General features: G+C 35.9%; 1 protein-coding gene across 4 annotated transcripts; it reads right to left on the bottom strand.

Moving 5' to 3' along the window:
* Window positions 1-16550: 16550 nt before the first annotated feature.
* On the bottom strand, window positions 16551-44024 carry LOC149796210 (uncharacterized). 4 transcript variants are annotated; one of them, XM_089966162.1, is made up of 7 exons: window positions 43803-44024; window positions 41860-41996; window positions 31556-31658; window positions 30237-30284; window positions 27746-27854; window positions 27158-27221; window positions 16551-20422 (listed from the first exon to the last, which is right to left on the bottom strand). In XM_089966162.1, the coding sequence occupies exons 4-7, from the start codon at window positions 30253-30255 to the stop codon at window positions 19448-19450; spliced, it is 1167 nt and encodes a 388-aa protein (XP_089822288.1). In that variant the 5' UTR covers window positions 30256-30284; window positions 31556-31658; window positions 41860-41996; window positions 43803-44024; the 3' UTR covers window positions 16551-19447. The 4 variants fall into 4 exon arrangements, with proteins under 4 accessions (XP_089822288.1, XP_089822290.1, XP_089822291.1 ...); XM_089966164.1 differs by lacking the exon at window positions 31556-31658; XM_089966165.1 differs by lacking the exon at window positions 43803-44024 and having other exon boundaries at window positions 41860-42357.
* Between the last annotated feature and the right edge of the window lie 28065 nt (window positions 44025-72089).

Consider the following 72089-nt stretch of genomic DNA (forward strand, 5'->3'; position numbering starts at 1 on the left):
GACTCTCTTTCAATCAGTTGGAATGGGTTTTGTGGGTTGCCTACCCTCCCATGGTCTTGGAACCAAAAATAATCCAGATGTTACGGGGTCAGAAATATAAGGTGATTCTGATAGCCCTCTCAGACTGGACAAGTCCTGGGTTTCCAATCTACTCGGTCAGGAGAAAGGTATACCAAGGAACCTTCTGGACAACCCAAATCTTCTCAAGCAACCACGGTAATGGGTGTTACATCCCTACCCAGATGTCTTCTTCTTTGCACGTGGCTCCTGTCAAGACAGCCTTGCCAGGCAAATAATTTAAATCTTTGAATGTGAAGAGAAGCTCGGAAGCAAGAAAACCTTGCAATCTGAAGGCTTACAGGGTAAGTGGCTTGTTTTTAGGGAATGGTGTCATATTAATAACATCGTCCCTCTGAGTGCTTCAATCTCTGGACTGGAAGAAATTTTTCTCTGGCTTTTCAAGGAGAAATAGTTGGCCGCAATTAATACAAAGACCACCGCTCCATTATATCTGAGACATAAGGCATAATGGTAAACGTGATATCGGGCGTGATCAAGATCTATCGGATCTTTTAGCCAAATTTGATCTCGTTCTACTAAAATGCTTCACTCTCTATCCAAATTGGATTTTTTATCATGGCATAAATCAAATAAATTCGAGTATTTAGCCCACACTTCGCTAAAGTAACTTCAGGTCAAATCGGATGGTTCTGTGATCCTCTTAGCACAACCAGGCGTTGTAGCCAAAACTAGGTTTGTTCCCAATCAAAGAGTGGCCATTCGATCGTTCACTGCTATATACAGGTCTAAATCAGCGGCTATGCAAGATCCTGTTTACGCACACAGGTGCTACTTGAAACGCAGAGAGAATTGGCACTTGCAAGTGGCTCTTTCTTCCGGCGAAAGCCGGGGAAAAGGATACCACCCTTTAGGCCCTTGCTTCGTGTCGATAATGGGTTATACGCTCGGAGTGCTCGTTGGTCTCAAAAGATTAGAGTCGTCTCATGAAGATTACCGCCCATGAGATTAGAGCAATTTCTGCGAGCATTGCGTTCGAACGTATCGTTTAGACGCGAGATATGGCAGAAGATGTTAGCTGGCATGCATAGTCAATCTTTTCGAGTGTCTGTCTCTGGTAGATCCGTTGGCAGCAGCCCAGATGACCACCAAACCCAATTAAAACTATCAACACAGCTTATCAGATTCTCTAGATTCGCAAGGGAAATTTTATAGGGAAGAAGATTTGAAAAGTTATCTTCTTAGCCATATGTTAGAGTCTTAGGTCAAGTGACACTCGGTTTTAATGCTTATATTATTAAAAGAACTGGTTGTCTTTAGCAGGAGGAATCAAGCCATCAATCTAGAAAAGGATACCCGTTGTTTTGACAATCTGAACAGAAAGAAAGCGTTTTTCAACCTTACATAACAAGAAATCTTAGCCTCATACACCAGAAATATTTACTTTAAAAGATGTAGGAATATATCTTAGAAATCATATTCTCAGCCAAAACACTCGCCATCTAAGCAGAAAGATAACCAACACTTTCTCGTATATCAAAAATGATATATGAACATTGGACCTATCAATGGGTAAAACATTAGACAGTGTGCTTGCTATAGTGTTTATCTCTATGAGAAATGATTTTGTCTTATTTAGGCGCTAAGTGATTGTCAGAGAGAGAGAGAGAGAGTCACAATTGTTGTTTACTCCATCCTTCCTTAATAAGCTTACATTAATGGTACAGATCGAAACAAGGTAATGTTTTCGGTACACATTGTTTAGCCAAGATTACAGACAATGCAAGCTGGCAGTATAACTGTTCATTCATTTGACAATTTTGCAGTATAACACTTTTTTTCAGAAAAGGTGTACAAATGATTTTCATGTTATTTATTTACTGATATTCGCAACTGAATAGATTTATTTGCATTTGAATAGATTTATTATCAGCAATAAAGGAAAAATACTGTGACAAAAGATTAAAAAAGTTTGATTGTTGTTGTTGTTGGGTTTAACGCCATTTTTCAGCACACGATAGGCTGGCTATACATGGCGGCCAGTATTAATGGTGGAGGAAGAACCCGGGAAATCCCCGGAAAGAACCACCGACCCTCGAGAAGCTACTGTTAAGCTTCCTCACCTACCCACATTGGCCGAATCCGAGACTCAAACCCACGCAGACATAGGTGAGATGGCAGTGATCCGTAAGGGAAAAATGTTTGACAATACCTTTATGTCAACTTTTGCATCCTCGTCGAGGCCATTTTCTTCTTGACCCTTTGTTTTGAAGCAACTAAAAGATGGAGTTTAAAATCAATATCTGACTATAACATATAATTCTGGCTATAATTACTTGCACGTTGAGTCCACGGCATACCTTCGCATAATGTGTGAACAGATCTCAGTTACTTAGTTTGTAAAGAGTAGTAGAACAAACAAAAGAGACCATTATCTATCGGCGCAATATGCGCCGTAGATAATAAGTAGAGTTGGGTCTATTTTGCTTGCAGTTAGACTCGAGCTAGTGTATGAGTGTGTAAATATGACAAATTTACGATACTAGAATAAAATAATATATGCTAAATGAACTGGATGCTAATTGGAAATCTAACATTACGTCATAATTGCTAAGAAATACACACATGATCATCATACGGTTTCGTATATTTCACAATTTACAGATGTCAGTGTTCTAAATTAATGTGTGGCGGTTAGTCTATGTTGCTTTATTTTATGCATCAACCCTAGTTATGTTATCTTGTTATTAGGGCGATTGCTGTATAATTATATCATTTATTAGTATGCTATACTTACATCTGCTTTGTCCTATGGAGGTATGCTATTAATAAGATTAAGGCTGCTGTAACGGCTTCCAATAACAAGGATACTACAGGTACAGCTATATGTTCCGCACATTTTTCTGAAGATAGAAAAGTTTAGAAAAATAATTCCAGCTAAGTAAATATAGATAGCAATTACTATAAGATAAAGTATAAAACGCAGAGATTTTAAAATTCTGAAGAAGGTATATGAAATAGCAGAAACGATACTATAACACACTTAAAATTGTTAACATAGCGTTTTTCTTTTTCTAATCGAAGACAGTCTGAATAGAAATGACAGCAAAATGGCATATCAACTGGTGAAAGATCTCACAATCCATATAAGGGAAACCTACCACCATGCAAGACAAATTAGGAAAATGCCTCACAGAAGATCAAGAGATCCTCAAGCGATGGACAGAATACAGCTCAAAATTGTAAAAATCAAACGACCCAAAGAGATCCAGGAGTGCTAAATTGTCCTCAGGCAGAAGAAATTGATGACAACCCCATCCTTCGTGAAGAAGTAGAAACTGCTGTTAGGTCACTAAAGAAAGAAAAGTCAGCCGGCGTTGACAACATACCAGCAGGGCTCATTCTAGCAGCAGCAGAAGAGATAGTCACAGTCCTAAGAACAATCTGCAACAAGATATGGCAGACAGGAGAATGGCTCACCACATGGACTCAATCCTTGGTCATCGTTCTCCGCAATAAAGGAAACCTACAGCTATGTCAAAACTAGCGAACCATCACTCTGACCAGTCACCCGAGCAAAATCATGCTGAAGATAATTCTCAACAGATTAAAGCCTCAAGCAGAAAAAAATTATTGCTGAAGAGTAGGCAGGCTTCCAAGCAGGAAGGAGCACCACAGAACAAATCTTAAATTTCAGACTCCTTTGCGAGTAATACCTTCAGCATCAACAGAATCTAAACCACGTCTTTATAGATTTCAAAAAAGCGTTTGAAAGGGTATGGCATGCGGCCTTATGGGCAACTATGAGGAAGTACAACATCAGCTCAGACTTGGTGCAGGTTGTTAAGCACCTCTATAACAAAGCCACCAGTGATGCCCTCATCAATGGGAGCAGAGGAGATTAGCTTCGAACAATAGTTGGAGTCAAACAGGGATGTATACTGTCACCTACACTCTTCAACATTTTCCTGCAAAGGATCATGGAGGACGCCTTGCATGACCACAAGGGTATTGTCAGCATCGGAGGAAGAGCAATCACTAATCTTCACTACGCATATGATATTGATAGTTTAGCAGGCGATGAAAAAGAACTGGCTGACATGGTTGAGCGCCTCGACACCACCTCCACAACATTCGGTATGGAGATTAGCGCCGAAAAAAAAACAGATGACAATCAACACCAATGGCATCAGTGCAGAAATACACGTTAGTCGACAGAATCTGGAATAAGTCCTTTGCTTCAAGTACTTCGGATCAATTATCACAGACGAGGGCTCCAAACCAGTACTGCTTTGCATCATTACCCAGACAACAGCAACAATAACAAGGTCGAGACCAATATGGAAAGATACTAACATTGCGTTTCATTCAAAAATAAGGCTGATGCGCTCGATTGTCATAGCCATCTTTCGGTATGCTTGTGAAACATAGACGCTCACATCAAATCTACCAAGAAGGATTCAACCTTCGAAATAAGATAATACCGCAAGATCTTAAGCATCTCATGCATTTACCATGTAACCGAAGAAGAAGTCCACAACAGGATCCAACGAGCCATCGGATCTTATGAAGTCCTCTTGACCACTGTACAAAAGCGTAAACTGAAGTGATACGGTCATGTCTCAAGATCATCTGGGCTGGCAAAACAAATCTTGCAAGGCATAGTGCGAGGGTGCAGAAGAAGAGGCAGACAGAAAAAGAGGTAGGAAGACAACATTAAAGGGTGGACAGGCATCGGATTTGGAGATTCCCAAAGGACAGTAGAGAACAGGGAAAGATGGAGAGAATTGGTTGTAAAGTCAACTTTGGTGCCCCAACGACGTCTTGGGTTAAAGCATTGATGATGATGATGATGATGAGGAGGAGGAGGAGGAGGAGGAGTAGGATGGTGATGATGATGAAACATAGCGTTACAGTGTATAAACTTTTGTATAAACCATATTCCTTACAAAAATCTGAGATGGTCACAGCTGGTACGTCCCCGTACAGTTTTATCTTGCTATTCACGTCAAAATACTTCTGCCTCACAAGGTGGAAGTCGAATCATTCGAGAAGAATGAGTTCACTGTAGTGGACATTGGCACACCAGGCATTTTGTTCGAGATTCACTCATCAGGAGGTACGCATGAGTCGGGTATGCGTGTCTAATACGTGATAGGCACAGTACCACATCGTCTTACACAGGTGATGTCATCCTTCAATTGTGGGTCTTATGGTTTTATGTTTGTGGAGCATTTACATTTGACATATCTTGCCAAGTATGACGATTTATGCAGTACTGGAGGTCAGTATAAGGAAACGGTTAACTGCTGGTCATCATTTCCAGCTTGATCTGCCCTTTCATTGCCGTTTTACCAATGTCACTATGTAGCCAACAGTACAAAATACTCTGCTCAGATTGTACGGGAATATTATTTTTCTGTAATAGTTGTGATATCAAAAGGATTGTCAGCTTGGAGATTTGCAAGGATTTCTGTGTGAAATGAAATCAGGAATGATGGTGAACTTTATTTTCGTTAGAAGATGTCAGTGTGTTTAAGGTTTTTCTTATGAATTTAAATTTATCCAATAACTTGATGAAGATGGTGTTAGCGGGTGTTGCAATGGAAGTTCCAGCTTTGTCTCCATCTTCTGAGCCGGCCGTATACAGGAACCTATGGTGACAATAGGATGCTCAGATTTCAATATATTTGATCTAAAAAAGACTATAAAGTTTGTGGTAATCCTTTGAAGTGGCCAACATAAAATATAATTTTCGAGGATAATGATAACCAAGGTAGTAATTTTCAAACAGGATTTTGCCGTATTTCTAACATTGATTTTTGCTGGTTTTAAGGGAAGACTAATTCACATGCTAATAGGTGGGATGGAATTTTGTTTGCGTGTGTACAGGGTTTTGATATTTCGTCCTGAAGAATAACATATATGGGGTCAGATGGGTTACAAGATGGCTTGTTGCCATACTAAAAAGACAGTTTCGTTCATCTGAGATAATGTGATGGTACATTTGCTTCAATTTAGAGGCTTTCTGAGGAAGAAGTTTATAAAGCACCTAGGCACATCTTAAAGATTTGCAAGTTGGTCCGTACACAATAGTTAAATTTAGATTTAATTAATGGCATTCCGATTTGTCCATTTGGTTATTTCCACGACCCGAATTAAATCCAAAGCTTAATATAGTTTTCCCTGATGTATCTAGTATGTGGAAGAAAGGTTAGTTGATGGTCAAAAACAAGCCCTAAAAGTGTTTCTCCTCCAAAACGGGAATAAGATAACCGCCGAGATAGAGCTTTCGATCATTATGAATACGATGTAATCGGCAAAGTGCATATACAGACATTTAAATTTTGGAAATATGAACCCGCTTTCTTCTCTTCGTTTCATTTTTGATCTGTTTAAGCTTTTCTGTAGTTCATGTTCAGTACCATACTTATTGTTTAACCTAACGCAGGCCTAACATTAATTCACTTACAATAAGGATTAAGGCACGTCAATATGCTGTTAATGTTTAAATTAAATACAGTGACCGACAATATCCTGTTTAGTTGTACATTCATCTCTTGATGATAGCATAAGAGGATTGCTTTCAGTAAGGGAACTACCTACATTAAATCAAAGTTTCTATTTTTCAAAAATCTGAAACTAAAATTCAGTAGGCGGCGTCTCAAGCCTATGTTGAATATGTTATTCATTATGCCGTGCTTCCAGTTGTTGTCTCCAAGTCGCGATAGACGGCAAGTGTCGTTTGTTTTTATGGCTTTAGGAACAATTGTTTAACAAATATTTCAAGTTCTTTGTGTTACGACTGCATGGTCATGCACTAAGCAACAGAAAAAAGCAAAACCAGCAAGTTTTGTAAAACTTACCAAGTAATTTAAATATCAAATTTATCAATCAAAATGTAAAAGGAACTTGAAGTATTATGAAGTGAATCCAAAATAATTCTAATAAAGTACCATGAAAGTCCAAATGAATGAAAAGTTACGTATAAATGTCAAAACCGGAAATGTACTGCTCCGCCAAGAATTGTGACGATGTCAAAATGACATTGTCCAGAACTCTTTTGAATAATTAATAACTATTCCACAATAATAGTATTTTCCAAATAATGAGTAATCGCTTTTTGCTCTGAACAGACCAAAAAATATGTTTTTCCATCGCAGAATATCTAGGTACAACATTAAACACAGCTGCAGACATACAACAGGAACACAAGAAATAAGAAATGACTCCAAATAGGAATGAATCTGACTGCTCAGTTTTCTCCTTATATACACCTTCTATTAAACATATATCACAACATAACCCACGTGACAGATCTTACTTTTCAATTTATTTTGAAATTGCCTAATCATGTGACCTAGCCCAACCAATGGAAAATTACTTAATTCTTCTAGAGCAGTCCAAACACCACGAATTAATGAGACAGTAACCAAAAGTCGTCAACAAGTCTTATTATTAAGGTTATTATTAGTAATTGTCAACACATACGCAATCATCTATTTATAGATCCTATGTAATTTTACACTCTTAATATTCCTAAAACAGACCCAGTCACCTTGGCAAAATCTAACTAAAGATAATCTGTACAATTTACAACCATCAATAAAAATGACGAAAATTAGAGAGAAGCATTAGTTGCCAAACATAGCGATATACATACGAGATGACTTAAACAATCATTAAGTTTATACAGAGGTAATGATTATTTGAAGACAGGAAAACCAATAGTTTCAGAAGGGTTCACACATGTTCTTGTTTGTCTGCTGACCTGAATATCCTTGTGCCACATTTGCAGCTGTATTTAGAACCTGTCGTATCTGCAAAAGTGTAACACGTTGTTGACGTCTGGTTGATTGGAATGATGATGATGATGATGATGGTGATGATGGTGATGACTTTAAAAATATGTACAGAGTAAATACCATGAGTAAAATAATGAGTAACACAAGGAGTAAAGCATGGAAACATAGCGGGTCTGAAACCGGATATGTCTCAACGATGCTATTTCTTTTGGAACATGAAAGAAAAATTTGTGTCCGCCTGATATATATTTAACAATCCCAATCCCTTTTTTAAAAGCCCAAGAAAGTGCAAGCCGAAAAGGGAATTGTGCATCTATTGATCAAAGATTGTTTATCAAACTGTTAATATTGGCGCAAGTTTCCTGAAACATGTGAAAAATAAATATATCTAATAATGAAATTAAGAAAATAGTTTGAGTTTCTACACCAAGCATTATGATAAGTTATCGATCGTATAAATCATAAATAAGTTTTATCAAACATATAAATTATAAATTATCAACCATTCATTTGTTAGAAAATGTGTAGATCACAGAAACATAAAAATTACAATTATCTTTGAGAGTACTGTCTATCATCGCTTATAAGTCAATTCCGACTGCAAACAAGTTTGACCCTGATATGATGTCGCATAATGTGCCGGCATATCAGATTCTATGTTTTCTGCTCTATTGATTACACCTAACAAACTGCAAGGAGAAAAACTTGCAATCGCATTTTACGATGGCAGATTTTTTTGGGGGGATGGTGTAGTTGGGCAGGATTTATAAACGAGTATGCAATGATAAAGGGGGCTAATTATCAACAGTTATGTGCCGTCCATATTCTTCACTGGGTGTAATTATGTAAGCTGTAACAGTTTTATTTACTGAGCAATCAGGTCAAGGAATGTCGTGACTCAGCTGTCAAGTCGATTTAGAATTCAGCGGTATACATTTCCCTGTAATTGCATGCTATTGTAATCTTCCGTATGTGGATGTTTTGTAATGAATTATATTCTTCATTACTACTGTGCATTAGCATTGTGCTTCTCTTTTACAACGTCCTTTGTATGCCGTGACCTGATACATAAAAATGAATTATTAGTATTAATTTGATTAGAATAATATGAGCAGATTAGATTATTTGTTAATATTTTTTTTTCTCTTTATGATTCTAGTAACTTATATTAAACTCTAGCATATGCTTCTCACGAGTTGACTGGTTTAGTTTTAATTACCTAAATTCATCTCTAACGAGTATACTGTGACATCGTATTAGTAAAATAATTCTAAACAATAGGGACAAACAGTCATACATACAATTATATTGTTATAAAGGATATACAATATATCAATTAAAATTATACAGTTTTATATAGTCCATTGGCGTTAAGTCCATTAGGATACAAAGTATCTAACTAATGATATATACGAACATCTAATATTCTCAGCTTATGAGTAGACTGGCGTGGCATTGAACATCTAATACTCTCACCTTATGAGTAGACTGGCGTGGCATTGAACATCTAATATTCTCACTTTATCAGTAGACTTGCGTGGCATTGAACATCTAATATTCTCATCTTATGAGTAGACTAGCGTGGCATTGAACATCGGATATTCTCACCATATGAGTAGACTTGCGTGGCATTGAACATCTAATATTCTCACTTTATCAGTAGACTGGCGTGGCATTGAACATCTAATATTCTCACCATATGAGTAGACTGGCGTGGCATTAAACATCTAATATTCTCACCTTATGAGTAGACTGGCGTGGCATTGAACATCTAATATTCTCATCATATGAGAAGACTGACGTGGTATTGAACATCTAATATTCTCACCTTATGAGTAGACTTGCATGGCATTGAACATCTAATATTCTCACCTAATGAATAGACTGACGTGGTATTAAATCTCTGATATTCTCACCTTATGAGTAGACTAGCGTGGCATTGAACATCTAATATTCTCACCATATGAGTAGACTTGCGTGGCATTGAACATCTAATATTCTCACCTAATGAATAGACTGACGTGGTATTAAATCTCTGATATTCTCACCTTATGAGTAGACTTGCGTGGCATTGAACATCTAATATTCTCACCATATGAGTAGACTAGCGTGGCATTGAACATCTAATATTCTCACCTAATGAATAGACTGACGTGGTATTAACTATCTGATATTCTCACCTTATGAGTAGACTAGCGTGGCATTGAACATCTAATATTCTCACCTTATGAGTAGACTTGCGTGGCATTGAACATCTAATATTCTCACCATATCAGTAGACTAGCGTGGCATTGATCATCTTATATTCTCACCTTATGAGTAGACTAGCGTGGCATTGAACATCGGATATTCTCACCATATGAGTAGACGTGCGTGGCATTGAACATCTAATATTCTCACCTAATGAGTAGACTGGCGTGGCATTGAATATCTAATATTCTCACTTTATGAGTAGACTGGCGTGGCATTGAACATCTAATGTTCTCACCTTATGAGTAGACTAGCGTGGCATTGAACATCTAATATTCTCACCATATGAGTAGACTAGCGTGGAATTGATCATCTAATATTCTAACCATATGAGAAGACTGACGTGGTATTGAACATCTAATATTCTCACCTAATGAATAGACTGACGTGGTATTAAATCTCTGATATTCTCACCTTATGAGTAGACTTGCGTGGCATTGAACATCTAATATTCTCACCATATGAGTAGACTTGCGTGGCATTGAACATCTAATATTCTCACCTTATGAGTAGACTGGCGTGGCATTGAACATCTAATATTCTCACCTTATGAGTAGACTGGCGTGGCATTGAACATCTAATATTCTCACCTTATGAGTAGACTGGCGTGGCATTGAACATCTAATATTCTCACCTAATGAATAGACTGACGTGGTATTAACTATCTGATATTCTCACCTTATGAGTAGACTAGCGTGGCATTGAACATCTAATATTCTCACCTTATGAGTAGACTGGCGTGGCATTGAACATCTAATATTCTCACCATATCAGTAGACTAGCGTGGCATTGATCATCTTATATTCTCACCTTATGAGTAGACTAGCGTGGCATTGAACATCGGATATTCTCACCATATGAGTAGACGTGCGTGGCATTGAACATCTAATATTCTCACCTAATGAGTAGACTGGCGTGGCATTGAATATCTAATATTCTCACTTTATGAGTAGACTGGCGTGGCATTGAACATCTAATGTTCTCACCTTATGAGTAGACTAGCGTGGCATTGAACATCTAATATTCTCACCATATGAGTAGACTAGCGTGGAATTGATCATCTAATATTCTAACCATATGAGAAGACTGACGTGGTATTGAACATCTAATATTCTCACCTAATGAATAGACTGACGTGGTATTAAATCTCTGATATTCTCACCTTATGAGTAGACTTGCGTGGCATTGAACATCTAATATTCTCACCATATGAGTAGACTAGCGTGGCATTGAACATATACTATTCTCACCTAATGAATAGACTGACGTGGTATTAACTATCTGATATTCTCACCTTATGAGTAGACTAGCGTGGCATTGAACATCTAATATTCTCACCTTATGAGTAGACTGGCGTGGCATTGAACATCTAATATTCTCACCATATCAGTAGACTAGCGTGGCATTGATCATCTTATATTCTCACCTTATGAGTAGACTAGCGTGGCATTGAACATCGGATATTCTCACCATATGAGTAGACGTGCGTGGCATTGACCATCTAATATTCTCACCTAATGAGTAGACTGGCGTGGCATTGAATATCTAATATTCTCACTTTATGAGTAGACTGGCGTGGCATTGAACATCTAATATTCTCACCTTATGAGTAGACTAGCGTGGCACTGAACATCTAATATTCTCACTTTATCAGTAGACTGGCGTGGCATTAAACATCTAATATTCTCACTTTATGAGTAGACTAGCGTGGCATTGAACATCTAATATTCTCACCTTATGAGTAGACTGGCGTGGCATTGAACATCTAATATTCTCACCATATCAGTAGACTAGCGTGGCATTGATCATCTTATATTCTCACCTTATGAGTAGACTAGCGTGGCATTGAACATCGGATATTCTCACCATATGAGTAGACGTGCGTGGCATTGACCATCTAATATTCTCACCTAATGAGTAGACTGGCGTGGCATTGAATATCTAATATTCTCACTTTATGAGTAGACTGGCGTGGCATTGAACATCTAATATTCTCACCTTATGAGTAGACTAGCGTGGCACTGAACATCTAATATTCTCACTTTATCAGTAGACTGCCGTGGCATTAAACATCTAATATTCTCACTTTATGAGTAGACTAGCGTGGCATTGAACATCTAATATTCTCACCTTATGAATAGACTAGCGTGGCATTGAACATCTAATATTCTCACCTTATGAGTAGACTGGCGTGGCATTGAACATCTAATATTCTCACTTAATGAGTAGGCTGGAGTGACATTGAACATAGAATATTCTCACCATATGGGTAGACTGGCGTGGCACTGAACATTTAATATTCTCACCTTATGAGTAGACTAGCGTGGCATTGAACATCTAATATTCTCACCATATGAGTAGACTTGCGTGGCATTGAACATCTAATATTCTCACCTTATGAGTAGACTGGCGTGGCATTGAACATCTAATATTCTCACCTTATGAGTAGACTGGCGTGGCATTGAACATCTAATATTCTCACCTTATGTGTAGACTGGCGTGGCATTGAACATCTAATATTCTCACCTAATGAATAGACTGACGTGGTATTAACTATCTGATATTCTCACCTTATGAGTAGACTAGCGTGGCATTGAACATCTAATATTCTCACCTTATGAGTAGACTGGCGTGGCATTGAACATCTAATATTCTCAACATATGAGTAGACTTGCGTGGCATTGAACATCTAATATTCTCACCTTAGGAGTAGACTGGCGTGGCATTGAACATCTAATATTCTCACCTAATGAATAGACTGACGTGGTATTAACTATCTGATATTCTCACCTTATGAGTAGACTAGCGTGGCATTGAACATCTAATATTCTCACCTTATGAGTAGACTGACGTGGTATTGAACATCTAATATTCTCACCTTATGAGTAGACTAGCGTGGCATTGAACATCTAATATTCTCACCATATGAGTAGACTTGCGTGGCATTGAACATCTAATATTCTCACCTTAGGAGTAGACTGGCGTGGCATTGAACATCTAATATTCTCAACATATGAGTAGACTTGCGTGGTATTGAACATCTAATATTCTCACCTTATGAGTAGACTGGCGTGGCATTGAACATCTAATATTCTCACTTAATGAGTAGGCTGGAGTGACATTGAACATCGAATATTCTCACCATATGGGTAGACTGGCGTGGCACTGAACATCTAATATTCTCACCATATGAGTAGACTAGCGTGGCATTGCCCTTCTAATATTCTCACCTTATGAGTAGACTGGCGTGGCATTGAACATCTAATATTCTCACCTTATGAGTAGACTGGCGTGGCATTGAACATCTAATATTCTCACTTTATCAGTACACTGGCGTGGCAATGTACATCTAATATTCTCACCTTTTGAGTAGCCTTGTGTGGCATTGAACATATAATATTCTCATCTTATGAGTAGACTAGCGTGGCATTGAACATCTAATATTCTAACCATATGAGAAGACTGACCTGTTATTGAACATCTAATATTCTCACCTTATGAGTAGACTAGCGTGGCATTGAACATCTAATATTCTCACCATAACAGTAGACTTGCGTGGCATTGAACATCTAAGATTCTCACCTTATGAGCAGCCTGGCGTGGCACTGAACATCTAATATTCTAACCATATAAGAAGACTGACGTGGTATTGAACATCTAATATTCTCACCTTATGAGTAGACTTGCATGGCATTGAACATCTAATATTCTCACCTAATGAATAGACTGACGTGGTATTGAACATCTAGTACTCTCACCTTATGAGTAGACTAGCGTGGCATTGAACATCTAATGTTCTCACCATATGAGTAGACTTGCGTGGCATTGAACATCTAATATTCTCACCTAATGAGTAGGTTGGTGTGGCATTGAACATCTAATATTCTCACCATATGAGTAGACATGTGTGGCATTGAACATCTGATATTCTCACCTAATGAGTAGACTGGCGTGGCATTGAACATATAATGTTCTCACCTTATGAGCAGACTAGCGTGACATTCAACATCTAATATTCTAACCTTATGAGTAGACTGGCGTGGCATTAACATCTAATATTCTCACCTTATGAGCAGCCTGGCTGGCATTGAACATCTAATATTCTCACCAAATGAATAGACTGACGTAGTATTCAAAATTAATATTCTCACTTAATGAATAGACTGACGTAGTATTAAACACCTAATATTCTCACCTTATGAGTAGACTGGCGTGGCACTGAGCATCTAATGTTCTCACCTAATGAATAGACTGACGTAGTATTAAAAATCTAATATTCTCACTTAATGAATAGACTGACGTAGTATTAAACACCTAATATTTCTCACCTTATGAGTAGACTGGCGTGACATTCAACATCTAATATTGTCGCCTTATGCGTAGACTGGCGTGGCATTGAACACCTAATGTTCCAACCTTATGAGTGGACTGACGTAGTATTAAACACCTAATGTGTTCACCTTATGAGTAGACTGACGTAGTATTAAATGCCTAATATGCTTACGTAATGAGTAGATTGACGTTACATTAAACATCTAATATTCTCACCTAACGAGTAGACTGAGGTAGCATTAAATACCTAATATTCTCATTAAATGAGTAGACTGACGTAGTATTAAACATCTAATATTCTCACCTAATGGCTTAATAGAAAACAAACTGATCTCACCTCTAGTGGAAAGACCCTATGCAAAACAACGGAAGGTGAATTCTTAAAAAAGTACTTTTCAGAAAGATACAAAAAGTTCTTGCATACGTTTCAAAATTTTATACATACCACGCTGAATAAAAATTATCGTATCGGATGGTGCCGATACTTTTCAGAATTATTTTATATACATCATGAGGTGGAACAAAATTTCAATTTAAACGAAACAACTGACACGCTTGATGAACATTTAAACAATAAAATAAAGGTAGAACATGTACATCACCTTCAACAAAGTTTTAAACAGAAAATCTGGTGTTATTAATGACTTTCGAATTATTATTTTTTTTGCCAAAGCACTGGAATTATCACGGTACCTATTTTAGTGTCTATTTTCAGTAAATTCAATGATTTCAGATACTTTCCGACATGATAGGCAACAGTTGTTATCGCACCCATTCACAAACAATCGAATACCAATATGCCTGAAAATTATAAAGGGGTTAGACTTTTACCAGTCCTCAGAAAAATATTTACTTCTATTTTATATGGTAGATTAGTTAACTAGCTGAATAAAAAGAATATTTTAGAAAAATGGCAGGCTGGCTTTCGACGTGAATATTCCTGGATAGATAATATATTTACTCCAAAAACGTTCATATTTAAATATTTGAAGAAGCAAAAAGGATAAATGAAAGACTCTTTGCCATTCGTAGAGAACATAGGACACTGTAGAACGTGCACCTCACTCCTATCCCGTATACTAGTCCGTCATGTAGATGTTTGAACATTACAGAGTATTACCAAGTATTTCTCAAAGTTTATAGCCTGTATATTTTACCAAGCAAATTACCTGGCAAAATATGCGAGCATATTGCCTTTGAAGTTCATACTTCATAAAATTTGCCAGACGTCAATTTCGATCCATCTTTTTGTACTTTATCTTAGTGAGATCTGCGGTTATTCCTCTCATGTCACAACCTGTGTAAAAGGATACAAAAGAGCGTACAGGAAAAGGAACAAAATGTTTAGTATGTGTTGAAATTTACACAATGGGCAAACTCTCAATCTCTGTCCACTGGATGTCGGTCAATTGTTCAATGGTCCAAATTCCATTGCACTCCGATATAACCATCCGATACATTTGAGGTGAGGCCGTTACATGGGCCTTATATCATCAAGGTTAGGTTTCAACAGGTGTACTGCATCCATTGGATATCGTGTGCTATCGGGGTAATACTCTTTGAGCAACCTAATCTGACCGTCTTTCGATTGACCAAAGCGAATGTACAACAGGTCCCTTAACAATATAAAGATAAAATAAGCACCACACAGTGAAGTTATAGCGTCCAGTAAGAATGTAAAACGTCAGGTAGGTTGAATATTGGCAAACACTTCAAAGGTTTGAAAGCTAGATGCATATTACACATTGTAATGAGGGACATAAAGTAGGCTAAGAAAGTGAATAGAGGTTTTGTTCTTGAAAAGACGAATCTATGTTCTATGTAGTTGCAGTTCGTCCATGTTTGTCATGTTAAATAACGAATTTATTTATGCCTTGATTATTGATTATTACTTCCATGTAACGTGTTATATAGAGAGAAATGCATATTAAACTGTATAGGGAACGTTATGAAAGAATTGTTTTAAAACATCTATATATTCGCCTACAATGAAATCACGATATATAGAGGATATCAAATGGGTGATGATTTAACACCGAATTGATGAAAATAAATGAACAATGTCTAGCCAAAACTCGCAAAAGCTAGGTTCATTCTGACAGTCGCTACACATTACATTTGTTGTGAGTACAAGTTAGTCCCAAACGAAGTTGAAATTTTATTAACGTTTAAAAGTATATTACACATTTGTACAAATTAGAATCAAAGAACAATTATCCTTTCGAATAAAAACGATAGTTTACACAGACAAAATCATTTTTGAGCACAGAATGTCCAATTCGTGTGGTGTCACATTGTTTGATACAATATCGGTTAGAGTACAGTAGACGATCTATGTTTACTATAAAGTGTCACTTTCAGAACTAAACATTACGCTGTTGCGATATTCATGTAAAAGGAGGATTACTGGATGCAAAATTTCCATATTTACTGTAATGTTTATGTAATCTGATATTTTCATTATTTGATTTGGAACAGTAGACTAGAAAAGACATAAACAAATTTTATTTTGAGTCGGAATTGCATCACATATTTACTGCATAAATATGCTGTGGTTGGATAAAATTCTATCAGTTGGAACAGAGGTGAGTTTATTTACTTCAATAAGTTAACGTTTATACCATTCTTTTATATAGAGTGTTACAGGTATACCGCCCCTCCACCCCATAACATACACCCGATATCGACTGAGCAATACCCTTAGTTTTTCGTGATGCTGTTACTCTTGTTGTTGTTGTTCTTGTCCTGGAGTTTATGTCATTTTTGGTATAATGATATGTTATAAAAGGACGTAACGGGCCCCCGGGGGTACATAAGCCATATTCAGGCAGACCAGACCTTGTTTTAAATTCCCTTGAGTGACTTGAGTCGAACAATGACCACCAAAATGTTCATAGTGAAAACAATACTTTCCAGAAGGCGAGGTTTAAAAAGTTTTACGCGATTGCAGCCAATCAGTAAAGAGAATGCTGCACAATAATTTCGTGCGCTTATTTGGACTAATCAGAATCACACAACGTGATATGTAACCAGCTGAGATATAAAAAATACGAAACGCCACATACTATAGGAAAACTGTACCGACTCTGTGATAAATTCAAATATCAATTTGGTATTTGTCCCAACAATTCTACTCCATTTCAGCTCAGATCTATGTACTATGGTGCACGAACTGCGCGTGTCAACAAGGATGGCACGAGTATGGTTATTATGATTTTTTAAAACAGTTGATCATGCTTGACATGAAACTCAAGTGCAGTGATATTAATAGATTTCTCATTGTTTAGTTTTCTGACTACCTGTCTGGTAAACTGCAAACAGAGTTTGTAAATACTGCCGAAGTAGCTAGTATGTTACGGTTGGCGTACCATAGGGTTCATTTGTAGGTCAGTTATTATTTATCGTCTATATTTACGATATAAGCGATGACTTTATGAGTGTAACGAGACTAAAATGCTGATGAAAGTTAGGTTGCGTGTTCGTCAAATGACACTTAAGAAAATGACTATGTACTGATCAAAGATTTACAGATGATTGAAGATTAGTCTTGGCAGTTGTTGGTTGACATCAATGCAGCTAAAATTGAGATAATGTTAATTTCACGTACGGTAGAGTTCGTTTATTTCTGAACTGAAAGTAAAAGACTAAATTTTCGTTGTTGCTTTCCATAAACACCCTGCCGTAAATTTTAGTACTCTAGCACCAAACATAAGAAAAAGGTTATAAAGAATATACTTTGCATACATTCACCACTTAAAAGAATATCATCATCATCATCATCATCATCATTAATCCTTTAACCCAAGAAGTCGTTGGGGCACCACAGCTGACTTTACAAACAGTTCTCTCCATCGTTCCATGTTATCTACTGCCCTTTTGGAATCTCCTAATCCCATGCATGTCCACTCCTCAATGTTGCCTTCCCACCTCTTTTTTCTGTCTGCCTCTTCTTCTGCACCCTCGCACTGTGCCTTGCAAGACTGTTTTTGCCAGTCCAGAGGATCTTGAGACATGACCCTACTACTTCAGTGTAGGCTTTTTTAAAGTGGTCAAGAGGTCTTCATAGGATCCGACTGTCTCGATAGATCCTGTTGTTGACTTCTTCGTTGGTTACATGGTCAACATATGAGATGCCAAAGATCTTGCGGTAGCATCTCATTTCGAAGGTTGGAATCCTTTGTAGCTCTGATGTGAGCGTCCATGCTTCACAAGCATACAAGAACTTGCTGATGCCGTATGGGATAGTTGTTGGGCTGAAAACTCACTTAAATTTGGGAGCTACATTTAGAAGCAGAAATCATTGTGATTGACCATACCAGAGGTGTATACCAGAGGTGTATCGTGTCGTAAGATTAATGAAAATTATTGGCATACAGTGGCAGATAAACGAGAATCTGACAAACTGTGATACTGTCTTAAAATTTCATACGTTGTCTCTTTTATTATATTGCAGACTTTCTATCACACCACTGGCTGGTGAGTTAGACAAATAAAATCTTAGATATACAAATAGTTATGTTCGAATACGTGCAATAACATGGTCATTATACTGTATTTAACAATAATAAAAAGTTGCAAAAGTCTGGAGAGATATGGGTCACGCTCTAATGTTCTTGCCTAGGTGGAGGTAATCGTACTGTGTTCTATTTGGAGTTTATGTTTTGTTTAAATACCTGAAGACACCCCCCTCCATCTCTCTCTCTCTCTCTCTCTCTCTCTCCATTAGTCAGTCGGGCCGTCAGTTAAATAATTTGATCTACCGTTAAATCTACTTATGTGTGAGCTAATTTTGTCTTGTGATACAGTACAAAATACTTAAGGTTTTGTTGTTTGATCAAAGACTGCACAGTTTTCTTGTGTTGTTTGGAGTTCTTCATGTAGTATCATTCTATACGCTTTGTTATTTCCATAATGAAGCACTCATATTTTAACGATTTTTGAAAGTTTGGTCATTCATATTTTGTTTATTAATTCGTCTGTGTAGACGAAACCGTGTCTAATACTTCTGGCTATATAGAATATGATACACTACACATTGCAGGTTATATTTGGGACACACCGCTATCCGCCTCGTTTGGAAAATCTATCGTATGACCCACGAGACGTAGTCCATCGTCAGTTTCTCTCTGACTATATAGATCCAGGGAGTTTCTTTTACAGTTAGTTTCTTCGGCTGTCTCTAAAATAAAGTATTCATGTGACCTACATTCATCGGCAGACTTGTCACAGGAAAAATAGATTTCGAGTGGAGAGCCACTTAATGATTCGACCCTACTTTTTGAAATAGGAGAATCAGTTTGTCTTGGAGTACATATATTTATGGTATTTTCGGTAGAGTTTGCGTCTTCTGCTGCCTTCAGAATAACGTAATCATGTGACCTACATTCATCGGTACACTTTTCACCAAAAAAGGAATTTTCTCGTTTGGAGCCATTTATGGGCTGGACCTTCTTTACTGAAAAAGGAGAGTCAGTTTTTCTTCGAGTAGATACATTTATGGTGCCATCGGTACAATTAGTGTCTTGTATTGCCTCCAAAATAATATATTCATGTGTACCACATTCATCAGCAGACTTGTCACCAGAAAAGGGAACGTCCTGTGCGGAGCCGATTCTTGGTTCAACCCACGTTACTGAAAGAGGATAACCATCGCTACTGCTCCCTATCTCAATAGTTTCATATGTTGTTGAGGGTCTTCGTTTTCTGCTGGAGTGAGTATTCCAGACATTATCCTTCTCTAGTATAAAGTAGGTATTGTTCACATTACTGTCTTGAAGTTTTTCTTTCCAATTCCCGTCATGATGATTGGAATCTACAGAAGTGTGTCCTGCTAATTTATGGTGGCCTTTTGCTATTTTCTCGTATTTCAAAGCATCATAAGCTTTGCTTTGCTTTGCATCGGAGGACAGGGACTCGTATTGACATACGTCGGTTATGCTGTCACTAATGGCAGGTTCGAGCTTCGTACCATTCACACTTTCATTGCATGTCTTGGACAAAGCTCTTTCAGCAGAAAACTAAAACAAACAGAACACGCTATCAAGTCAAATATGCATATATGTTGTCAGATCAGATTATATATTTCAGAGCAATACTATCATGGAATCGAATACAGATCAATACAGCAGCATAAATATTACTAAATCTTGTCATAATAGTTTGATTGCAACACTGATAAGCTTGCGGTAAAACTAGATGTCCACTTGCTAGTAAACTACTTGCATTCAACCCATTTAGCTGACATGCAACTCAAGGTTACAAACCGCTCCGGTGTCCTAGTGGTTAGAGCGTCCGCCTCGGATGCGGGAGGTCGTGGGTTCGATCTCCGGCCGAGTCATACCAACGACTTACAAAAATGGTACTAACTGCTGCCTCGCTTGGCGCTCAGCATCAAGAGGTTAGTGTTAGGACTGGTCGGCCTGGTGTCAGGATAGTGTGACTGGGTGGGACATCATGCTACTTGTCTGCGTCATGATGCCCCAGTGCTAGACATCACTATAAACTGTCACACTGCAGACATCGTAGCAATATGACTGAAAAATTGTTAAAGCTACCTTAAAAATACAAATCACACACACACACACACACACACACACACACACACACACACACACATGGTAATAAATGAGTCACGACCTTTTTTTATAACCGGCTCCAAATAAAGAGAAATGTATTCGATTAACCAGACAGGGCACATTGTGTTGCATACCTTATCTTATGCAACGTTTTGTCCAGTTGTTAGAATCTTTTTGGATTGTCATTATTTTGTGTAGCATCTACTCCTGGTCTTATTAATCAATACTTACCTATGTACCATGCAATATATTTGCGTACTGACTGTCTAAGGGCAGCCCATACACAATGATAGTTCCCCCTTCGTAGGCAACTATTGCTTTTATTACATTAAACTATTTTTCTTTCATTCACTCTATATGGCCGGCAACGAGACTTTTATATCACTTCTGAGGCATACATACTCCCTTTCATCACGATAAGATTGTCGAAGATTACTTATATGTTTTACTTATTATTGTAAATTTATTACGTATTGATTTAGGTTGATGAGAATGGGTTATAACCGCTATCCAAAAGAATGTTATAGAATGCTGTAACAACGGATGAGTCGGGTCAAGTCAAGTGCGTTTCGAAAGTTTAGGATATACTATTCAAATATGGATTTGGGTTATATTTGTTACGTACAGGTCGTAGGAGAAGAAACTTTATTTTTGTTCAATTTCAGACAACGTCTTAAAGACAATTTAATTTAGGAACGGAATTCAGTTTTAAACGAATCACATTCGGCATACCGAGATAATACATTTCATTATAGTTTTGTCCCTTGAGTTTTATATAACGGATTTGATTTACCGACTCATCTGCAAAATGAAATTACCCAGACTATGATGTTCCGCTCATACTTAGTTACCGAGGATGGACATCATATTAGTATCCCTTCAAGTCAGCGGGGGCCCTGAGTGGCCGAGTGGTCTAAAGCGCTCTCCGTTACGGATCACTGCCATCTCACCTCTTTCTGCGTGGGTTCGAGTCTAGGATTCGGCCAATGTGGGTATGTGAGAAAGTTTGCCGGTAGCTTCTTGTGGGTCGGTGGTTCTTTTTGGGGTTTTACCGGGTTCTTCCTCCACCATTAATACTGGCAGCCATGTATAGCCTATCGTGTGCTGAAAAATGGCGTTAAACCCTACAACAAGAACAACAACAACATCAAATCAGCGTATATGTGTGTTATGTGATAAACACCAAATAGAAGATGAATATCATGTTGTTTTACAATGCCCATGTTATGCAGATCTTAGAAACAGATTTATACCAGGAATTCAAGCACAAAATACCAACGTGACGAAATCTGATGATGTCTTAGAACCGTGTCATACTATTTTAACTTGCACAATGTATCTTTTCGGTATTCAACAAAACATGTAAATATACTATATTGTTTATACCTATATGAAATATCAAGTTTATGTAATGCCATTTCCGTTTCGGCCTTTTACATATTTCTATTGAATGTGCTTGATTTCTTTTTCTTTCTTTTTTCTTTCTTTTTTACTTCGCTTCATTGTAAATTGTATATTAATGCCGTATTGTTACTAATTTGTAGTATTAATGTGGACCTATGGCATACTTTACCAATAAACTATTGTCTGTCATTTAACTCTAGTATTAATGTGGACCTATGGCGTACATTACCAATAAACTATTGCCAGTGTCATTTAACTGTAGTATTAATGTGGGCCTATGGCGTACATTACCAATAAACTATTGCCAGTGTCATTTAACTGTAGTATGAATGTGGACCTATGGCGTACATTACAAACAAACTATTGTCAGTGTCATTTAACTGTAGTATTAATGTGGACATATGGCGTACATTACCAATAAACTACTGACAGTGACATTTAATTGTAGTATTATTGGCATATGGCCTACATTACCAATAAACTATTGTCAAGTGATTTAACTGTACTAGTATTGGCATATGGCCTACATTACCAATAAACTATTGTCAAGTGATTTAACTGTACTAGTATTGGCATATGGCCTACATTACCAATAAACTATTGTCAAGTGATTTAACTGTACTAGTATTGGCATATGGCCTACATTACCAATAAACTATTGTCATGTCATTTAACTGTACTAGTATTGGCATATGGCCTACATTACCAATACATTTAACATTGGCATTGCTATGTAACTGTATTCTTTTGTGCATATAGTCGTAATAACCAATTAACTACTGTCATATTCATTGTAATGAAACATTGGTAATGTGTCGTCCTCCTCTGATATGATATCAGCTCGTTAATATCCGATATGGAATGGTCACTACTTACACTATACATACTGCAACGTGACGAAACGGCGTTCGCTGATATGGACGGTTCTATTTTTTTGTGGACTGGTCACTATCATAGGATTATACAAACGGAGTAAGTAGCGACGAATATGTTATTTATATTATACGCAGTAACAATATTATTATTCCATGGAGGGAGCAATATCGATCTATATGAATTTAAAAAAATAACAAGATTCATAAAAATATGGATTGTAACGTACCATTTTGTACCACATGACTAATCCCGAAGATTTAAGTTTATACAATGTAGATCTGTTTTGGAAATCTTACCAGAGGTTTGGACATTTAAATGAATGTAACAGCACGAAATACATAAATATATAAATGTCTTACAGTTTATAGCACGTGGGTGCAGTGTACTAATATTTATCTAAATTCAAGGCAGTTATAATGTATGTCATTTGAGGGTCAGCATGGGCTCCTGTGTTACGTAGATTAAGATTTTAGGATACGTATTGGGAGAGTAATGCTTTGACTATAAATGGATTGAAAGGTGTTCACAGGATGAGTATGTCTGTTAGTAACATTTACAGGGTGCGACTGCTTGTCGAGAAATGTGAGTTTGTCTCCCTTGTAATGGAAATGAATATTACGTAGTACGTTTATCATGTGTGGGGTTTTCTGGCCTATAACAAAAGTGTAATGATAAAACGCTACCGACTCTTTAAATGCTTTTTGGAAGGATGAACATTCAGTCATTTGCGGACCACACAAGTTAGGCTCTTAATTGGAAAATGTCGGACGTTGAGTTAGTTTTACCAACAAACAATTCAGCATTACATTTTTGCAAACGATCGTCTCCTTCGTTCTGCTCCACGTGTTTAAAAGTGATCAGCATTGTTCTTTCAATTCGTATTTATATTCTTGAGTAAGGCACCAAGAAGGGTATCCATTAATATTTTGCTTCAATTTCAGAAACCGATTACGTATCCCTAAAATCTCTTCACTGGTGTCGCCATTTTGATCGTGTTGCTCACTTGTAGGAAACATTTCGGCACTCACCCTTGCTCCTGTCAAGGCGCGTTCTGGGTCTTCGTGGCAACATGGTTGGTCTTAGTTAAACATTCATCCCACATAAGGCATAAAGGAAACATTAGTTGTCCGTGGTAATAACGTGGTACAGCAAGATGGTACATATTAGTTAGTAACACAAATTGACATTTGATCAAACATTTGTACTCATGAATGTGTTCTACTTTGATGTGTTCTATCACCATTTCAGGGCGTCTGATACGGAATCGATTGCACTGACACACCCAAGGATTCAAGGAATAGACATTGATGTATTTGGTTTGTCCTCCTTGATATTTCCTCAGGTTGTACAGCAAGGGTATAGCATTGGTACGTTCTCCAAACAAATGGATTCAAAGGTTCGATATCCACCACGTTGTACTCTTCGATGATATTTCTGGATTTGTTTCGAAACATCAGACTAGGTCGTGTTTGCCGAATATTATTAGTTGGTATACTTGACTTTCTACAATGTTGCTTTATTGGTATGTTTTATCATGTCACGTTACCATTGTGGATTTTGAGGCAGGAAGTTTCGGGTCTCGGTGAGAGAAACAAAAAGGACATCCGCGAAACTAATATCCTTGAAATTCGTACACTATCTGTGGTTTTTTAAAAATTCTCAACCATCCATATAATAAGACAGAACTTCGTTTCACACCACCGTCTTTAGCATGTTATATACTCTTGTCTTGAGTTTCACACGAATAATACAGCCAGCACGAATCTGACCGCTTGAATGGATTGAGGTGGTAGGATGGTTAGTGCGCTCGTGCGTTCTCGGGAATGAACTTCTTTTGGTAAACTAATTTACAAGCTTTAGAAAAATACTTCTGTGATTGCTAAATAATCAATGACATTATTTTCACAACAACGTCAGAAAATGTCCACATAAGATCGGCAATATTTTAATATTACTTCTTGGAAATCTAAAGGATGCGAAGTATGCATCTGTTACAGGCGAATCATAATTCACTTTGTTCCATGTTCAAACCGCCAGGATCGTAATCTGAACTTCTGGAAAATGTGAAAGCACTATACGTTGATTAGCTTCGTTATTAGAAAAGTTTTTGATATGATTGCTTTGCCCGTCTGGGAAATCCCGTCCTTGAAACAAGTTTTGAATTTTGTACATATCAGGAATTAAAAACATGGTCTCATTGGACATGTTAGCTTGCCGCAGAAGAACTTCTGCTTCTCACTGTTGTTTGGTTTGATCCGATTGACTAATGTTCCTCCATCATTTAATGCTCTTACATAATTTTTTACCTGCTGGGGTATCGTACTCGGCATAGTTGGATCCAGCACGATGATACGAGATAAACACAACTGATCTTGATATCAAAACGATACTTGTTTGGTACTTTGAAGCTCATCCACCAATAAAGCTTTGCGTTGGTTACCATCTGTCGGCAATCAAGGAGTCGTCATAAGCTCACTCACTTCCATAGAGAGGTCCAGAACAGCGGCCATGCAAGATCATGTTCGTGCACTCAGGCACTGATTGAAACGCACAAAGACTAGTCGTGGCCAGCGAAAGCGCCTCTTTCTTCCGGTGAAAACCGAGGAAAGGATATCGCCCCTCGAGCCCTAGCTTCGTGGCTGAAATAAGTTATACTCTCCTCGTACTCGTTGGTCTCACAAGATTAGAGTCGCCTGATGAAGATTACCACTTATCACATTACCTAAAAACCCTCCAAACAGCATCCTCACTAGTATGTTGTTCAGTGTTCAAGCTAACGACATCTGGCAGTGTCAAGTGGAGGTAATTAGCAAGAGTTATGGCCCTTTGTCTACGTGAGCTAGACATTGAAAGGCCATTTTCGTCTTTTATTAGGGCTGTATTCGCCAGGTAGCAGGCTATTATCCATAACGTTAATATGACTGGGTAATTATTTTCGGTGAAACAAAATTTACTTAAAACTTTGCTCTCATCCTTACATTACAAGAAATCTTAGCTATATACACCTCACATTTGTTACTTTGACAGATGTAAGAATAACGTCTTTACAATAATATTTTACACCCCATTATATTCAATCAAGACCATAAGCACTAGCCATCACAGCAAGAAAAACAACTTTCTCATTTGTCAAAACTGATAAATAAATATTTGACCTAACAATGGTTAAAAAATTAGTCAGTGTACTTGTTACTGTGTTTACTTCTGTTAAAAATGATTTTGTTTTCCCGAGGCGTTATGTGATTGCCAGCAATTGATAGTGTTGTTTACCCCGTGCTTGCTTAAGCCGAATTTACATCCAATGGTACGGATTGTAACAAAGTAACGTTTCTGGTACACATTCTTAGCAAAAATTGCAGACAATTCAGGCTTTCAGAATAACTGTGTTCATTCATTCGACAATGTTGCAATATAACACTTTTTGTTTTTATAGAAAAGTTGAAGTATTTGATTTTCATCTTATTTATTTAAGTTTATTTATTTAAGTGTTTGGAGCATCTGCCTTGGATGCGGGAGGTCGCGGGTTCGAACCCCGGCCGAGTCATACCAAAGACTTGCCAAAAAAAATGGTACTTGAAGCTGCTTTGCTTTGCGCTCAGCATTAAGAGGTTAGTGTTATTACTGGTAAGCCTGGTGTCATGCCTGCTGCACGACGCACCAGTGCTAGACATCACTATAAACTGCTACACTGCAGAAATCGTAGCGGCATGACTGGAAAATATTTATAGGTACATTAAAAATCCAAATTACACACATACAAACACACAATCACACTCACATACACAATGTATTTACCGATTTATTCGCAACTGAATAGAGTTATTAGCAGCTGGATAAATTTATTCTCAGCAGAAGAGTCTAAATACCGTGAGAAAAGATTAATAATGTTCAATATACCTTTATGTCAACTGTTGCATCCTCATCGACAGTACTTTCTGCTTGATCCGTTTTATTGAAGCAGCTGAAAAAATGAGTTTTAAATCAATATTCGACTGTCCAAATATAGCTATGGCTATACTTGCTTATAAATTGAATCCAGTAAAATAGACCTCGCATAATGTTCGACAGATCTGGGTCTACTAGGTGTGTTAGGAGCAGTAGAACAAACAAAAGAGACCTTTATCTGCCGATGCAATATGCGCTGGCAGATTAGGGTGTATTTTGTTTGCAGTTTGACTCAAGCAAGTATATGAGATATTTATTTATGTCAAATTTAAGGTAATTGCTTAAAATAATATATGCTAAATGAATTGAATGCTAGAAGGAACTATATATATATCATAATTTCTAATACACACAACATCGGCATATTTTTTCGCATATTTGACAATTTATAGATCTAAGTGCATTGAATTAATTGATGTTTATCAGTCCAAGCCGCTCTACTTTATTGCATCGACCCTAGTTTTATGGCATCTGCATTCGAATGATTTAACAATATTAGGACGATAGCTATAGAATTACATCATTTATTAGTGTACTCACAGCTGCTTGGTCCTATGGATGTATGCTATTAACACGAATAAGATTCCTGTAACGGCTCCCAATAGAAAGGATATGACTACAGCCACGGCTACGTATTCCGTACATTTCTCTGAAGATAAAAATTCAGGAAGATAAATCCTTGTAAGGAAATGTAGACATCAAGTTGTAGAAGATAAGGTATCAACCGCAAAGATCTTAAAATTTAAAAAAATGTATTTAAAATATCAGATATGGTAATACATATAAAATCGTTTAGCGTTACAATTTGCTGTATAATCAATATTCTCTTACAAATTCTTCATGCCGTTTACGTCAACATGCTTCTGTTTCACAAGGCGGAGGTCGATGCACTCGACAAGAATTTGTTCACTGTCAGTAGACACTGGCATGCTATGCATTCTGGTCGAGATTCACCCATCATAAGATATGCACGAACCGGGTGTGCGAACCCAATACGTGATTGGTACAATGCCACCGAATCTGGTACAAGGAATGGTACTCACCTACAATGGTTTTGATTTTCTTAAGTTTACTTGTGTAGTTCATTTCATACAATTTGCCATTTATGATGATAATGCAGGTTTATACAATATTTGAAGTCAGGATACGGAATATTCCATTCAGAAACAGGTGACTGCATCGCAAATTTGGCTGCCTTATATTCCCTTTTATTGCCTTTGCACAAATGTGACTTGGTAGCCAACAGTACAGAATACTTTATAGGAATGCTTTTTTTTTCTTTTGTATGTGGAATATCAATGGATTGCCAGTTTTAGAGTTTCAAAGGTGTTCACTGTGAAAAGAGTCCAGAAATGCAATCAAATTTGTTTTCTTTGCTATATGTCAATGTACTTTTAGGCCATTAGTTTGACTGTAATTTCCGCAGTAAAAACTGAAGTGCCACGGGGTGTTGCAAAGGCTGCTCCAGTGATGTTTCCATCTTTTGAACCGTCTGTATGCAGGTTCATATGGCCACGATAGAATGGTCTGATTTCAATGCATTTACTCTGAAAGAAAGCATTTCTTGGTACTTTCTGAATTGGCAAAAACAAACAAAAATGATCGGGTGGGAGGGGAATGTTGATAACAAAGGTGTTGATTTTCAAATAGAGAATATTCCTGTATTTACAACATTAATGCTTGATGTTTTAAAGTGAGAACATCTTCTTATCCTAAAAGGTGGAATGGGGCTTGGTCTCTTTGAATGTGTACAGGGGTTTGGTTTCTGTGTACGTGTACAGGGGTTTGGTCTCTGTGTATGTGTACATGGGTTTGGTCTCTGTGTATGTGTTCAGGGGTTTGTTCTCTGTGCATGTGTACATGGGTTTGGTCTCTGTGTATGTGTACAAGGTTTTGGTCTCTGTGTATGTGTACAGCGTTTGGTCTCTGTGTATATGCACAGGGTTTTGGTATTTGGGCCTGAAAACTACATCATATGTGGGGTGAGATGGATCACATGATAATGTGATAGCATAGTGAAGGGACAGTCTCATTTGCCTGAGATAATGTGATGGTTAATTTACCTCAGCATAGAGACTTTCTGAGGGGTAAGTTCTAAAAGCGCCCATACAGCGCCTGACTGTATTTAATAAAGTAATCGTGGGTAGGATTTACAAGGTGGTCCATACATGATTGCGTCATAGTCTAATTTAGATTTTACTAATGACTTTCCTAATTGCTCCTAAGTTTGATTTATCACAACTCGTATTAAATGCAGGGTGTTTGGCATTTTTCCCTGAGGTATCTAATGTTTGGAATGAACATTAGTTCAGGGTCAAAAATAAGAATTAAAACTTCTGTCTTCTTCACAACGGGAATAAGATAACCGTCGAGATATAGCTTTTCATTATGAATACGATATATATATATATATATATATATATATATATATATATATATATATATATATATATATATATATATATATATAAACGCTTTTAGATTTCAAAAGTCGGGATCCGTTTTCTTCTGCCCATTTCTGAACTCTGTTTAAGCTTATCTGTAGCTGAAGTCCAAAAGAATGCCTGCACTTTAAAGTACAACAGACCTAAAATTCATTAACATATAATAGAGATGAAGGCGTATCCCTATGTTGTTACTATTTATCTTAAATATAGTGACCGACAATATGCTGCTCTGTGGAACACCCATCTCCTGAGGATTGCTTTCAGTAATGGTGCTACCTACTTTATCTCAGAACTGTCTGTCTTTCAAAAGTTGCAGATAACGTTCAGTAGGCGGCGGCCCCTCGGGCCAAGCTTGAATAGGTCATTCGATGTGCCGTGTTTCCATGTGATGACACAAGCTTTCTCCAAGTCGCTAAAGATGGCAACTATGTTTTTGTTTTCTTTACGAAAGCTTGTCTAACACATGTTTCAAGTACGATTTCCTGAAAATTGTCATAAAATGTATACTATATTATTTGTTATTTGAAAACAGAAAAACCAATAACTCCAGAATAGTTTACACATATTTATGGTTTTCTGCTGACCTGAATATCCTGCTGTCATTTGCGCATCTGTAATAGATCCTGCCGTATCTGCAAAAATGTAAAACATTGTTGACGTTTGTGTGATTGGAACGATGAGGAAGAGGAGGTTGATGATCATAATTGTGATGATGATATCAGGAAGGAAAAGAAGCATTTTATTTATCTTTTCATCTCAAATACATATTCATAACGAGAAATAAGGAAACCGAGGAGATAAAAAGAAAAGAGGAAAATGAGGTGAAGGGAATTTAGTAACACGTTTCCTGTGATAAATCTTTAATCAAATTTCATATAAAAATGACTTTTAAAAAAATATGTAGAAAGTAAATAGAGTGAGTAAAGCTTGAGAATAATAGCGAGTCTCAAACCTTTTTGAACGATGCGTTTTTGTTTACAACATGAAACCAAACTTGTGTTCACCTGACATATACTCATCAATTCGAATCCCTTTTTTCAAAACCCAGTGTGGCTAAGATATGCAAGACTAAAAATGATTCATGTATATATTGATCAGAAATTGTTTTATAAACTGTTAATCATGACGTAAGTTTTCTGAGACGTACAAAATAAATATATTTAATCTTTAAATACAACAAAAAAATGCTTGAGTTTCAACACAAACTAACGTCATACCTTATCAATCGTATAAGCCATAAAGTACAGATCAATCTAATACATTATAAGTTATCACCCAATCATACGTTAGCAGTTGTGTGGATTAAAGATCCAAATCTTAAAATTGTCTTTGAAAATACCATATACCACCGCCTACAAGTAAAGTCCGCTGCAAAAAAAAAAAAAAAAAAAAAAAACAGACTTTGATCTGCCGGCGGATCATCGTCTCTGTTCTTTGTTCTGTTAATTACATCTAACAAAGTACGTTGCACAAAATCTGAGTAGGTTATATTACTGGGTAATAAATTGTAGAGTAGGTTATATTACTGGGTAATAAATTGTAGAGTAGGTTGCATTACTGGGTAATAAACTGTACAGTACGTTATATTACTGGGTAATAAATTGTATTATTATGACCTTATAACTTTGTAATAAACTCTGGCATTCACCTCTAACGAGTAGACTGACGTAGTCTTACACACCTAATATTCATCTCTGACGAGTAGACTGACTTAGTCTTACACACCTAATATTCACCTCTAACGAGTAGACTGGCTTAGTCTTACACACCTAATATACACCTCTAACGAGTAGAATGACTTAGTCTTACACACCTAATATTCACCTCTGACGAGTAGACTGACTTAGTCTTACACACCTAATATACACCTCTAACGAGTAGACTTCAACTTAGTAATACATACCTGATATTCCCCTCTAATGAGTAGAATTTGACCTTGTATTAAACGCCTTGTATTCACCTCTAATGAGTAGATTGACTATGTGTTCCAAATGTCATTTTCACCTCTAAAGAATAGACTGGTATAGTATTAAACATATTGCATTCACCTCTAATGTGTAGATCTTGATTTAATCTTAAATGCAAAATATTCACCTCTAATGAATAGAATGACATAGTATTAAGCACCTTTATTCGCCTCTAATGAGTAGATTGACTTAGTTTCACAAAGGTAATATTCATCTCTAATGATTATATCTTGACCTAGTCTTAAACATATAATATTCACCTCTAAAGAGTAGAATGGCATCGTATTAAAAACCTTTCATTCGCATCTACTGAGTAGACTGACTTAGTCCTACAAACTTAATATTCTTCTCCAATGAATAGACTGACATAGTATTAAATGCCTAATATTCACCTCTAACGAATAGATCTTGACCTAATAGTAGTAAAGTGGGCCACCCTAACCTCAATGGGAATTAGCATTAAAAACACCCCTGGGCCACTCTAGCCTCAATGGGAAATTTAACATTACGGAAACCCCTGGGCCACTCTAGCCTCAAGGGGAATTTAACATGGGAACAAGTCTTGGGCCACTCTAGCCTCAAGGGGAATTTAACATGGGGAAAAAGTCTTGGGCCACTCTAGCCTCAAGGGGAATTTAACATGGGGAATTTTAACATGGATGGAACTGTAGAGCGTCGAGGGGAATTGAACATGGTGGGAATGTTTAGGGACAATGATGGTAAAGGGTCAAAGACAACAGAGACAGAGACATACATACACTAGTACAAGCGTGAGATTTATATATAAAGCATTGCCAAGACCTGAAATCTTGCTGGGGTGTTCAAAAATTTGCATAATTGTAATGATGCTATAAATAGCTATAATCAAGGAAATGCTCAACGACAAAATGGATGTGACTAAAAGTAACGCTAAAATGACGAAATTGTCCAAGAATTTAAAGGAAAATAAACATATCCCCGAAAAGTAAGTTACAATGGTTTAGACTAAATTGAATAAAATTAGTAACTACTTACAATATCAACTTGTGTGACGATCGTGGATAAACACCCATGTATCTATTTATAGCTATAATCAGCTGAAATTCCTATGAAATCTCACTATCTATTTTATAGCTACAACTTGTGGGTTATTCCTTTGGAAAACCCCACTATCTTTTAATAGCCTCAGCTTGAGTGACGTTCCTGTTTATGAACTCTAGTACATATGTATAGGTACAACCTGTGGAAAACCCCAAGTCCATATTTATAGTCTCAAAATTTCCAGCGTCAGTGACGTCACTGTACTGGAAACTAGGGGATAAATGGCAACAGTGTTGCAAGTGGCTGACCTGAATACGCGCTACTGTAGGTAGGCAGGTAGAATGTATTTGATAGGGATAAAGGGAGTTTTATAGGGACAAACAGAGACCAACACACACACACACACACACACACCACAGAGGGAAGAAGAAAAAACAAACCCAAAATATACTTTTCACACAGGGAAGAGGAAAAAAACCAACAAATATACTATCCAGACGTTCTTACACTAACACACACACACACACACACAGATCGAAGAATAAAACCAAAACTAAAATATACTATTCATACAAACGTACGCGAACGCATACAAACCCCAAATATACTATCCATACAAACGTACGCGAGGGGGACGCTGACCCACGTTGAGAAGTACACCGAAATGGGGCTAGATCAAGCATTGTATGACGTCAACAAAGCAAGGCAGTGCATAAGAGCCATACAATACGTTGCCTACAAATCTCTAGACACCTTTAAACCAAGACCTTCTCAATGGGGATTTGGGGTCAGAGTTCTCCCCCCCCCCAATTCTACAGACAAGCCTACACTGGATACCCCCTCAGTCAACTGGTAGAAGCCGCTGCTCACAGTGTCGCCCATCATAGCTACGCATTTCCTGATATCAAGAACCATGAGACTAGGAGTGCGGGAAAGATCGTGAGGGCGAAAGAGAGACGTGGTACCTTCTAGCAGAAAAAACCAGCCCTTTTTAGGGCTCCAAAAGATTGCCTTTTATTAAATAGGGAACCATATTTGGCTTGGTATCCCTCCTTGACTAAACTATTCTCGAAACAAACTTGACCCATTGGAACACCACAACAAACTTAACTTGTTAAACCTAACAGTGACAAAACTTGTATATGTCGCTTAGACATATTAATTTAAATAAGACCAGTATGGCTATTTTTATGTACACTAAGTACTAATATTAGATAGATACGTTAGGAAGTAGGAAATTTAACAGACTCGTTAGATTTGAACTAATTGCACAGTTGGTTAACACATTATTGGTACTTTTTATTGTCCATTAGCAAAAACGGGACTTGATTTGAAATAAGCACGGGCTGGCGTTTTGGGGAGTACTTAACATCCATGGCTTGCTGAGCACCTTTTTCCTCCTTTACCATGCTCGGACATCGTACACGTGGCAGAATGTGGAACGATTTCCACCTGCCACACGCCCATGTGTCCTAATGTGACGTCATAGCTGCCGACCAATCGTAGCGGGCTTTACATACTACTTGGGTTGACACCTGAGACATTTCAAACCAACTAAGAAAAATGAGTGTGTGGTGAGACTATTCCCACTCATGTTTAAAGCCTTTCAGTCAGGTTGTTAAGGACTAGTTAGTCCTACACCTGAGTGGCTAAATTTAAAAGTAGTCTGTGAGTACATAAAAGCCTGGGGGATGAGGTTCTCTTTCCTTCCCCAGGAGTAATTAAAAATCACGCGGTGCGTGATTAAACCAGTGATACATGCTCCATTGGAGCGAAAATCACTTTAATTCAAGTAAGCAAGCAAGCAAGTTCGGGTACCGTCTCTAGCACTCTTGATGACACCAACTGTCTGGGTTATTTTCTTTCTTGCAAGCCCCTATGTTCCACTTCTGTTTGTGATAATGACTTGTGATACTTCACACTTTCTAAAGTGGAAATCTTTACAAGCCGTACAAAATACAAAAGTTATATGACTTTGGCTTTTGACACTTGCACAGACTCTTCACTTTATAAGTGTCACGAAAAAATTGTATATCCAATTTTTACCATTTTTCAAAACACGCACACACTTGCAGCTTGACCAGAAATATGTACATCTTGTTTTGTGAATAAGTCACATACAAGTCCAAGCATATATAGGTGGTTATGAACGTTAGGAATATCCCTCATTTTTTCAGAAATATCAAAGCTTGTATGTGCATTTTCCCTTTTCCACTCTATATTAGTGTTTAGATTTGTTCCAAAAAAGAAACGAAACAATTTTGAAAGAAAAACAACTGAATTTTGAATTCAGATTTCTCTCTGTTTATAATTTTATTTCAAGTTGATGGTGCATGACAGATTACAATCGCCTACCTTTCCAAAGTGAGAGACATTTCTTCACATGTCATTGCCTTTGTTAAATTCGGTTTCATTGGTTAGTTATCGTTAATCTTTAATTTTTTGATGCATTTCTTTTTGATAGAAGATTTAAGGCTTTCTAGTGTTGTAACGGTATTTATGTTGTTTAGTCTGTTGATGAAATTATTTATAGCAAAGTGCTTAAGATTTTTCAGTTTTTTTTTTCAAGCCCTACAAAAGGAGACCAAGTTTGTCTTGAAAGAAGATTGAAACTCTAAATTACACGGGCGTGAAGGAAAACATCGTTGTGTTCATTCTAATCATGCTTGCAGTATCTCTTTGTGTTTTAGAGGTCATATTTCTTCTTAAGTAAATACACGCATCAATAGACAGACAGATTGGGTCATCATCCTTGAGGTTCACTGTACTTTCGGTTCTTTACTTCATACAAACCCCAAATTTATTAGTTTGAAGAAAAAAAAAAGATAACATGCCCCTCAATACTATAACACGTCTGTTCTGACTCTACCGATGTGAGTGTGAGTGTTTATGTTAAAATGTTTAAGTGAGATATAAAAAAATGGTCAGCTTGAAAACGCGAACCAATACTGTGACGCTCAGTATTTTGATGTGGTAAGAAGAAATGGTACAATACACAAAGAGGGCTTGTAAGTTCACATTTCAGTCTGTCTGCACTGTAATGGTAACAACGCAAGAGCAAAGGGAGTATTATGCCACAGAGTCCTAGAACAAAACAATGCATCACCCGTTGTAAGCCATTTCATTGGCTATACTTATATTCTTACCGCGTTCACTTCGAATTGACTTGAGTAGCTATTCACACAGTGACGAGAATGGCCATGCTTTACTGGGTCTATCCTATAGGCGATTTATATAAAAAAATATTTTAAAAAATTAAACTAATGCACGAACAATCGTACCATGGGCGATCCCATGGAAATTGTGTCCGTCTTATTGCAAAATACATCAACATTTAATTTAACCGTGCAGATCGCTAGAACAAATCTCTGATAATATACATTTTGAAAAGTGTTGTGTGACACGGATCGCTATTGTCGCTTGGTGTCTGCTTTCTTGTTCGAAAAGAGATCGTTTCGTCTTGACTATAAAAATGTAATTTGACTAAGTTTTACGCACTACTTGAACTCATAAATTTACGTTGTAGGTGTAAGCCGTCGTTCTCAGTTTTCTGGAAGTTCGTTTTTGAGTTTCTCAGATGTGATACTATTTTTTATGGACCGAACGAAATTTCTTTTGGCGTGAATCAGGATTTGTGGTTTTGTGGCATAATTGGAGAGCATTGATTAAAGCTCAGTTATGTCGTCTTCGAAATCGCTGACACGGATTTGAACTAACACTTCAGGTTTTGTGTGAGGCGATACGGTACATCATTGCCTTTTACTTTCTCAATGAAATCGTTTCATCTTATTGCAAAATTACATTTGACTAGGTTTCATACGCAGCAGGTCCCTCTATATAGGGAGAGTGTCTTAGTGTCAGAGTATTCACTCCACTCTCAAACGATCAAGAAGATGGAAGAGTCAGCACAGATCGACCTGCTGGTCAAATATTTGCTAAAAGTCATACGAAAGCATAATTCACAGGCGAAAGTGGCAACAAAACTTACTCTTTTGGTCGTTGATTTGATGAGAGTCATACGAAAGTGTGTAAGTGCTAATGAAGTTTGCTATATCTGCAAAGGTAAATGGGTATTTGTCTCCAGAATACCTGCTTCGTCTAAGAAAGAGAGACAAAAGTCAAGATACCTAATATCGTTGTCGGGAGAAAGGACACTGGGATTCAGAGTGCCCTACGAGAAAAGAGAAGAAACAGAAACAAGACGAAAAAGAGAAGAGGGATTCAGAAGAAGAAGAAATTGAAGATGAGGAAGAACTTGTGCCAGTGAAGACATGGAAATGAAAAAAATTGACAATGTGAGCCGATGCATTGGCCCTGATGTGAAATTTCATACTACCTTCTAAAAGAGAATAGACCAGAAAGAAAACGTAAGTGTCTCTTGTCTTGACATTGTATAATAAGGATGGCGTGTTTTGTTTTTACTCACACTTTATGAAACTGTGCTCTTTCACTTCTCTCTATCCCTCTGGATCATGTTTTAGTTAGACTTGAAATGGAAGGATGTTTTTCTTCACGCAAGCTCCTTAGGCATGCAAGTCGGTAAACAATAGTCAGTCTATTCATCCATCATTTTGTGTCTTGATGTTTCCTAAATCACACACTGATGCCATACAATAACGGGTTAAATGGGTTTTGTAGTGTTGGGAGTGGGGGTGGGGTGTAGGTGCTTGGCAGAGTTGGTCATTGCAGGTGAGGGCTTAGGTGCTTTCAAAAAACGTTTTCTTCTTCACTGTGTTGATGGAATATAATGGGTTATTTTCTTCATTCTATGTTGATAGTATATATAAAGGGTTATTTCTTCACTCCGTGTTGATAGTGTATAATGGTTTTCTTCTTCCCTCTGTGTGGTTAGTATATTATGGCTTTTTCCTCTTCCCTCTTTGAGGATAGTGCATATTGGGTTATTTATTTCTTCCCTCTGCGTAGATTGTAGATATGGGGATTATTTTATTTACATCTCACCTCCGTTTGGATAGTAGGTATGGGATTTGTATTCTTCCTCTTCCATGTGTAGATAGTATATTTGGGGTTTGTATTATCTCCCTTCTGTGTGGATAGTATATTTGGGGTTTGTACGCGTTAGCGACGTTGTGTGGATAGTATATTTGGGGTTTGTATGCGTTCGCGTACGCTTGTATGGATAGTATATTTGTTTTGTTTTCCCTCCTTTCCGTGTGGATAGCATATTTTGGGTTTGTTTTCCCTCCCTTCCGTGTGGATAGTATATTTTGGGTTTTTGTGCGTTAGCGACGTTGTGTGGATAGTATATTTGGGGTTTATATGCGTTCGCGTACGTTTGTATGGACAGTATATTTGGGGTTTGTATGCGTTCGCGTACGTTTGTGTGGATAGTATATTTTGGGTTTGTACGCGTTAGCGACGTTGTGTGGATAGTATATTTGGGGTTTGTATGCGTTCGCGTACGTTTGTATGCACAGTATATTTGGGGTTTGTATGCGTTCGCGTACGTTTGTGTGGATAGTATATTTGGGGTTTGTATGCGTTCGCGTACGTCTGTGTGGATAGTATATTTTGGGTTTGTACGCGTTAGCGACGTTGTGTGGATAGTATATTTGGGGTTTGTATGCGTTCGCGTACGTTTGTATGGACAGTATATTTGGGGTTTGTATGCGTTCGTGTACGTTTGTGTCGATAGTATATTTGGGGTTTGTATGCGTTCGCGTACGTTTGTGTGGATAGTATATTTGGGGTTTGTATGCGTTCACGTACGTTTGTATGGATAGTATATTTGGGGTTTGTATTCGTTGGCGTACGTTTGTATGGATAGTATATTTCAGTTTTGGTTTTATTCTTCGATCTGTGTGTGTGTGTGTGTGTGTGTGTGTGTTAGTGTAAGAACGTCTGGATAGTATATTTGTTTTGTTTTTTCCTCTTCCCTGTGTGAATAGTATATTTTGGGTTTGTTTTTTCTTCTTCCCTCTGTGGTGTGTGTGTGTGTGTGTGTGTGTGTGTGTGTGTGTGTGTGTGTTGGTCTCTGTTTGTCCCTATAAAACTCCCTTTATCCCTATCAAATACATTCTACCTGCCTACCTACAGTAGCGCGTATTCAGGTCAGCCACTTGCAACACTGTTGCCATTTATCCCCTAGTTTCCAGTACAGTGACGTCACTGACGCTGGAAATTTTGAGACTATAAATATGGACTTGGGGTTTTCCACAGGTTGTACCTATACATATGTACTAGAGTTCATAAACAGGAACGTCACTCAAGCTGAGGCTATAAAAAGATAGTGGGGTTTTCCAAAGGAATAACCCACAAGTTGTAGCTATAAAATAGATAGTGAGATTTCATAGGAATTTCAGCTGATTATAGCTATAAATAGATACATGGGTGTTTATCCACGATCGTCACACAAGTTGATATTGTAAGTAGTTACTAATTTTATTCATTTTAGTCTAAACCATTGTAACTTACTTTTCGGGGATATGTTTATTTTCCTTTAAATTCTTGGACAATTTCGTCATTTTAGCGTTACTTTTAGTCACATCCATTTTGTCGTTGAGCATTTCCTTGATTATAGCTATTTATAGCATCATTACAATTATGCAAATTTTTGAACATCCCAGCAAGATTTCAGGTCTTGGTAATGCTTTATATATAAATCTCACGCTTGTACTAGTGTATGTATGTCTCTGTCTCTGTTGTCTTTGACCCTTTACCATCATTGTCCCTAAACAGTTCCACCATGTTCAATTCCCCTTGACACTCTACAGTTCCATCCATGTTAAAATTCCCCATGTTAAATTCCCCTTGAGGCTAGAGTGGCCCAAGACTTTTTCCCCATGTTAAATTCCCCTTGAGGCTAGAGTGGCCCAAGACTTTTTCCCATGTTAAATTCCCCTTGAGGCTAGAGTGGCCCAGGGGTTTCCGTAATGTTAAATTTCTCATTGAGGCTAGAGTGGCCCAGGGGTGTTTTTAATGCTAATTCCCATTGAGGCTAGGGTGTCCGACTTCACTACTCCTAGTCTTACACACCCATTATTCACCTCTAATGAGTAGATTGGCTTAGTCTTACACGCCTATTTTTCCCCTCTAATGAGTACCTTATACATGCATAAGAAGACTTGATTACCGTAACTGTAAAAGAACCGGCACATCATAGAGTTGTATCCAAATCTCAGATTTAATATTGATGTAGAGGTTGATGTTATACCTCCAAAAAATCAGGACTTAATATATGTATTATAGTAACAATTAATATATGTATTATAGTAACAATTAATATATGTATTATAGTAACAATTAATATATGTATTATAGTAACAATTAATATATGTATTATAGTAACAATTAATATATGTATTATAGTAACAATATCACTGATAAGGATACCGCGTATGTAGACGAGGTGGGAGTGCTAACTTGGACAGAAAAGAAATCCATCAGTATGGGTGCAAAGGATAGATTGTATGCACTAATTTAATGTTGCATACACCTGCCTAATATAAATTCATAAAAATTACAATACATGAGTGTGGTCAAAAAGGTTGATATTTTTGGTTAGGTATAACAAAACCAAACATAAGAATATCATTCACTTGACCTGACAAGTCAGTGGGAATTCATTGAATAAAAAGTTGTTTCACCCCTGTCCCAAATTTATACATGCATGTCCAAACGCCATTTTTGATTCTCACATAGTGAAATTTTTTAAAAGCATTGTGTACTTGATGTAACATTGTGTAACTTGATGTAACATTGTGTAACTTGATGCAATTGAAAATAGTTGTCATACAGGCAGTTTATGAGATATTCTGCTTGCCTTGAACCAACGTCTCTACGAGTGGCTAGCTCTGCTTCCTTGCCGACTATTGGTATTTCACTGGCTACATACTATGTAGCGACAACATGAGCTGAATACGCCTCTCATCAGTTTCAAGAACAACACAAACCGGAAGACCTAATTCGCCAAAATATCCATATCTTTAATTATTACACAATAATAGCTCAAAAAGTCACACCATAGCCTTAAGTTAAGAAATTTGAGAGGAGCCAATTTACAAAAATGTCCCCTGCCACCGATGATGTGAATTTACTAAAATTATGTCGGCTATCTGCAGTGAGGATTGCAAATGGTAGATCTGGGGATGACAAATCATTGGAACTTTACATGCATATATGACAATTCAGCTAGACCCATAGAGTACCTAATATTAAATCAATCATGTTTAACCGTCTTCAGGATTCGCAATGGAATTTAATCCATTCACAAAACTAATATTTCATTTTTGGATCTAGTTTATTCCATTTTCTTTGTAACTGAAAATAATGAAAATATTTCTCCAATAGACAGATATATTTCGAATGAAACACAAAGAAATATTTTTTTCTCAACAAAGTCAGTTCATCACCTTCTGAAAAATGTCCTACTATTCTCATTATGCTGGAGAATAATACATTAAATAATTGTAAGGAGAGCACTTTTCAATCAGTATAGAAGATAAAACTGATATAAATAAAAGAAGTGAACGGGTTTCGGCCAACAGATATATCTGGAATGAGGAGGATTGTAAATCAACAAAGAAGCGGGCACCGGATGCTGTAGATATCTAAAAGCACCTTAGAAATATGCACATAAACATAATCATGCAGGGTCAATTCTTAAAAAGTACCTTTAGAGAAAGATTGCAAATGTATGGAGACGCTTCATAATGTCCAAACACCGCGTTAAACTGAAAACTAGATGCTACCAGTACTTGACAGATTTATGTGATATACATCATGACGTGGATCAAAATTTCAAGCTAAACGAAACAGTGGATACTCTATGAAACTGAAGACAAAAGAAGAAGACGTATATCACGTGATACAAAGTTTAACACCAGGATAATATGTTGCTATTAACAACCTCCGAGTGATTTTTCAAGGCAACTGGATATATCACGGTACCTAATTTAGCGGTTTTTTTTTCAAGAAATTATTTCATTTCAGATGCTTTCCTTAATGCTGGACGACAGTTTTTATTGCACCCATTCAAAAACAGTAGAAATAAAATTATGCCTGAAATTTGTATTGAGGGATTAGAAGTTTACCAGTCCACACAAAAATAGTTACTTATATTTTAAATGAAAGATTTGTTAACTGGTAGAATGAAAATTATTTTTTTGATCAGGAACAAGATGGCTTTAGACGCGAATACGATTTTGATATGTAAATATTTGAGGAAACAAAATAGAAAAGTAAAAGAAATTATATTTACCAATTGTTGATAACACAGGACGCTGTAGAAAAGGCAGTATCCAAGTTATGTAGTAAACACCACTCTCCTATCCGGTACAATATTCCTTCACGTAGACGGCTGAGTATCCAGTATCTCTCAAGTTTTGTAAGCAAAATCTGTAACGTTTACCAGTAAAGTTACCTGACAAAATATGCGAGCGTATTGTCTTTGAAGTTCGTACTTCTTAGAATGTGCGACACATGAATTTCGATCTATTTTTTTTTTTTTTTTGACTTTATCTTAGTGAGATCTGTGGTTATTCCTCTCATGTCACAACCTGTTTAAAAATCAGATTAGAGCGGAAAGGACAAGGAAGAAAATGCTTAGTATGTGTTGAAATTCACACAATGAGCAAACTATCAACCCCTGTCCACTGGATGTCGGTCCATTGTTCTATGTTTCAAATTCCTTTGCTCCCCGATATAAATATCCGATACGTTTGAGGTGATGCCACTAAATGGGCCATATCGCCAGGGTTAGGCTTTTCAACAGGTGTAATGTCATCACTTGATATCGTGTGTTATTGGGTCAAAATCTTTAAGAACGAAATCCGGCTACTGTCAGTTGACCAACGCCAGTGTAGAACAGCGCCGTTAACAAAGAACAAGATATTAAAAAATCTCCAATCAGCTGTACATAAATAACATATATACTTACAAAAGGAAACAAAAAGCAGTTCCAAAAGTGATATCATCACTGTGGCGATAAAAGTAGTATTGCCACATTGGCAATATCACCCTTCTCTCACAGCCATAATTCAGTATCTCACTATGAAATATATAATCAGTTATATTATATGGGGAAAAACCATTATCGTGAGAAAAGGAAAAGAAATATGCTGATTTGGCGTAAATGGTCATAGTTTCGTTCATGGCTTGCTTGCTTTTAATGGGTTCATTTTTCTGAATAATGATTCCAAAGAAATTGCCCATCATACCTTGATGTATCTTTAGGATCACTGTGGAGTATTTGTGACAGTTACAGTGTTGATCTAAGTCTTTCTTCGTCCCAGTCGTCGGTGGATCCAAGACTCACTTATCGAAATCGGTGTATCGGTTTCATCTGCCTGAGCTCCGACTGCCACCATGGGACGCACTACACGCGTCGTCTGAAAGTCATCTTGCTCACAGGTCGGATATGGAAATAATCTTCAGATGCTATAGAACAACGTTCAGTCTTGAACTGCATTTGAATCTCTTGGTGATGGCGATGATAGTTGTGCTGGTGATGATAGTAGTGATGGCGATCATAGTGGTGATGGTGATGATAGTGATGATGGCGATCACAGGGGTGATGGTGATGATAGTGATGATGATGATGTATAATAATCAATCAACTCATCATCAAAATATGGTGCACTTGAGTTTACACTTCTTTTCTTGTGTTGGGCGTCACGTTACGTTCCTGGCACCACGTTCTTATTTTGGGCGTCACGTTACGTTCTTGTCACCACGCTCTTGTGTTTTGCGTCACATAACGTTCTTGTCACCACATTAGTCGTTTGACTCATATTAAAAAATTGATCATATTGCTTTTTGTTTCTCTTTATAATGATCTTTTCTTGTTCCACAGCAATATATATAAATTGTAATTAACATTTCGATGGACACAGTACAAGTCTGTAGGAGGAAATAATCTGGACAGTTTGCGTCTGGATAATCGGCATTTTAATGTATATCCTTTTTTATTAAGACAATCAGTGTATGATTTCATATAGAATGATACTAATAACATAATATGGACAATAAAAACATAACATGAACATACATGAATTAAAAATTCATTACCTCTAAACAATTTTAGTAAAACAGAATTTTTGCAATATGGCTGAAATTAATTTCTTACATACCTTTTCATCGGACTTTACAGGTAGCTTTAGGTGCGAAATATCACATTACAAGATAGCAAGAGGAAGTTATTACCTGGAAAACAATCGTGTGCCCGTCAATGTTTCACATATAATGGGCTTCAATGGCTCCTATTCCACGCAGCTGAGAGGTGTTTATGTTACTGTGCTTGATTTAAACTGCCTCGCATTTGCCGTTGAAAGTAAAAACTATGTTCTATTCAGATAATGTACATATGTAGCTACGTTCTTCTTAATACGTCTTTATCATATTACATGTAAGCTATGCGCTGTACTTAATAATCATATACTTTCCGGCACTTTTGTTTGTAATAGAAGGACGTTACTCTCGAGTGGATCAGTGTGTGCAGTCAGGAGTGCTTAAGCCCCATATTCAAACTGACGTCATTAGTTTGGATATGATCGAGCTAATAGCTAAAGCATACATCGATTTTAAAATTTGAACATTAGTTGGATACAAAACCAAGCAAGAGCAGAGTTAATGAGAATAAAGACGAACGGGATATCACTAAAGGTATTCCAGCCGCTAACACGCTCTGTATTTGTCGGTAATACATTAAAAAATGAAGATTTTATCATTACCAGGTCATACATTAAACATAACTACTTATGGATTTTTTTTTTACCTATATATTAATCGTAGCGTTATTAGGAGAGCTGGAGTTTTTGTATTTTAATATCCCATATAAAGCATAAAAACATTCGAAATATTTAAACCAGAGAGACCTGAACATTTTTTAAATCATTAACAATTACTAGACCATTCCTTGTACGTGTGTATTACTGATAAAAATTAAAATGAAAAAGTATTGGACCAGTTAGACTATAAAGCAATTAGGTACTTCTAATCACATTGTTTCCTCAGCACAAGTAATGCCACAAAGAGACATGGTACTAAAATTGTTTTAGTTTAGAAGTAAGTGATATAACTATTCTCTGACTAAAGGTGAAAGCAACAATGTCTGAATAGAGAGGCACTGTTGTTTTGTTTACAAATTTGGACTGGACAAATCTGTGGATTACGCTAGTCATGTATCAGCACATATACATCAATGTTTCACAGCAGATGCAGATATACAGATTACATGTAATGAAGGTAACATCATCGCAGAAGCTAAATGGTCGTAACAATACAGTACGAAGCATAATAAATTAAGTATTTTGGTATCGAGAATATATAAATGGCGATAACGTAAGGTTTACAGTTCCAGATTGAAGATATAGAAAACCGAAGGAAAAAAAAACGTGACTCTATAACAAAATGCATAGGTACAATTTATGAATATCAAAAGTCGATTCAAAACTACTCATGGTGAGTTAGTAGTATGAAGTAGTTGCTTAAAATCGATCATTTTTGAGGTTTGTTCATAACAATCAATGAAAGTTTATCGAGCATCATGTAATATTTGCATGTCTTTTGACAGTTTTAATGGAGTAACAAAGAACTATATTTATGATATATTTAAGTGAATTACGTAAATCCGGCTGGCTGTCAGTTGACCAACGCCAGTGTAGAACAGCGCCGTTAACAAAGAACAAGATATTAAAAAATCTCCAATCAGAAAATACTATACATAATAACAAATATACTTCCAAAAGAAAACAGAAAGCAATTCTAAAAGTGATATCGTCACTGTCGAGATTAAAGTGGTATTGCCACATTGGCAATATCACCCTTCTCTCACCTATCAACTGTAAAGCGAACTCAGATGGAACTAAAGAAACTGAAACGCAGTGAATTAAAGAAAATTTTAATCGAACATTCTTCCTATGCTTTTCACAATCAATTGTGAACACAAATCATGTGCAATTATCTATATTAGTCACCTGACTGACCATTGGCAGGCAGACATTATTGACATGCTATATTATCAGAAAGATACAACAGGACAACAATACATTTGAAAAGTGATTGAAATTTTCCCAAATACTTGGATTAGGAAAGTGAAAAACACAAATTGGGGGTGGCAAACACTTGTATTAAGAAATTAGAAATCACAAAATGGAGGTGGCAAACACGATGCTTTAAGTGAAGCCTTTAATGGATGCAAACCTACAGTTTCATTAAGAAAAAAAACTTACAACAGAAAAGTCAAGGTTTTTGCTGGAATTAGAAACCACTGAAACCCAATCTAACATCAACATCCTCTATGCATATCAAGAATAATTTGCAAAGTTTAGAAAGAAATAAAGAATACCTGAAGAAATTTTACAAAATTTAATTAGCAGTGTTTGAAAGTAAACCATTGCCATGTAAGGAAAAGAGAAGATTGATTGATACTTTTCAGGTGCTGATAGCAGTAGTTTTCTCAACCTCTTATTACAAATTTGTTTCCTTACAATACAAAGTGAAAATGTAAAAGTAATTTAAGCATTGCAAATTAAATTCCCAAAATATTAGTTCAAACATTCTATCACCAGTCCTTATGAATGAAGTTCTCATTAAATTCCAAATTAAGATCCAGTGCTGAAGACGTCAATGTGCCTGTGGTTTTGAATGTACCAATGTACCAGTAGCCTGAAGTATGATGATAAACTAACACACTTACAGTTAATCACAATAATTTAAATAAGATATCCTTGTCTGAATTCACTATAATTCCAAGCCAATGTTGCTGTCTAAGAATATTATTTAGGAGCACTTTGTATTACCAGTGAATATTAATTTGAATAAATAAATAAGCCCAAATCAAAGCAGCATCAATTCAACAATACACTGGGTTTCTAATTCAGATGTTATTTCAAAAAGATTATAAACCCCTGTACCTGACCTAGGTCGTAATTAGCATTGTCTTAAAATACCATGTATATGTAGTGGAAATTTCATTTCTAGAACACCTGGTGATTTTTTACAAGATAAAATATGTTACTAAAATTATAATAGATAACATTGTAAACATAATGTCCTTGACTCAGACCAAGATGATGATCCTACGATTTAACCCACGCTCTTATAAAAATATTAGCTATGTATTATTTGTTTATCAAGGTAAACGTTACTGGTCAGGTAGATAATGAACTTGATTTTGGACAAGGTCAAGTCCAAATTACAATATAATAATAAGAAAATCCTGGAGATAAAAAAAACAATGCAAATTAAGTATACATAACACTATTTTAAAACTGTTTGATTTGGATTGAATCTAATGTTTGTTAACTATATGACTAAACCATTTCCAGACTTTACCATGCCAGACGGCACGATGCCGATGTAGATCTGAGCAAATGTGCCACCAAAGCGGATTTGTCTGAGTTTTCCAATCACGTTGTTAGTGTAGATCCAATTGTGCTTGTAATTGTTGAAGATCAAACTGGCAAACTTAAAATGTCTCATGGACATTCCAGATAATATTGTTAAGTTAAAAGGCAACTTTGTCGTAAAAAAAAAGATATGGTTCAGTTCCTTGACAATGGCGGAAACATTTCTTATCGTGTATATAACGTTTACCATATTTCTTCCAAAACTTAAAATTTTCAAGCTTCGAAATGCTGATATTTATGTACTGCGCTTCTTTGCTATTTACAACTGAAAAGGGGTTTTCTTGAAAAATCATTTATTTTAACGGAAAGTTTTCTGCTGCATTCCAACTTTTAAATGATCATCGTATCCTTTCCATATCACGAGAATATGCTTTTCACATCGCATGTTTTTGTTGCTTTCTAAATATTGTCAATACTGTATGCGTCATCCCTTTTATCGCATGGAGATAAATCTTACTCGTTAAAGTATCATCAGTAAACTCTCTGATAAAGTCGTGAAGTTTATAAACTACCAGTTCAATAAAATTGCTTGTCTAATATTCAGTATTTCCCTAGGAACGACATTAGGCATCCTTTTTCAAATATTCTTTATCTTAATGTTCATTTTATTTATATTATTGCATTTAGAAAGGAATGATGAATCAACAATGATGAGATGTTGCTTCGTAAGTTGAACTAACTGACCTGCCGACAATGGAAAACTGCTCATCTGTGTCAAATATATATTTGTATTAAGCGACAGCAATATTTCTGTAACGTTTTAGCTCTACACTTTAGAAAAGAAGAACCTTGTGTATGAACAAAGTAAGCCAAAAATTAAATCAGAACAGTGTAGCAAACGCCAAAAATGAGATCAAATATTATCATCACGTGTACAAGATAATCATCTGCAGCCTTATGGGTCGAAGAGAGATATAAACATGGTGATCCTCCTGAACTCAATCATGGATGCAGTTTAAACATTCCAAGTAGTAAGAAACATGAGCGCAATGGGTCACACACATTTATATGTTTCTGCATCCCGTATATTAGAACATAATAAATCAAATTTAAAAATTAGAGACCAACAATGCTTGAGAACGTTTTGAAATTAACAATTTACTAGAGAGCTTTTATTTTTCCTTATCACCAGCTTGTGTAGGGTTACGACCACGTGTAAGTTAAAAGGAAATAATTAATCGTGCTAGCAAGATTCAATGATATTATGTTAAAAATCAAATATTAATAGAATGTGGAGTAATTTCGAGATCAACGAAAATGATTGTGGCACGCTATCACCAGTTTCTATACATTGCTCTGGGTCAGTATATCCTTCGAAGTCATGAAAATGCTGTAGCAATTTAACTGGTAATGAAGAGGTTTTAGTTTTGTTATTGATCTCAGTCAAAGTCCTCTAACCCTCCCCGCCCATTGCTTTGTCCACAAGAAGGTAACGGTGGGTAGAAGACTTCAACCCAGATCAATAACCAAACAAAACTACTAATATCATACAACTATACACGTATCTGCGACTGTAACTTAAACTCCGACGTCGTGGCAAGTAACAAGTAAAACTCACAAGTGCAAGTACAACAGAAAGAACATACACAAGTACATTGACGTTCGCAACCACTGTCCATTATCCACTGACCATAGTCATCATTTATTTCGACGCTCGCATGGAAAACAAACAGACCACTATTGCAAACACAATTAATGCACACAGGTGAAGTTTTGAGTCAGTCAACATGATTGATTGTGACTATAGTACATATGTGGAAATTCTTTTTCTGTGATTGTAATGTATTGCTACAGGAATCTGACTATTGCTCGCTACTATAATGTGATAATGTGTACAGAATATTTTTTTGTGGCGATAGTTTTTGACTGTGTGCGAATATTATATTGAACAATAACCGCGGTATATACTTATAGGCGAGAAGTTTGCAGATTGATGCGTATAATAATTTAAAATAATCTATGACTCTATCCAGTGCGGAAATCGCTTTTTACTCTAACAGAAGACATTAATCGATATTTCACTTATATGCGTCATATAGACTTTTCGAAGAGACTCAAAAAAGGTCTGATTTTTCGAATACACATCCGGGCCATCTTAATAAATTAATCGATTTAGGGACTCGGTCAAGCGTATAAGAAGAAGCCAAAAAGGTCACTGTTTGATATTGTGCAAGAAGACGTCAAGTCGTTGACGCCATTGCGTGAAATTAGTGACGAAGATATTTTCAGCACCTGTAACAGCTAAGGTAGAGAGAATCACTACAATTAAAGAAATGGTTTCAGTAATACGATAGCAATGGAATACTCACTCAATAATTAATGACAGAGATATTGTTAAATCCATAATGTTAACAAAAGACTTTCATCATTAAAAAAGTCAAACAGCCGTATCCCCTGCATTATCTCCTGTTTCTCTCTATTGTTTGAAATTACATCACTTAAATTCAAACTTAGTTGAATGCCATCCGTATCCGCCATCCGTATCCGTCAGGATAATACAGTACAAAGGTAGTGAAGAAGCACACCTTCTGGAATTAAATGTTTTCTCAAACTACTTTTGTTATTATCGAGTTCCTTCTTTAATTCATCCATTACAACACCCAATGCAAACCTCTTTCTGCTCATTTCCTTCTTCAATTCAGTTTTGAAAACGACTCTTTTCGTTTGAATAAGCTTTAAATACATCAATTCAACCATTTAATGCAAGAGTCGTTTCATCAATTTCCTAGCTCAATTTAAACATTAGTTCCAAATCATTTGTCTTTTCATCCATTTGTCTAAATAGTCAACACTGCCTTGCACAATAACCTGATTATTTACCCTGTCTGGAGCAAAATATTCCTTGTTAGATTGTTTAACCTCAGCATGTAATTTGGTTTAAAATTCAATTCTGTATATGAAATATTCTTATAGTTTTAATCTTTTCAGTCAAATCTTAATTTGCATGTTGTTTTAACAACTTGTATATTGCTTTCATTACCCTTTTTCCTGTCCTCATCTCTTTTCCATAACTCTACTGAATCACAATCATTCTGTAACTCTAATATAAGATGTTTTTTTCTGTTGACTTGTTGAACAGGAATAGAGTTTTTAGATTTGAATCTTTACTCATTTTTGTAAAACGTTTTATAACATTTTGATATATTATATTATAAAAATCACTCCGTAGGTATTCCAACTATGATAGTAAAATGCCGTATCCATCCAGACATATTTTTAAAATTTACTTTGTTCCGTTCAGTCTTCAAAGCAACGATTTAACCATTTAATTTCTGCCCAGTTAGCTGCACGTATTGTTGAAGGTTAGGAATATCATCTAATCCTTCTTTCATTGTTTAAAAACACTTCACAGTGTTAGCTAGTGTGCTGAATTTCTCTTTAAATAGGTTTTGAGCACATAAAAAAATCTAAGGACAAACGCTCTTGCAGTTAATGTTTCGCTGTTTTATTTGCATCCATTGCAGTTAAAGTTTCCAAAATGAAGATTTTTCAACGCTTCCAGATTTCGTTTTCTTTATTTTCTTCCACACCTCTAAAAGAACTTGTATATATTCCAGAAATACTTAGTCCAGTTAATGTTTACTAGTATCGCTTTAAACTGTCATTCTACTTTCATCCTGCTAAAACCTTTATACGAAAGAGACAACTCTGACTTTGTAGTTATAATCGGTTGCATTGACTCATTAGCTGTTGTGCCGTGCCGAAAAGATCAATACCAATTGCGTCGTTGAAGGCAAACTCACCAAGAAGAGGATTAGGAAAGGTAAAAGCAATGAATATATTGAGAATAATTATATCTTGCAAATGTTCATGTGCTGTGGGTAGTCAATTGTAAACTAGCAAAGATAAGCTGTAATGGGTAGCGTTACAATATATTCAGTAGCCATACTTTACGGCGGACCAATTGGAAATAACTAAATAGCTTCTGCAGCAACAGGATATAATCCACCACAAGAGTAGAGTCGCATGTTGCATGATAAATTAAGTTCAGTCAACATTTGTAACAGGGTAAACCCGTTACATATTACCCAAACAGGGAGCGTTTGCCAATACAATTTTGATTCTCCTTTTGGCTGTGCAATGTTAGCAAATGTACATGTGTTTGCAGATAATCGATTGTGAAGTAGGTGAAATCACGAATAATTATCTTTACAACTTCTCCAATATATATATATATATATATATATATATATATATATATATATATATATATATATATATATATATATATATATATATATATATATATATATATATATATATATATATGTATTGAAAACTAAAGAACTTCAAAAGCGTGAGAGCGTGACGTAGGCAATTATGAGAGAAATTTTGCTGAGGTATGGTGAACAGATTAAATAATATTCTTTGTTTCACCCGGCATTTGCATTATGTATTAATCATATTCTCACATGTAAATAACATTTGCCCCATTAAATAAGGGTGGTCTAGTGCTTTCAAATCTTGATTTTCTAAATATATCCATATCTTCCGGGTCTAGAAACTATTAGCTTTGATTTGTAACGTTTCTCGTAATCCTCTGTGGGATGTAAAGACACAAACATATTAGCGGCCTAATACTTTCCAACCCCTTCCTTCACTTGCGAAGACTTATGAAAACATGGCTTTCATTTTTCATGGAATTATGTCACGCAGGTAAACTAGAACGGTTTCAAAGAGAGTGTCTTTTAAAGTACGTACAGTGTGCGTGACGCAAATGGAAGAATGCATTTGATTAAACAGCTTGAGGACAAAACATCTGTTCCAGACCAGGAAAAACAATTTTGAAGTAGGTCCTAAAAATACCGTAGAATCCTTACTCGGTAGAAACGAAGGTGAAAAATTTGAGAAATATATCCAACTAATTAAAGTCGTAACGTTTGAGCTGGAACCATTTGGCAACATAAGTCTCTCGTCTTCACACAAACCATTTATTTCTGATCCGATTAATAAACAAACCTGAACAAAATATTAAGATAAAATATTTCCGGAATAATAAAGTGTTTCGAAATTTTCTGAAGAAAAAAATTATCTTGCGACCAAACAGTGATGATCACGTAGTATTTTGCACTACTTTCAATAGCTTCCACATATGAATAAAAATATATTTTGGACAAATATTATGTGGCGATTGAAATACTTTTTGTTCGTATGCATATATAACTTGTTCAACAATTCATTTTTAACATCTTCAACAAAATAACTTGGGCTGCCTCACCTTGAGAACTGCAGCTCATTTTTGGTTGGTAGATTGCCAATTTGCTAGAAAGAGAAAGAAGAGAAATATCATTTTAAAAATAATTCTTTACCACTTCTCAATATTCATTGTAAACGAAAAATGCAATGTGATACTCAAACCCTCGATGTAGATAAACATAAATGTATGTTACACATGACTAAAAATTAATTACATGAGTAGATAGTAAATGCAGAATCGGGAACACCTTTCCAGTTTTAAAATAGTACAACAGGTGTTCCAGGATCGACATTATTTATATTACTCACACCGTATGTACAATATAAATAATTGCAAAGATGACTTTACTGTCCAAGGGTTCAACAATCAAAAAACGGTGAAGATATTGGTTCATTATACAATCTACAACTGGGATTTCAAATGCAAAATAATTTAAATAGTTTTGGGCAGAATTCATTTTGTGGCACTCTGCTTTTCTTCTACTTGATAATCTACCGAAACCCAGCAATGGATATTGACGAATTATATTTCTCTGCCAAAAATAAGCTTGCTCCAATGACTAAAATATTTGCCTGACTTCGGGAATCGATGGAATAACAAGTTTGTTAATATTTTCGTATAATTTAGTTGATTTTTCAGTATTTCTTCCAAAATCTAACCTACAACAACTCTAGTCTCAATATGTAATAGTTTCTATCTCGCTAAATACTGTTTTAATCTCATACGTTAGTTGAGTGAATTCAATTAAATTGCAGAACAAGTGTTATGTATATTTTATTTAATTTATATCTGTTTTAATTGTTTGTAAGTTTTACAATCTTTCTATACGTTTTAAAATTTCATTATATGTCAAAATAATGTAGTTATGTTTACTAGAAATTCGATTCTTTTCCAGAAAATAGTTTGACCTTGATTATTCATTTTAGTGAACTCATAAGGTCGATCTGGTTCCCGACTTTAATTCAAAATTAGTAACAGTCACGTCAAAAAAAATTTTTTTTATTATGCGAATAATAACGTTGAAATCGAGGCTGAGTTGGATACGTGACCCCCGACTTGTAAATAGTTTTTAGTGAAGTAAACAACTTTTATTCTCGGAGTAAACTGGTTGGTTCTATTCAAGGATATGCAGAGGCTATGTTATTTTTAACATATATAAACATAATAATGTGATCCTCTATTTTGAAATTAGGTATTTCTAAAATTGCGTATTACTTAGTTTTAGTAGTGATGCTTAGAGAGAGATCGGACTGTCTGGGCTTAAAAACGTTTGATGTCAAGTCGTTTCCTTCTGTTGTAGCCAGTTTTCGAGTCATATATTAATTTTTTTCAGATTATTTGGGTTCTGATTAATTCGTTTCTTTGTAAATATTTTGAGTGCTCATACAGAATTCTTGAACAAAGACATTTCTTAAAAATCTTGTTTGGATTACAAACACCGGATTGCTTCTTGTGTTTCTTAAAATCTTGTTTGGATTACAAACACCGGATTGCTTCTTGTGTTTCTACAAGGAACTGTAGACAGCAACATTGATCAGGATACAACACACGTCATCGCCTTCCATCTTGGATTTTTCTTCTAGACTCGAACTTGAAAACATTAGAACATTTCAGTATTAGGACTTTCTAAAATTTTAATCGTGGATTATTCTTGCGCTATTTTTGGATTTGATTCATAAAACCGTAAGTTCATTTTGTTCTCATTTTTGCAGTATTTTTCTAGGGAAATAAATGATTTGTTAAATTTCTCAAAGCTTGTTGTTTTCATTCTTTCTTGTGTTACTGTTTATTCGAGTCTAAACACGTAACATAAGAATTTGGGGCTCGTCCGGGATTATTTTAAATCTTGGCTAGAATATTTCAGAAATTTTGTTTTGAAATTTGAATTCCCCTAGTTTTTGAAATTGTAGTGAAATTGACAAGATTTTTCTAAAATGTCATCAATATTGGAAATCTTTCTTTCAAATCTGACCCTGGAACAATTAGATCTTTTCAAATAAGATAAATTAATTCAACTTGCCAGAAAATACGATCTTTCTGAGGTAAAGGCTTCCTTAATGAAACAGGAAGTAAGTAATAGTTTGGTTCCGTATTTGTTAGAAAAGGATGTTTTGGATAAAAGTGCTTAGTTTCGATCAGTAAGCCTTTATCAGACTCTGACATAAAAGTGAATGAAACATAATTAAAATACAAGATGGAACTGAAGTTGAGGAAGCTGGAACTTCAGAAAGATAAAGAAGAAAAACAAATACAAATGCAGTTGCAATTGGAAAAAGAAAAAATACAAATTAAATTGGAAAAAGAGATATAGCAAATGCATTTATAATCGGAAGAAAGAGAAAAAAAGACAAATGCAGTTACACGAAAAACAAATGCAGTTACAACAAAAGCAGATGCAAATGAAGTTACTACAAAAGCAGATAGATAAGTATGAAAGAGAAAGAGAGAGAGAGATGCAGATGCAAATGCAAATAGAGAAGGAAGAGAGGGAATATCAATGTAGAATAAAAGAAATGAATCTGGCAAGTGAAAAACATATTTTCACTTCAAATACAAATTCAGGTTTTGATCTTGCAAAGAATGTTAGATTAGTGCCCCTTTTAGAGAAAAAGAAGTAGACAAATATGTTACTCGTTTTGAAAAAGTTACTGAAAATTTTAAATGGCCAAGGGAGCATTGGACTCAATTATTACAACGTGTACTCACTGGTAAGGCTAGTGATATTTACAATTCACTGGCAGTTCAACAAAGTGGTGACTATGATACGGTTAAAGAATGCATCCTAAGGGGCTATCACTTAGTCCTGAAGCTTATCGGCAAAAATTCAAAAACTATAGAAAAGAAGCTGAACAAACTCATGTCGAATTTGCTAGAGAAAAAGAGAAGTTATTTGATAGATGGTGCTTAGCCAAGAAAGTTGAACGAGATTATGAAAGTCTCAAACAACTTGTATTACTTGATGATTTCAGAAATTGTATCCATAGTGACATTAAGTCTTATCTTGACGAGCATCATATTGAAACCTTGGAAAATGCTGCTCGAGCTGCTGATGAGTATTATTTAACCCATAAAGTTCCATTTGTAAATAAGACTCCTACCCAACAGTCTCTGGCAGATAAGTAGTTCATCCTAAAACAAGCCCTTCTAAACCTCAGACTGGCACAACTTCTAAAAATCAAGCTTCTGATAAGCTTGATTCAAGATCATTGTCAGTTGTACATATTTCAAGAAAAATGACACGTTATTTCTGATTGCTACAAATTGAAAAATAGGCATCAGAATCAAGACAGGCCTATTCCAAATGCTCTTATTTCTAAGATGTCAAGGTCACGGTCATGTATTGAAAGCAATACCTTTGTTGGGTCTAATAAACCCCAGTCTGATTTTATTATGGAGCATTATGCACCATTCATATCGAAGGGTTCTATATCACTTATGGGTGATTCAGCCAAACCTATCCCAAATAATAATTTAAGGGACACATGAGATTCTCAGCGTCTTTTATTGTCAAGTATATTGCTTTTTTCTGAGAAGTCTTCTTCTAATGAGAGCAGAGTTCGGCTTTGTTAATGTTCCTCTCCATTATGTAAATTTGTCATTAGACTTAGTTTCAGGACCCTTGACAGTCGGCACAGTGTTTGTTTTACCCGTTGAGGGCATTCGCTTATTACTAGACAACGACCTAGGTGGAGACAAGGTTGTGGTTAATTCACTTGTAACTGACAAGCCTTGCTTGGATCAGAAAGTCGATTCAATTGAGAAAGAATTCCCTGATGTATTTACAGCTTGTGCAGTTACCAGAGCTATGGCAATTATCACATTTATCCTCAGTACGGTCATAATAACCATTATATCCATGTCAACGCTCAAAAATGTTACAATAATGTCCTGGCCTTCTTGATACTGTAAGTCTGTTTCCGCTTGATGAAATAATGCTGATTAGTTGCTCAAGCTTACCTGGTAACGAGTAAGATATTCTGGTTATGTCGTCTTGTTAAATTTGATCACAATCGATAAATTGTTTATCCTCATTTTCATCTTTATTGATTTTTATTTTTCTTTCCTGACAAGACGGTAATTCAGATGCAGATAGATTCTTGTGTGATGTGAGAGTTTTACATAAACTCGTTTGACCTGATTTGTATGATCTTGTGCCTGAAAGCTTTATGCTGTGAATACCGGCCTGTCTATCATCGGCTGGATAATTACATAATTGCAAGAAATATTCTATGATCTGATCGGTATTTATTTTCTCATCAGTTGGTTTGATTTCTGTTTCTTTATGGAGGTAGACGAGAACCACATATTTGTACTTTGTATCAAGATCAAACACGGGATATCTTGTTCTATTTGTTGGAATGATTTCAGAGACGGATTATTTACCAACAAATTCATTAGCGATAAAATTAAAATCATTATCAGAAGTAAAATCATAAAATCTATCAAAGTGCTGTTTTATAATTCCTCGCAGTAGATTATCGTACTTAACAAGAATATCAACTGTTTCTTCTTTACTGTCAAAATAAATTGCATTACTGAGTGAATCAACATAATGTGAATAACACTCCTTCAGATAAAACCAATCGAACTTAGCTACATCACGCTGGTCATCATCCGGCAAGTGTTCAAACGCTTTACGTATATCATCAGGATTTACAAAACAGTCGTTAAATTCAGAATTATCTTCCAAGCAATCGTTGCTGGTGATTGTTTTATTCTCAAAATTTTCTTGACTATTATTTAAATCTTTATTGTTATTATTATTATTATTATTATTATTATTATTTTATATATATATATATATATATATATATATATATATATATATATATATATATATATATATATATATATATATATATATATATATATATCAGTCTTCACAGAGTACTTGACTGAATGGATGGAAACTGAACCGATTTCAGATAAGACAGTAGAGGCAAAAAAGCGCAAACTATCCAAAAGGAATACCGTTAAAGAGGTGTCACACATTAAAGGATTTCAATCGGCAGTAAACGGATATAGACTAAAACTTTACATGACAAATGGCTTGGGTTAAGTCTTGAAAAAGCACGAACAAAAGAAAACGTCACAAGTCCCTGGACAAATACGAAAGCCGGCTACAAAGTCATTGCAAGAACAGAAATTAGCTGCATGTCGACAAACCAAATCATCAGCTACAGTGTCGGTGAAAGCTCAGAAACCGACCATGGGACGGCTAGCTTAGCTACAGGGTCGGTGAATGAACACAAATCGACCAAAGGACCATCATTGCAGAGTTGGCGAAAGATGATTCTTGTACGTATTGCGGTTAGAAAAGAAGCATTCTTCTTTTGAGAAAATGAAAATTACAAGATGAGGATGGCATATTAATTCAAACTGATGAAGCTCCAAAACATGAACACATCGAAAATATTTCGTGAAATTTATTTTTAAAAATGCAAAATATGCCTATGCAGCTCCAGCGATGTATATTTCATTTATTGCAAAACCAATTGTTAGTGTATACATGAAAGGAGATGGAAATTGTATGTTTAGAATATTCAGTAACTTTGTGTTTGGCTTTCGAACGTGTCAAAAAGAGAATTGTGAAATTTATGAAAGAGAATGAAAATATTAATGCGTCAAGTTTAGTGGAAACCAATTAATCTCCATTTACAAAGTTTCTATATGCATGACGAGTGTACTTGGGGTACTTGAATTCGTTAGACCCCCCAGTGTGGTAGCTCATGGTGTCATCCCCATGGACCTCCTTCCTGCACAACAATTCTACAATTTTATAGACAGTCATGAGCGGTAACTCATGGTGTTACTCCCATGAACCTCCTTCCTGGACAAAAATTCACAAATTTTATAGACAGTCATTTTGGTGTCACCGTCTCTGATGGTGTCAACCGGTGCGGTCCGCACCCCCGCACCCACTAGTGACGCCACTGTAATAAACACAGTTCTTCTTTAAAAACTACATACTTAATTTATCCCGGTAAACTGAATATACCTCATATGTCATTCTATACATGTTGTTAGCGAAAAAAATACATCACTATATAAAAAGTATACATTGACTGGGAATGAAAATAACTGAGGGAGTTAGTGACCGAGTGGAAAACGTTACAAAATATAACGTTACAAAATTGAAACCAACATGATGCTGATCCAATTACCAGGTATGACTATCTACTCACTAAGTGATGATTTTTAAGACTTTGATCTGCATGATGAAAAGTATTCTCATTCATCTGTGCACCTTGCATCAAACAGATCCTAAATATCCTATAAATAAGACGTTGGCTGGAAACAAAATGGCTTAGTATTTTCAGTTGTCATTTTTATTAAAGCACATGGTTTGAAATCCTTAGTTTAAACATATTTATTTTACATCGACTGTTGCACAAGTTCTTACAAATTATATGAATCACTTTCGCTGGCTTACTTGGTACAATTATCTTGTTCAAGGATGAATAACATTACTACGGCGAGGATCAAACACAAGATCTCTAGATCTGGAGTCCGAAGCTCTCAAAATGGACCACACATTCAGCTCCACGATGCTTGTTCTTTAATGTAATTCTAATATTTTCATTGGTTGTGGAGATATTGATGCAGAGTCCAGCAGATGTAATGCATTTAGATACGAAATTTACAATAAGTTCTGACGTGATTACTCAGGAATGAAGTTCATTTCCTTAAGCAGCGTCTTTCCAGACATTATAAACTGAAGAGCCAATCACGTAAACGAAATTAAAACAGACAATGATGCCCCCACCGCCACCTCCTATCAGACGATTCCATATCGTATGTAAATTTCAGACATCACTACATGAACAGCATGGGTCAATATTTTACATGGGTCCTTTATTATCTGTGAGGGGTCATACTATTATAGACTTTGGAGAAAAACTCACTTTTCCATGGCACAAATTATGGGGAGTCACTATTTTATGACGTGGAATGACGGGGAGGGGGGAGGGCACTATTCTATAGAGGTCGATTTACAACATAGCACCGGTCTGCTTGTTAGGAAGCTGATTGTAAGCATGCGTCGCACTTGCATGCATACTAACTAGAGGTTAAACCTCGAAGTTGGCCAAACACTTGCTCACTAACGTCTAAACGATGGGTTATGGTATTTCACATTATTGCTAAGAACTATTAAATACGCCATAGCAATGACGATAAAAAAGCATACTAAAATTTACAATAATCTTGTAATTTACGATAATCTTGTAAACACACACACACGGTCATCACATTTATGCATAGAAAACACTACATAGTCAAAACACACGGCCACCACATATATGCAAAGAATTCACGCTATGTCAAAAGATTGTAACGATAATAATTATCAAAACTGAAAATTGCAAAAATGCATGCATCCTTTCAAATAAACTTGGTTTTCAAATGTCTTAACCCTCTAACTAATAACGCATCATGCTTATATAATAGCTAATACATTTAGCTAACAAAAGAAATTGTTGGGAATATTGGTTTACTTGTAGATGACGCCAAAAGTATCATCTGAGCGACAGCTGTCGTCGAAGATTGTTTGATTGTTGACCAGTGGTAGCATATATATTAGCTACGATGTCGTAGCCTCAACTTGATTTGTTGTGGTTGAGGCTACGAACTGAACCCATATCATGTAATGGAGCAAAACAATATCATCACTGAAGTTAGATAAACAAACAGTGTAGAAATCTACTACATAAGTATAATCATATTGGGAAAGAAGTTTGGCTTATTATGAATTTATTAAGCCCTTACACGATAAAACAATTGGCATAGTTACACTAACCTCACCGTGTCCACCATGACAGATAACGCGAGACTCTTGCCGTGACCCCCTTTCTACGTAAGGTTTGCTAGACTATATTTGGATATTCTACGCTATTTTATTATCAATCAAGTATGGAATAATGGCTTCTTGGTGGAATTTCAAAATTGCCGACAAACCGTATTTACTTTTAATGCGCAGAATTTCTGACTCAAACCGCGCCAAATTTTTACACGATTTGTTTACGTTTCAAAATAAGGCCTCAGTCTCCTTATGTAGCACACAAATAAACGAGGCTGAGAACGGAAGTAATCATTATTTGAACTAATATGGCGGACGGTCTAAATGAAAATATCCGATAAAAAAGGTAAACGATATTTCACAAATATTTCTACAATCATTTTCGATACTTCCTGTATTAAATAAGAGGACTACTCAATTTACTGGATTTATATGCAAGGAATATGTTCAAATTGCTGATATTAGACTAAAAGAGCTCCATTGACACGTATATGCTCATTTTAGTACCCTGTCCACGAGGTAGGAGTAAGGGTACTAATATTAGTAATATATATATATATATATATATATATATATATATATATATATATATATATATATATATATATATATCATAGCGGATAAAAGCTGATTTGAAGGTTCTACCAATCAAACCGCATGTGACATATTTCAGCTAGGGCATGTTCTCTATCACCAACCTGAATGTATCGTACGCGTGACGTCACTTGCGATATTTATAGTCCTGTGAGGGTTTATACGATTCACAGGTAAAGAACAGTGCAAAAACAATAAAGCATGTCTCAGACGAAGACATTATGTTGGAGTGCGCCTACAGTGGATTCCTTTTACACCCGGAGTACTAGTACGACTACTTCTGTACTGGTGTGGACAGTATTCCGGAAAAGAATGAATTTGATTTCAATTTCACTATCTACAACTTCGTATTTTTGCAAGAATATTTGCCTGGTTTCCTACATCTCATCTTCGTTCTCCATCGCTGCCAGCATATGATTGTTTTACAAAGGAGCAAATTTGAAAATTAGAGACTCTTTTACAACGCCAAACGCAAGACAAATATACTTTGTTTAAAACCAACAAAAAAGGAAAAAAGAAAACAACGAAAGATGAAAACGATGAGGCCTGAACAGCGGGAAGAAAGTGAAAACAAAACCGCACGTCTGTTACAGGACATTTTGGCGGACCTAACTCGCTTGATAAATGTATTAAGGTACTTTTGACGAAACCCCAGAGAAAGAGACCTTCACAATCCAAGAATTGTGAACCTTCGATGACAACTTCAACTAAAACAGATCGCCAGCAGCGGCAGCACCTACCACTTCCAAAACAGCAGAAGGACTTGATCGTGGAAAAGATTTAAGGCAATTGAAACTAATGTTGCAACAGCTGTTTTCAGGGCTATTCCGATTTCTCACACCAGAGTTATTACCCCATGATTGTCAGATTAAAAACAAAGAAACGACAACAGATTGTATCGCAAAATATTGTCTGCATAAACAGTACCATAGAAAATTCAGAACATGGATGCACTTACATTTTGGTATATTGTTCTCAGCAAAACCCACGATGAAATTTCAAGCACGTCCCAAAAGTCCATTTTTCTTCCTGCTGTCTTGCTTTGCATTTCTTTCCTGGCATGGCTTCTTTTCTTCTGATGCTTATATGTTTGTATGCTTGTCTTGCTTTAATTTTCTTCGATGGTTTCTGAATGCTCCTCCTTTTTCTCTTATTCACTCTCTTGAGACACATCTTTAAGACCAGTGCCCCTTCTCTTGACAATGATAACCGGTATCCTCATTTTTGTGTCTTATCCTGATTTATCATGTCTAAAAGATTATTCTTCTTCGACGTTGTTAACTATGTGGTGCGCAATGTCCTCGCTATAGACAGATGAACATGTATGTCCACTTTTATCTCAAGAGGAGTAGTCTGAAGTCTCCCCATAAACCTTACTTGAGGTACATTTTCTGAATGACTCTATGATTCTGTGACCAGAAGTGTGATCTGTTGCGACTTAACTATCTTCACATGTTGAACGCAGAAATTAATGAGTATATTGTAATACATACGGAGAGATATATAGGCAGAGAGGCAGCCCAAGTCAATCAAACTTAAATCGTTTCTTACCATCAAACTAGGGCACCCTAACAAGGAGAACCAGAATTAAATTAAAGACTATGTTCTGTGTCACCTATACTCTCAGATCAGTGTCGCTGGAAGTTCACATTAGCAACGTTGAAGAGGACATGATGACTGATCCAAAATCATTCACCTACTCCTCGTCCTACCAATGACCGAGTGTCTATATTAGCCAAGAAAGAAAATAGCCCCTGAAGACTTTTTTCGTATTCAACCAACCCACAGAAAAATAAGAACGATTGCTTGTACGCGTGTCGAATTTATGCAGACCAATCCCCATGTCCCGGTAGATATCTCAGCTAATTTTTATTCGAGATAATGTTCAAAGAAATGAAGCGGCAGTTTGACGCCTCCTGTGGATCAACATTTAGTACATCTCTTCAAAATACTGGACAAGATCTAGCACGTCCATCAATCCAATGGTGGACTTAACATGAAAGACGGAAATGCCACTCTTCTAATGACACACATATCATCTCCTAATGACAGTGGTCGAAGCAAAATTTGATGATTCAGCTTACCACTACTAAACGATGTATCTTGGCGATTACCAGCGTCCATGATCAGATGTATGTAGACCATGAGATCGTGGTCACACGAGCCTATGCATGGAAAACTCTTACAAAGATATGGAAATGAATATGGAGGTATAAAACATAAAACCACACTCACCTTAACATCGCCAATAAAAGTAAAAATCATTTTGGAAAACAAAATGCGTGTGAATTTTCTGAAATCAAATTTTTTTATATGAGCTTGCTCCTCTATACATTGAACTGTTGTGTTGGTCCAAATATTTGACACTTCCAGTAATTCACAAGCACGTTTCTTTCGTCTGTACTTTTTCATTTTATGTGTATCGTAACTAGCGTTACAAGATTCGTGTCCGTTTGTGTTGTACAAACTCATTTCTTTTCCCTCGGAAATACAGTGATCCGGCAAGAAATGACGATATCTCTCTCAATAATGTAAACATTGCGTGTGAGCTAACATTTCTACCATAAATACGAGTGTTTGTCATATCATTTGTCTATTTCTTTATATTGGTTTGTAAGTGTGACTGTCTGTAAGAATGTGTTCGCCGCTAGTTAACATTATCAATGAATATTAAATTTCAGTTTCAATCACCTCATCTTTATATGTGCTTATTAAAAATTATATAAAAATAGACATAGAATTCCGATCACGTGGTAAAAGTAGCAGTCCCTCGAAATGACCATCACTTTTATTGTAAGAAAACTTACAAATGAAGTGTGAAATATTTCACTTCGTGCATTGGTGAAGTTAAAAAAAAGCACAGCCATATCCTTAATAAGAACGAATGAATGCGATCTAATATATCAGCTTTATTCGGTGCGCTGGTCCTCAAACGACAATGTGCTCTTCCTAGACAACAACGAACTCTTCCTTGATGACAAAACATTTAACCTATGGCTTTAACAAAGGATTTTCAATACAATTTAATGCGGCGATGTCACTGAGTACACTGGCAATTAATTAACAACAAACTCTCTAAAGGCTCTGCCAAATATTTATCAGTATAGTATAATATGATCTTCGATGATGAAATCTGCAAGTTTGTTCAGCTTTATTTGCTAACTAGTGATAAGAATAGCAAAAAAAAACACTATCTTTGAAGAATCTGACAAGTACAAATAAACACTTCAACATACTTATTGCAACGGAACAAAGAGATAACTAAAAAACTTCGAATAAAGACAACTGAATTAACAAACTTCTTATAAAGTCGTATACAGTCTTTATAAATTCCAGAACGTTTAAAGTTCCAAATCGACGATACTATCTACATTGTGACATTATTTATTGGCAGATTTCTTTCAGTCGATAATGTGGACAGCTTAGACAATGGGCTGAAGCAAAAATGCTAAACTGGCGTAGCTATTCAAACAGTCTGGTCTTAAATTGGGTTGCAAGAAAATATTAAATAGATATGTCTGTAGATGGGATTGGTGGCTGTGGATCAAATCCTAAGACAGACACGTTGATGCAGCAGCTTTAAGAATCATTATATGTAATCGTAAAATAACAACTTTTATCAACATGTAAGGTAGATGCAAGATGGAAGAACGAACATTAATTAGATGATTTAAGAACAATTGTTTTTCTAAAATTTGAAAATTGTTTCTACTTTCATCATTACAGATGAAAATCAGGTCTGGTGGAATAAACATATCCAGTTGAATCTAGTGTCGTGAAAAGGCAACTAATGAAATAGATATGCAATATATTAGTCTACAAAGCCACACCTTAGCAATGACTTAATGTAACTTGACATGAAATAGACATATCATTTGATGAAATGCATCACAATATTTTCTTAAAGATAGCGAAAACGTTTTAGGATGTCATCTGCCCCATAAAACAGTTATATTGATCCAATTGACTGTATGCTACAAAAAGAAGAAAAAGAAAACCTTATCGAGAAATACATTATTGCGTTACCCAGTTGTTAAGAGATCATATGTGCCACCAGAAGCAAAATAGATTACATGATACACCCATTGAGATACGCCCATTGGTCATTAAATGTAGTAAATGCGTTTAATTTTCCTCCATTACACATTCATAAACTTCAATCTATGTAATAAAAGTTGACAATAAAATAAGTACTTTCAGTTTGATATCATTCAATTGATTTCATACTTACAAAATAGCATATGGACACTTCATGTGATGATATGCTGTTAGGTACAGAAAAGGGAGCCCCCTGTTTAGGAGCACGAGGCTCGAAAAAGAATGCTGCGAATGACCTATATTGCAAGGCTGAGAAGTTCTCTAACTGTAATGAATGGACGTGGTTTGCATACGTCTTATGAGGCTTTACAGCTGCCCAGTCTGCTGTCTGAATAAATTGTCACATTTTTACATGCAAGTCAGATTCAAGTTTAAGTTCTAATACACCCTCTATTAACCATGAGTTTTCATCACCAATTTCCATTTGTACAATTATATGTGCACCACAGTCATGATGAACAACTTCCTGATATGTATGAATTTAACCAATAGGGATAGAGCACGGTTTTGGTCCTCATTAATGGCTTTGTAATTCCTAAATTCAAGGAGCGCGTGTGCATTGAATATAAAAAACATGTTAGGTATCACCTCGCAACAAATTCACTTTTCTTATTTCATCTCAGATCTTTGCCGGATCTTTCCTGTATGTGTAATTACCGGACATTAAATTTTTGAATATATTACTTTTTTTTCTAAATTACGTATTTCTCATTGAATTGGCAACTCCTTGTGCCATGGTGTTAGTTGGAGGGGATAGGTTACCTCCCCTTGATCATAAGTCCAAACTTTAAAAATTGCGCATTTATTTTGCTTTTTCTAAAATCACAATTAAAACCGTGTGAAGCACCCTGTCTCTCTCAGAATAAAAGTTTTTTTTGTGTAGTCTCTTGTCAGTCTTATTTTGGATGAGCTTTTATCTTATTATACATTATGTATCGATACTTGTTTGTATTATGTTGTCCCTGTTTGAAATGAAAGTGTCTCTTATTAAAATAACCTTTGGTTTTCCTCTTACTTTTTTATTTTTGACACTAACATGATTATTCTATTATCTTAGTTTTCACTTGTGACTGTAATATCTGCCTTGTTCTGTTAGAATTTAAGTCAGCATTGTCAATATCGTATATTTGCATTAAGGGGACTGTATCAGCTAGATACATCTCCTTTTTCTTGGACATTTGGTTGCATACCCTACAGTCATAAGTTTCTCCAGTGCCAAGTGATGCAAAGCAAACTGAACCTCTTCGCTGGCATAAACACTTTTTATTATGATTCAAGGAAACTAAACCTTTAATTAATAACATTTTAGGCATCCATAATATTATCTTTGCTCCAGGAATGTATGAAAACGTCGGGTTGTGTAATTTGATACCACTTACTGCATAATCCCCATAGGTGTATATTTCGAGCATGCGCTTCGATATTGTAGAATAAAAGGAAATGAAGAAAAATGTGAGACAAACAATAAAATTGCGACATTTATTCAGTTATCTACATCTATAATGTATGAATATGCTAAACTTTTCTTGCAATCCAGCATTCATTCTTATAATAGTAGGAATTGACTGTCATCAATGTATGCGCTGAGAATACCACCCCAATCAGCATAATGCATATTTCGTGTCTAACGTTGTCAATACACCAACATACACAAACTTGAACGTTCAGTATAAATTCTGGTAAAACTAAAGATCCAGTTTAAGAGAATAAAAAGAGTACTACGTATTTTGAGAGACGCCCACTGGTTGGTGAATGGATTTCATTTTCTTCCATCATACATTTCATAAACTTGAATCTATGTACTATTTGTTGACAACAGAATATATACTTTAATTCTAATATCCTGTATTTAATTTCCATCTGATACAATAGCATTAGAATACGGACAATTATTGTGCGGTTGTTCTTTGGTGCAGACCAGGGGTCCTCCCGTTTACAGGCACGAGTGCTCTAGAAAATGTTGCGAAATACGTTTCTTAAGGCCGACAAAAAATTACCTCAAATAAATGGACGCACGTATGGCTTATATGACGTCTAATGAAGAAATTATTTTTATATTTTTTCTAATATAATAATTTTAAATTATATGGTAAATGAATTGGTGGTCTGATCCCTAAGAGAGAGAGGGAGAGAGAGAGTGTGTGTGTGTGTGTGTGTGTGTGTATATGTGTGTGTGTGTGATTTGTGATGAAATAACTGTTTGCACTTATTGTACTAAATAGAAGATCATTGTGACCCAATATTATCGTGTGTTACATACTCATCCGGTGAAAGATACACAAAAGTGTAATTTTAATATCTATAGATGAAGTGGTATGATGCAATGCAGGAGGGATACAATTTTATAGCAATTCTGAACCAAATACTGAAATATACATTATAGTGACCAAGTTGGAAATATGCCCATCCTAAGTTACACTAAGAGAAAAGGTATGGCTACAATGGTTTAGGTCGTAGCGTCATAGCATGGATACAGCAATGAAACAATAGGTAATAAATTCTGCAATGTAGGGTACAATAACCTTTTTTCTGTGGAATTACAGCCGAGACAAGAAGGATGGATACAATTGTTAAGCAATTTTAATATACCCTGGAAATTAGGTCGCATTAATCTTGATCTAGTCAGTAAACCACAATACATAGTGAGCTGCACCCTAAAATTCAGGTTCGGTGTCAATAGGTGAACAAGTAACAAATAGAATGTGATCCCAGAAACAATTTTCGTCCAGTTTTGTTTTCAATAAATCCTGGAAAGCGGGTGACAGTGACTCAGTTTTGGTGCGCAACAGATGTTCATCCATTGTGCAGGTTTCTTAATGTTAACAAGCGAAGCATTATCTGAAGTCAAACAATGGACAAAGGAAGACAGAAAGCAGAAAACACACAACCGGACAGATAAAAAGTAAAATTGCTAAAATCCTGTAGAATACATGTCATAGAGTATAACATTTTGAACCGAACAGAAAACAATTGCAATGTAAAAATTTTGGTAATGCATGGGAAATGGTCCTTAAATTAATTAAAGTGATTCACCCACCTAAACGAAGAAAGAATATCAAATGAATTTAACAAGACACGACGTTACTGCACTGAAATAAAAAGATTTGTAAAAGGTCCATGAAATATTGTTGACAGCTACAGTTTAAATTTGACTGTGATAACTACAGTATAAACTTGACGGCGATAATTACTGTTTAAAATCTGAGGGTGATGAGTCCATGAAAAAGTGTAGATCACTGTGTGACATGAAATACTTTGACATAATCAGGTATGATGGATGATGTGGAAATCAGGACCTGATTGTAGAATTTTCTGAATGGAACTGACAGACAAAATACAAGTCAAATCAGACTAAAAAGACACACACACACACACACACACACACACACACACATATCCTGTGGGACATTTTGGACACACAGAAAATTTTATTGACCTGAGACCTGGCTTTACAGATAAGTCCATAAAAGTGATAAGTGTAAACATCAAGTCATGATGTGTTTTATGGTTATTACTTTGTTTCAAGGTTTGTGAGATACAACTCCAAATAAATATAGTAATGTTCACATTTGACACCCTTATCTTACAAGTATGCAAAAGTTTAAAATTTTTATCTCACAAATTTTAAAAATTTCTGAGTTACGTACAGCACACTAAAACTAAATTTAAACATGATCTTTGATCTTGACCTTCGAAAATGGAAGGCAATCTGTCTCACGTTTACATTTACAAAATAGCATCAAGTCAATATTTTGGTTTCAGTAAACTCTTCCAAGCAGAATAGTACTGGGAGATTTTGTACATAATTACACAAGTATCGATGCACACGGATTCACAACGCTTCCATTATATACCAGTAGGGGTATGGTCTTTTCCAGTAGTTATAAGGATAAAATCTCGATATTTTCCATGTTGTCCCCAACTGCAAGTGGCATGAAAAAGATGTAACGTATGTATAAAATGTATTCATCCCATCGTGCCCATTAAATGTGCACATGATTATAGCGTAGGGATCTTATCAGTTTCCAAGAATTGAGCCAGGATCATGTTCCCAACCCCAGGGGAACAACCCATAGCCTATGCTGGATAGAAATCGAATTCTGTATCATGGCCTTCAAGCCCATGTATAGTTACAGTCCGTCGATCTTAACAGTTTCAAAGTTAAGATCAAGGAGCAAGCCCTTAGCAGCAGAGAGGGTGAACAGACCTTTTGCTGAAACGTAATTTTTGAAAAATTAAGTTTTCTACGAAAATGAAAAAAAAAATGAGGTCAAAAACGTCTAACTAACCGAGCGTTTCTCTAATTGGGTTAGTTCATTTGTTATTTTTTCATCGTCATTAGTGTTTTTTTAAAAAGTATGCGCGTAAATGTATTGTTATAAATCCGTGTTGGGTAGGTTGTGCTTTTGAGAAAAAGTTTTTGAATTTAATCATGTCCATATCTCCTGAACACCAGGTTTGATGAATGTTTCTTAGAGTATGTGTGTCGACTCCGTTAAACACAACTAAAATATTACAATTATCTCTGATCACTTTAGGTATTTGTGTATATCGCTGAGTAACATAAATCACATCCGTGTTTATTTGTCTGCCTCGAGAAAATATTCTAGCTGGATTTGATTGTTTTTCCAGCATCACATCATAAACTACTAAATTATTAATAAATCCATCGAGGTTGTCTACAGATGGGGCTTCATCAATATCGGTGATAAAATCAATAATATCACTGCCGTCCTCATCCAACAATTTTGCATTTTCATTAAAATCTTTAAGCACTTCGTAGCATCGCTGTTCATCAACTGACAGAGCTACTAAATACAACTTATCCCATTTGATCCATCTCATTATCAAATTAAGTAGCAAATGGGTTTCACCAGACCCAGATGGACCTATGATAATTGCTCTGATAGAATTTGGTAGAGGTGGATGATGTTTTACTGGTTCTTGCTTTCGTGTCGCTGTGAAATCAGTTACGTTCATATAATTATAATATGGATCTATATTGTGTAAAATGCAGAGCATCCACGCCCACAAGTGGATTAACAACGATACTAACAAAAAACAGCAAACATGCACTTACAGGCAAGTGTGTGAAATGTTGTAATATATATATATATATATATATATATATATATATATATATATATATATATATATATATATATATATATATATATATATATATATATATATATATATATATATATATATATATATATATATATATATATATATATATATTTATTTATTTATTTCCCTGACACAGTCGGGTGGTGATATCGCTGCTTCGCTTAAAAAATTACCAGGAGCTCCATGGGCTAACTACCCAGGAGAAAACATCTTCCAGGATATAATTATTGTGGTCCTGGAACTCGACTTGATATTCGACTTGATAAACAAGATGAACCAAAACCTGGTGAATATCCAATGAACGCTTTTGATAAAAAATATGTCATATTCATGATGTAGCTTATAAAAGTAACTATCTGCAACAAAGACATATTGCAGATGTGATGTTGATTCACTCGTTAAAATCCATAAAACATGAATCTTTCGGAGAATCATTGGCTTAATTTTTAATAAAATCTGTGATGAAAGGTAAATTATTATTCGGAGCCGATAATTAATCAAACCGATTACTGAAATAATGGAATCGGTTTATTATAGCGCAAGATGACATTGGAAAGGTAGAGCAGCGATTCGTAAACTCGCTGATGCAGCAAATATTGCACGTTATGTTGCTGCAAAATGGTTAGAGTGACAGGCAATATGGCCAAATTAGCTATCACCGGCTTAATAAAAGCAGCATGCACATTTTGATGTCAGCGTTCCTAATGAAGTTCATCAAGCGGATATCTTATTTTTACCACACGATACTATCAAAATTGGTAGACTGTATTTGACGTTGCAAGTAGGTATAAATAGGTAAATCCGTTATGAACTAAAACAGCAGCTGAAGTTTCATCTGCAGTTAACGCATTTATCAACGAGGACCCTTACGATGGCCACAGTTGTTACAGGTTGATCCTGGCAAAAAAATTCTTGGTGCAGTATCGTCGTTGATGAAAAAACATAACGTCGATTATACGAGGACATACTGCAATTCAATGGGATCAGGCAATTGTTCAACGATTTAATCGAACACTTGCTGAGCGGTTATTTGGATATCAATATGCGAAGGAAATAATTCACAAAGACAAGAGATCTCGTGAATGGGTTGCAAGATTATTAAGTGTGATAGCTGCGTTAAATAATGAAACTACTCGAACAACTGCCATGAAACTATTAATGCGATTACAAAAAACACATACCAATACAACGACATGAATTTTCAAAACAACCAGTATTAGGTAATGTGACTGTCAGGTATTTATATGAACCCGGTGAACTTGAAGGTAGTAAAAAAGAGCGACTGATCCTACTTGGAGTATTACGACACATACAATTTCTAGCGTGGTAAGATCCACGGGTAGACTTGCAATCTACAGATTAGATTCAACTGCTCCTCATCGTGGATTTGTACATGAACCATTACAAGTAATTCCTGAAGACACACAATTACCACCGCGATCACTTTTGTAAAGCACCAGGGGTGCTGCAACCACTACGTCGATTACATTCAAGACAGGTCAGCATCGTATTTTCTCGTGTAATACCAAGACTACTATTAATTCTGTCTACGGTAAATTATCTTGGATTATTATTTGATTACAGCCACAACATTACTGTGTTAAAGCTTGTTCAATGATTATTTTGTCATTGTTTCAGCGTCATGATAAATTCGTCTTTTATAGTTATGCATACGCCTACACAGAATTTTCCAGAAATGATGGGGATTTCCAGAATGACTCATCAAGTGGTTCCTAGAACATTCGTCCAATTAAAATGACATGGATTTCCAGACTGGATTTCCAGAATGACTCAATCCACGTGGTTTCTAGAAGCGTATTTATGACTATAAAAAGCATAGAATATTCTAGAAATTACGTGGATTTCCAGAATGATTCAATTCACTTGATTTACAGGAAAATTCTTTGTATGCGTGTGCATAACTATAAAAGACGGAGAATTTCTCTATCCCGGTCAGACTGAAGTGCAGTGAACAGAGGTAAGTGAAACATTTTATTTAGTAATCTAGAGGTTGTGTTTTACACAATTGTATTGTATCGTCATGGATGAGGAATATAATTTAAATATATATGTATTATATGATGAATTATGAAAATATTAATGCTATTGTTTCTGCAATTAAACAATTTAAAATATCTAATGAATTAATTTCCGAAAAAATTATTCGTGATTTTGAACCATTGCAAAAGAACGTAAATTTGAAGATAGATATACACTACCAGCAGAGTACAAATTCATCAAGCTCATTCAACAAGCTATGTTCC

Source organism: Sinohyriopsis cumingii, chromosome 7 (assembly GCF_028554795.1).
Source record: "Sinohyriopsis cumingii isolate HCF-2022 chromosome 7, ASM2855479v2, whole genome shotgun sequence".
NCBI lineage: Eukaryota > Metazoa > Mollusca > Bivalvia > Unionida > Unionidae > Sinohyriopsis > Sinohyriopsis cumingii.

Coding starts and splice junctions, on each gene's coding strand:
- LOC149796210 (XM_089966161.1), bottom strand. CDS start 30,390: ATGCTTCTTTTCCTTCCTGATATCATCATCACAATTATGATCATCAAC. Junction 27,855..30,236: donor AATGACAGCAGGATATTCAG/GTCAGCAGAAAA, acceptor TTTTATCTTCAG/AGAAATGTACGGAATACGTA. Junction 27,222..27,745: donor ATCCATAGGACCAAGCAGCT/GTGAGTACACTA, acceptor TCATTTTTTCAG/CTGCTTCAATAAAACGGATC.